This window comes from Equus asinus, chromosome 8 (assembly GCF_041296235.1).
Source record: "Equus asinus isolate D_3611 breed Donkey chromosome 8, EquAss-T2T_v2, whole genome shotgun sequence".
NCBI lineage: Eukaryota > Metazoa > Chordata > Mammalia > Perissodactyla > Equidae > Equus > Equus asinus.
Genome location: NC_091797.1, coordinates 35,653,462 through 35,724,308, shown reverse-complemented (window position 1 = coordinate 35,724,308; position 70,847 = coordinate 35,653,462). Strand labels below are relative to the sequence as shown.

Here is a 70,847-nt window from a genome sequence, read left to right as displayed (position 1 = left end):
AGAACAGTGAAGACACACATCACACACTCACACACCTACATGTGCACACAGCTGGACACAGACACATCTTAAATATGTACCAACACCCTCATTGTCACACACACACACTCACACACGCATGCACAAGGGCAAGGCACCCACTTGCATCTCTGGTAGACAAAGTTCTGCTGTTCTCCTCCCAAAGGAACAGACACACACCCTCGAACAGCAGAGATGGAGAAATAGCAGAGGAGGAGGAGGAGGAAGGGGACGAAGAAGGGTCACAGCATTCCAGAGATGACCTCAGCTACTCTTCCCATCAGTGCCCATGACCTGGGGTTCACCGTTCCTTCCAGTCCCTCCAGAGACACTCACAGTAGAAGGCTAGTGCTGGTATCTTAACCATCCACAGTTGAAAGAGGTTGTTCTTCTTTCGGGGACAGGAGGAAGACTGGGTCACAGAGCAGTGATGCCACTCAGCCTCCCTGCACCGTGACCAGCTGTCTTCAGGGAGATTGGAGGTATCAGCCAGCCCAGGGGAGTGTGGGGACCCAGATAAGGTCGTTGTGCCCTGGGGACATGGCACAGGAAACTTCACTTGATGCCCCAACTGGCCTGCCAAAGGCTTCCAAAGAGGCTGGAATATACTCTGTGTGGGGGAGGAGAAAGAAAATTAGCAACAGCTCGCCCTTATTTATGATGACGATATTCCTCACACTGATGTAAGCAACTTAAACATACGATTTATTTATTCCTCCTGTCTGCTGTATAGTGTCGTTGCTATTAGGAAATTAGCTGGCCTCAGCCCTGTTATGTAGCTTGCCCAAGGCACACGGGTAGGAAGGTGGGTGGCCACAATTTGCACTCAGATCTGTGTGTCTCAGAGCTGTGCTGTCCCAGAGAAATACAACGTGAGCCACGTATGCAGTTTAAAATTTCCTAGTAGCCATATTTTAAAAAGTAAAAAGTGAAATCAATTTTAATAGTTCATTTAGCCCCAAAGATTATCATTTCAACATGCAAATGGTATAAAAAATTAGTAATGAGATAGTTTATATTCTTTTTCATTGGTGCTAAGTCTTTGAAATCTGGGGTGTATTTTACACAGGCAGCGTATCTCAGTTGGGACCGGCCACATCTCAAGGCTCCACAGCCACATGTGCCTGGAGACTCCTGTGTTGGACAGCGCAGCCCCAGACGCTGCACTCTTGGTGGGGGCGGGGGGGGGCAGGTAGGATGGGAAGAGAAGGTGACGGACAAAATAGTTGAAGTGAAAAGAGAATGAAATAGGGTGCGGGGCTGATCATTCAGTGGGAGAATGGGAGTGTCTCCTTGCTTTTTAACTACAGACGGAGGTAAGTGGATGAGGTACCATGGCCGTTTGATCATTGTCTTGGCTTGGAGTTCGGGAAGAGCACAGGCTGGAAGCTGGCAGCCTTGGATGGACCCCAACGTTGCTGCTTTCTAATTCTCTGACCTGAGCAAGTCACTTCACCTTTCAGTTTACGTTTCTTTCTCTGTAAAATGGAAGTGATCATTCCTGCCCCAAAGGCTGTTATCAGATTTCATGTAGTAATACGAAAACACTAAGCCTTAGGTAAATATGGTTGAATCTGTTTATCTTCTTGACTAACTGAGTTTTCTAAATTTTGTTTATCAACATGATCATTTGAGTTATGGACAACATTACCCAAGCCCAAATGGGGACACTGGCACTCAGGGGTAGTGGGAGTTCAGAGCTTAGGAGACACCAGCCTGGGCAAATGGAGTGAGGCAAGGAAAGGAGGGCAGAGGGGGGGACCTTGTGAGCAATCATCCCACGGTGGACCTGCAGTGTCTGAACAGAGTCTCCCGGAAGTCAGTCAGCTACCACTCCGGCCTGGACTTTGCCGCTGTGGGCACACCTCAAAGCCAGAAGTTTATGGCTCCCACCTGCTCGAGTGAACAGGAAGCTGCATCTCCTACCCAGTTCTCCCCCACCCCACTGAGGTCAAGGGAGGGATTCCAGGAAACCCTATCTTCCTGTGACCTCACGGCATGCTCTGCTCCCCACCCCAGGGACCGGAAGGAGGCAGAAGGAGTGGAGAACAGGCTGACAGAGCCACTACTGGGAAATGCTGGGTAATTTGAGATGCCCTGGAGTTTGGACCTGCTCAACTGATGGGTGGTGGCCAGGGTTCTGGGGACGCACAAGAGGTGGAGCCAGGTGGCTTCCCTGTCCTGACGTTCCTGCCTTCCTGTCTCTTCACCTCCTATTTCTTTCCTTCTGTGACTCATGTAAAAGTGACTCAATTTCAGGGGAAGACAATTCGTGTGGCCTGAGACAGAGGCCTGAGTGGACGGGCTAGGGAAGGCACCGTGATGCCCTCAACCCCCGCTCACGAGGGGGCCTCCTGTCCTGCCTGCAAGGGGTCCCTGGAGCATTCAGTGACCGCCACCTGTGGACACACCTTCTGCTGGCGGTGCCTCGCCCTGCACTCCCAGATGGGGGCCCAGCCCTCCAGCAGGGTCCTGCTCTGTCCCCTCTGCAAGGAGAAGGAGCAGACAGAGACTCTCATGGCCCCGGTGCCCCTGGGCCCTCTGGGGGAAACTTACTGCGAGGAGCACGGTGAGAAGATTTACTTCTTCTGTGAGAATGATGCTGAGTTACTCTGTGTGTTCTGCCGTGAGGGTCCCTCCCACCAGTCCCACAGCGTGGGATTCCTCGACGAGGCCATTCAGCCCTACCGGGTAAGAAGCTTGGCTTTAGCTTGGACACGTTGTGGTGGGATAATGTCCTGTCCTGGTGAAGGGAGGGGGCGGGGATCTAGATGAAGGGCCACAGCTCCCACATCAGGGAACCCCAAGGCTGTAGGGACACTGGGGACAGCCCCAGACTGAGGGAGACATGGTTCCACTAAGCTGTGTGGTCACTTACAGTCTTAGGGGAACGTCAGCTCCAGCCGTCAGGGGACCCCGCAGTGATGGAGCACAAAGAACTGTAGCCATGGCCTCACTGTCTGCGGAAGGATAGAGAGCCCTGGGTGAACTTGGTCTCCCGGGATCCGGACTGGATCTGGGATTCCCCAAAGCCCTGACCGCTGGGGCTCAGAGGGAGGAGGGGGACAAGAAGGGAAACTTGCAAGTGCTGCTCTTCTTTTTGAGAAAGCGAGGTGCGGCACAGCCCATCTGGTCTTTGGGACGTTACCCATTCCTGTCTGCTTCTCAGATCTCTCTCTTGCTTCCCGTCACCCGGTCTGGGAGTAGTTTCCTCAGAAGCATGTCTCAAGTCCTTATCTCTGTATTATTCCCACAGCCACTGCCAAATCCGGGCTCTCATCATCTGTCACTCAGACTTTGCATGCTCTCTAGCACATTCCCTGTCTCCACTCTCACCTTTCCAACCACCCTCCATTCTGCTCCATTCTTCCAAAAATGCAAAGCCAATCATGATGCTGTCCTGCTCACTATCCTTCTCTGGATCCCTAGGGCCCAAAGAAAGCCTGATGTCCTTAGCAAGGATTTAAGGCTGTTTGCAGTCAGGATCTTGCCTTCCTGTCCAGTCTTATCTCTTAGCTGTCCTCCCCAAGGCACTATGTTTCCAGCCAGACTGACCTGTATAGACCTGCTGTTTGCCGAATTGTTTTACTTTTTCCTGTTTCTAATACTTTTCACATGTAGATCCTGCCTCCTAGAATGCTGTCTTTCCCCCCCACTCTCTTTTTCTTTTTCACCTTTTCAACAATTTTTAAGTGTACAGTCAATTCAGGGGCATTAAGTACTCTCCTCCCCTGTCTTACTCAACTGGAAATTTATCTTTCAAGGCCAATGTAAATGTTTTCAGCTTTCTAAGATCTTCCCTTGGCCCTATAGCAGAATTGTGCCCCTCTGTGCTCCCATTTCACTGTGTGCCCACCTAGATTATTGCATTTGTCTATTTGTATTTTAATCACCCGTGACCAACCCCTTCCCTAGATGGTGATCTCTTTAGGGACAAAAACTGTGTTTTTTCACCTTTGAATTCCTCGGCACTCGACGATGGGCCCAACAGGGTAGACAATAATATCTGTGAGCTGAACTACGAATTAAGCCACCTCTTTGTGCCCAACATGGTAGACAATTAATATCTGTGAGTTGAATTATGAATTAAGCCACCTCTTTCTGCCCATTCTTCTCCCCACAGGATCGTCTCAGGAGCCGGCTGGAAGCTCTGAGCATGGAGAGAGATGAGATTGAGGAGATAAAGAGTCGGGAAGACCAGAAACTCCACGTGCTTCTGGTAAAGGCCGTGTCTTTGGCCACCTTCTCCTGTGGAGGTTTTCTCAACAGATTCTGGGGAATTTTGTTGTACGGTATCTGTTGCCTGGCTGGAAAGAACTGGCAAAATGTTTTCCTTCTCTTCCCAGTCTTTGCACAAGGGCATTTGGGATGAAGGTTGTGAAATTCAGAACATCAGAGCTGGAAGTGGTTCTGATATCTTCTAACCCACGATCCATCCTGTCAGCCATTTTTTTTACAAGCAGAAAATTGAGGTGCAGGAAAGTGATGCTCCCAAGACCACACGGCAAAGCCCAAATTCGTGATGAAATGGCTAGAACCTGGGTCTCTTGATCCTTAGTCCATTGCTCTTCCCATTCCAGTCTGTCTGCCTGAAATCATTGCCTTCAGATGGGAAGCTTGGGGCCAGAAGGCGTATCTTAGGGTCTGCATTCTTGTCCTGACCACAAGGCTGACCTGAGGACAGTAGGCTAATGGTGTGGCTGCATTCAACTCCCTTCCATCTCTTTTTTTGTGCTAAAAGTTATCCAGGAGGAAATTTACAGTGTGGGAATTTCTGGTACCCTGACTAAGGAGATAGAGTTTTGGGACAGGAAGATCTCTCCAGCATCCCTCTACTTCCATCCGAGTGTGCCCTGTACATGGTGACCTCAGTGACTAAGACCAATTCCACACACTCTTCCAAAAAGTTGTGCTGACTCTAATCACAGCTTCTTTTTGCTTCAATTGCTCTCTAAGAAATGACCATAATCACCTCCACCTGACTCCAGGGAAGGTCTGGGAGGATTAGGATGGTATCATAGATGTGGAAGGATGTCCGAAAAGTTCAACATGGCTCTAAGAGCATAATGTGGCATTATTATTAGAATCTCGAGGTAAGGGAAGAGCATAGCCCTGAACATTGATAAGTTTACCCTGAGACCTACCTACTTCTACCATAGTATTATTTGGGAGAATGAGTTCGGAACTAGTTACTCCCTATCTCTCTTAATCAACAGTAAGTACGTAGATGATCCTCCTGGAACCCAGCTCAGTGAGCTTCTCCCTAACCATGGCTATCTTTCTACCGCTCACAGACTCAGATTGAAAGCAAGAAGCAGCAGGTGGAAGCGGCTTTTGAGAGATTGCAGAAGGAGCTGGGGGAACAACAACGTCTCCTCCTGGCCAGGCTGAGGGAGCTGGAACAGCAGATCTGGAAGGAGAGGGACGAGTACGTCTCGAGGGTCTCTGAGGAGGTCGCCCGGCTTGGAGCCCAGGTCAAGGAGCTGGAGGAGAAGTGTCAGCAGCCAGCAAGTGAGCTTCTACAAGTGAGAGACACCCCACCACCTCATGGGATAGGAGAGGGATTCTACAGGAAGGGGACACGGTGCTGGGGGCCGGACGATGCTGGAGAGAGGCAGGAGAGGGAGGCAGAGGTTATTTCGAATAGGAGGAACTGAGTGTTACAGGGTTCCTTTGGCCCAGAGAGGTTACAGAGATGCCAACTCAGAAAGGCTGGGTGACTTGCCCACACACTGTGGTCAGGTCAAGGGCTTTGAGTTTAAGCGCCGGCTCTTCCAGCTGCGTGACCTTGGTCAGTCTCGTAATCTCCCTAAACGTGAGATAATATTAGCACCTCTCTCATAGGGTCGTTGCAAAGATTATAAGAAACAATTCATGCAAAATGCTTAGCATGGTCCCTGGCAGACAGAAAGAACTCAATAAACGGTGCCTCGTGTGATTATCACTATATTATCCTGTTTCACATCAGGCCCAGCTGATAACTCAAGGCCTGGTCCTGTTCTCCGCCATCTCTTAATTACTGGAGGCAGAACGCACCCCCAGGATAAAGCTGAGACAGAGAAACCAGCTCAAGGAAACTGACTAGAGAGTCCCCAGTTAGTAAGGAACCATGATGTAAAAGAACAGTTTGATGAGTAGGTAATTAAACAGTTCCAATCCCTGGAGGAAGAGACTTTTGAGCTGATATGTTAAGGAAGAAAGGATGTATAGAATCTCTGATGGGAAGGATGTGTGGAAACTAAGTGTGTGTTCTTTTACCTTTGTAGGATGTCAGAGTCAACCAGAGCAGGTAGGGTGCATGCCCCAGTCCCGCCTCCTTTACACTTTGAGTATACACTTTACACTCCTTTACACTTCTCGCCTCCTTTATAGTGGACATGGAGACTGAAGGGGGAGGGGCGCGCCCTCCCCCTCCCCCATAGATGGCCACACAGGAAAGCAAAAGCACTCTGAGGGACACACTGTCTCATTCACGCACACGTAAGTGGCCCAGACTTAAAAGTTTGGGTTCTAAAGGTTCATTTTTAAACTGATTGCTTGGTATCAGGGGACACATTTTTTCCCTAAAAGTGAAGTTATAAATAATAATCATGTTTTTTAGGCTGATCTGGTAACATCTATTTAATCCCTGAAATTGTTAGTACTTGAGTCAGTATTTATCACCATTTAACATGTAATTCTAAGGGGGAATATTTTCTATAGAATATAATAAGCACGGAACCTGGGAAGACCAGCCTGTTCTTTTCTTTTTTTGGTGAGGAAGATTGGCCCTGAACTAACATCTGTGCCAATCTTCCTCTACTTTGTATATGGGACACCACCACAGCATGGCTTGATGAGTGGTGTGTAGGTCCAAGCCTGGTATTTGAAGTCGAGAACCCCATGACACCAAAGCAGAGCACATGAACTTAACCTCTACTGGGCCAGCCCCGACCTGCCAGTTCTTTCAATCATTTTTCCCACTCAGCTCCTTGGTTTCCTTCAGAATTTTCAAATGCTACTGTAAAACGAGAGCCACCAGGATCCGGAAGCATTGTAAATACATACTCCTTTCCTCTTTGCTGGAAGCATCAGCAGTCAGCTCTGAAATGAACAGAGACGCAATGACTAGGGAGCATTTGTCACATGCTGTGTGCCCATGCATGTTAGGGGGCTGAACCCAGTCGTCCACAAATCAGGAAGTGTCTCTAAACATGATTTTCACAGAGCTTTAGATCTAGGAGGGTCTTGGAGGTCTTCTAGTCTGATGAAGAAGCTGAGACCTAGCGGGGGAAGGTCACACAGAGAATGACATGCAAGGACTGAGCTGAAACTGGAATCAAGGGCTTTTTCACTGCAATATATGTTTTCTTTCATCTCATTTTTTTTTTCTTCCTCCCATTTCCTTTCCCCTTGTAATGAACAGCACACAAATTAGAAAGAATAACTTAAGGCTGCTTTCAAATGGTACCATACTGCCTTCTAGAGGCTAACATGGATAATGATCTCTGCTCCTTTTGGCCTCCACAGGCCCAAACATTCTCTTAAAAGACCCACCTTTAATTCTTGAGGAGTGCTTACCATTAGTTCCTCTTGGGTCTAACTGAAATGCCTCTTGCTTTAGTAGCTACACATTTCCAGCAAAGGTAAAGAGTTGATTCTTAATCTAATTATTCACCACAGATACCAGATTTTGTTAAGTCTGATTTTAGCCTCACTTGGTCTATATCACCAGAATACTATTTTTGGAATTTGGCCCTAACTGGTTACCAACTTGTCTGCAGGGGTGAGATGAAGACTTTTGTGAGTCCAGAGGCCATTTCCCCAGAACTTATCAAGAAGATCCGCGATCTCCACAGGAAAATACTCATGCTCCCAGACATGATGAAAGCCTTCTCAGGTAAAGAGGAAGGGCAGCAGCTTTCCCATTCCCTTTAGTTGCCTTTCTGCCTGCCATCCATCTCCATCTTTCCCCCGCTTCCAAACCTGGCTCAAGACGCCTTCCCTCCCCTAAGCCTTCCCTTAGCGATCCCGCTCTCAGGGGGCCCGTTCCCCAGAGCATCTCCTTCTCCCCCTGAGGACCGGCACTGGGCTGAGAGTCCAGGCATCTCTCTCATTGGACCATAGCAGAGGGCGGGCCTTCTCCGGTCCCTGCCCTCACATTGCTCCCAGGACACGCTGCCCCTGGGGTTGCCTGCAAGAAATAATAAGTCACAGATCTTTCTCTTTTGCTTTCCTCAGAAAACTTGGTGCAGCATCTGGAAACAGATTCAGGTAAACAGCTGGGGGTTTCAGGAGCCATTCTTTCATTCTTCCATGCGTGAATTCATCCATTCAAACCAAGCAACAGAGCGATTAAATATATGAATTCTGGAGCTTGATTGCTTGGGTGCTCTATTCTAGCTCTTGCTAGTTATGAGACACTGGGAAAGTTATGAAGCCTCTTTGTCCCACAGTTTCTTCCTCTATAAAATGGAGAATATAATAGTACCTACCGCACAAGCAGCTGTGAGGTAAATGAATTCAGAGTTCCTGCAAAAAGCTTAACTACCTGGCACACAGTAAGTGTTCAGTTAATGGTAGTTACTTGTACAGATATTATTTATTCAAAAATATTTATCAAGCCCTTGTTTTCTGCCCAGCATTGTGCTAGACTGTTTAGTGAGTTGAACAAATATTGTCTAATTTTTTTTTAAAACAGCATTTCCTCGTAAGTTGATGCTTAATTTAGAAACTAGTTTCACAAGCATCACCTCATTTTGCTTCTCAAACAATGTGTGGAAAAATCACCTGAGGGATCTTAAGATCAAGTTCTGACGCAGTAGGTCTGCAATGGGGCCCAAGATTCCGCGCTTCTCACAAACTCCCAGGCAAAGAGGTTGCCGCTGGTCCCTGGACCGCACTTTGAGAAGCAAAGCCTTACAGCTCAGCACCATTTGCGGTCAGGTAGGAGAGCTGTCATCTCTGTCCTCAGGGAAAGGAAGGGAAACTGAGGTTCAGAGAAGCGGGCTAATGGCATGCTGCACGAGGCGGGTGCTCTTTCTGCCTCCCACGCACATTGCACGGGCTCTAAGGGCATTTTTGGTTGCTGCCAGCTGCTGATGTCCGCCCTTTCCTCTCTCTAGGGGTCGTTACTCTGGACCCTCAGACCGCCAGCCGGAGCCTGGTCCTCTCCGAGGACAGGAAGTCAGCGAGGTACACCCGGCAGAAGCAGAAGCTGCCCGACAGCCCTCTGCCCTTCGAGGGCCTCCCAGTGGTGCTGGGCTCGCGGGGCTTCTCCTTCGGGCGCCACCGCTGGCAGGTGGAGGTGCAGCTGGGAGACGGCGGCGGCTGCATGGTGGGGGTGGCCGGGGAGGAGGTGAGGAGGAAGGGTCTGAAAGCTGAGGAGGGCGTCTGGGCCGTGATCATCTCGCAGCAGCGGTGCTGGGCCAGCACCTCCCCGGGCACAGATCTGCAGCTGAGCGAGATCCCGCGCAGCGTGGGCGTCACCCTAGACTACGAGGCGGGGCGGGTGACCCTGCTGAACGCTGAGACCCAGGCGCCCATCTTCACCTTCACCGCCTCTTTCTCCGGCAAAGTCTTCCCTTTCTTCGCCGTCTGGAAAAAAGGTTCCTGCCTGACTTTGAAAGGCTGAGGTGGAGCGTCCGAAAGGTGGTGTAGCGGGGAAAGCAGCGCGCTGGGATCCAGCCCTGCCCCTGGCCAGCCCCGTGACCCCGGGGGATTTCTTGTGCGCTAGCGAAGTGGGAGGACGCCGGATGTCAGAGTATCCGTTCAGCTTTGTAATTGTTTTTACTTTATTTATCTTATGTCCTTCACTCCCTGACGCCCTGATCCTCCCCGTGACGCTTCGTCTTCTCTGTACCTCCCGGTGGAGAACCAGGGGCAGGCTAGGCTGTGCCTAGGGCATCAGCAAAGCTGGGGAGCCAGCGGATTTTTGGAAAAAAAATAAAAATCTAAAATAATTTAAAAAGCTTCACAATAATTATGATGGGAAGAAACAGAACTTTGTTGGGCTTGCAGTAATTTATCCAGCTGATTGTTTTTATTTTGACATACACGTGGAGATGCTCCTGCCTTTGCAGGGTTTAGAGCCTCTTCCCCCAGCCCTGGGTGGACCCAGGTCCCCTTCCTTTCTGACACCCTTCAGGTCATTTATCTTTCTTGTAGAGAATGCCCTAATAAAATGTGCGACCCCGCCAGACTTCTGCGTTTCATGTGTCTAATCGGTGCTGATGGGGCTGAAGGAAAGGCTGAAGCCAGTGGTCCCTGTGACCAAGACACTGTCCCTTCTTTCACTCAGGACTTGCCTGATGGCAGTGGCGCCAAACGCCGTTGTCCAAAAAAAACGAGGCTTGTGTTCAGGGCTAACTAACCTCTCAAATATTTATAATTATTACCATTGTTACGATTGGACACAGAAACAGACCACACATTAAAATAATTTTGCAAAGCAAGCTATGAATCTCTGTAAGGACGATGATTCCCACACCACCGCCACCCCCCTTTCTGATTCTAGCCCTCTCTCCTCTCATGTTTAACACTCACATTCCCACCCTCCCGCCCCAACCCCTGAAGAAACCTACCTTTATCCCCAAACCAGGTTCCTCTGGTCTGAGTGTGTGTACAAGATCACCTTCTTTATCATACGAGCCCTGCTCCTGAAGTGTGGGGTCAAACGTTTTAGAGAGCTTCTAAGTGCTTGTACCATATGTGAATTTCATTACAAAGTTCTATTACAAATCATTGTGATGTGAATAATTACTCCCAATATAACCAGGCAGGTAGACAGCCTTGTTATAAAAGAAGCCAGAGGATTAAGAGTTTCTTCTGTCTTCCCAGGTGACAGGCAGAACCACCCTGTGTCTAACCCAGAAAAAAATCAAATTGTTTTTACAGTCGAAATATAATGATGTACACCTGAATTTTATATAATGTCATAAACCAATGTTACCTCAATTAAAAAAAATACGGCCCAGGCCAGCCCAGTGGCCTAGCGGTTCACTTAGCATGCACCGTAGTGGTTAAGCAGTTCAGTTCTCATGCTCCGCTTCTGTGACCCGGGGTTTGCAGGTTCAGATCCCAGGGTGGACCTACACACGGCTCATCAAGCCGTGCTGTGGCAGCATCCCACATACAAAATGGAGGAAGATTGGCACAAATGTTAGTTAGCTCAGCGACAATCTTCCTCACCAAAAAAAAAATGTGTATATATATACTACCCATAAAAAAAATCAAGTTGTTTGGTAGTCAGCCAAGTAGTAGGAGTAGTATTGCCTAATGTTTATTATAAAAGTAGTTTATGCACATAGTTAAAAAAAGGTGCAAACATTTTCAAAGAGTCTAGGTGCAAAGCCTCTCTCTCCACCTCTCAACACTCCCTCTTATCACATCCCATACATGACCATTGGTATCAAATTTTGTATATCCTGCCAGTTTTATATACAAGTGTATTTAGCTTTTTTTTTTACACAAATGAGGCTATATCATAAATACTCGTTGCAACCCCCACCCCAAGGAAAAAGTATATGCAACATGTGCCCGTTGTAACATTGTCAAACATTACGAAATCAAAGTTTTTTTTTCAAATATATACATCTTCCTTTGAAACTTATAATAAACCTGTGAAACACATAGGACTTATTTTGTTTTTCTCATTCTGTGGTTGAGAAAACTGGCACACAGTTAAATGAACTTGTCCGACAAGTTTCACAGCTGGTCTCTGTGATCTGCTGGAAGGAGGACCTACAGGTCCTGGTCCTCACTCCCTCAGGACCATGAACTTTAGATGCTCAGACAAATCACAATGGGGCTTTCTTTCATTTCCTCTGCACGGAACTAGTGTTTTCGACAGGCAAAGCTTTTTTGGTTGAGTATAGGATTGAAAAAACAAATGAACAACTTATATTCTATTTCCAAGCCTCTTGTACTTCTAATTTTAGGGTGGACCAGGTAATTTAGGGGTGTGGACATGCACATTTGGAGGCCCTGGGCCAAAATTAAATTGCCCTGCATAGGAAAGAAAAGAGAAATTAGAAGCCCAAAGGGGAAGGTTTAGGAACAGCCAAGAACCAAAGATGAGGACTGGGAGCTGCCTGGAGGAAAAGCAGAGGAAAACAATCTATTTGGTGGCGCCACTGGAGTCTGAGGTTATCTGTGTTGCAGTGTTTGGGGGGTAAAACTATCCTTGATCTCTTTTAGAGGATCAGTGCAATCTATGTTGGTCTCACTGCTTTTGTAAGCACTGCTGATTTCTGGGAATGTGAGTTTGGAGTCCTGTCCACTACTGCACAGGAGGCAAAAAGAGAGCCCACGAAAGAATGGCCAGGCTGCTGGATTACACAAGGAGCAGTCACACACTCAAGGTGCCCCAGAGAAGCAGAGGGGTGATTGTAAGGACCGAGGTGGGATCTGTAAGAGGAATCCCTCCACAGCCTAAGAGCGGTGATTACGTTGGGCCGGATGTGATGGGAACTGCAGCCGGGGCAGATGCCTTGTTTCTGGTCCACTTGCTTTGCTCTGCGTGTAGGGCCCATTTCTCTGTGCACGGGCAGGCTGCTGGCTTTCCTTGTGTCCTTTATGTTCCCCATCACTTCAGTGCTTTCATTTTTTCAGACTCCAGTGTAGAGAGTTGGCTCAATCATACTCCTCAGTTCTTGGTACATAGTCATCGCCAGTCCATGCCAGGTCTTCTTGTTTGGTTTGTATTTTCTCCTTTATCTCTAATTCTCAGTCTCATTCTCCTCACCCCCATAGGCAGCTACTATCTAATGTTTTTTATGTGTCCTTGGATACAGAAGAATCCTTGAATATATAAATAGTACAGTACTATATCTGTTTCTTACTTTTTTAAACCCAGTACCGTGGTTTTAAGATCTAGTCGTGTTGCTGTATATATATCTAGTTTATGGCTTCTAATTGCTGGATAGTATTCAATAGTACACATTCTCCGCATTTTACTGTACTTTCTTTTGGCAAAGAACATCTAGGTTACCTCATCTGCCTATGACAATAAGCAACGCTGTGAAGAACAGCCTCATACTTTTCCCTTATGAACCTGTGTAAGAGCCTGTCTAAGATACATCCCAGGAGTGGATGGCTGGAATTTGCACAGTTTCGTTAAGTACGACCAAATTCCTCCCCAGAATGGCTATATCCACTTACATTTCCACCAGAGGGGCAGGGAGGTTCCTGCTCCCTCACCACCCACCCCAGCAATAGATACAATCAAACTTGCTAATTTCTGGAAATCTGATGACTATAAAGTGATAGCTCACTGTTGTTTTATTTTTGTCTTTTTCTGACTACCAGTGAGGTTGTGCATCTTCTGTAATTTTCTATCGACATCTTTTGCCCATTTTTCAGTTTCCTATCTTTGTTTCATTGACTTCCAGGAATTTCTTGCATATTCTAAATGTTGCTCTCTTGATCACTTTTGACTTGAAATTATCACTCATTTATTAACCATTATTAAATAATCACCATTATTAAATAATGGTGTTATTTGTTAGATAGAAGTCTTAAATTTTGGTAATAAATTTTTCACTGTGGTTTATGTTTTTAAGATCTTTTTCACCACCACAAGATCATATATGTATGATTTTATATCATATATAAATATGTGATATGTGTTTATATATGTATCTCCACTCGTTTTATACGTTTACTGTTCATATTAATATCTTTAGTTTACCTGGTGTGAAGAAGACAATCAACTCTACTTTTCCGCATACACTGAACCAGTTTTTCCAACTCCATCTACTTAAATAATCCACCTTATTCCCACTGATTGGTGGTGCCACTTCTAATATACCAATTTCCCATGATTACAGGGATTATTTCTGAAATTTCTATTCTGTCGTATTAGTCGGTTTGTCTTTCCCTGAACCAGTGTATCCTGCTTTTCTGTTGCTACGACTTTGTCGTATACCCTGATGTCTAATAGGGCTACTCCCTCTTCTTTGATTCTTTTTCAATTTTTTTTTTTTTTAGGAAGATTAGCCCTGAGCTAAAATCTGCTGCCAATCCTCCTCTTTTTGCTGAGTAAGACTGGCCCTGAGCTAACATCCATGCCCATCTTCCTCTACTTTATATGTGGGACACCTACCACAGCATGGCTTGCCAAGCAGTGCCGTGTCCGCACCTGGGATCCGAACCTGTGAACCCTGGGCCGCTGAAGCAGAATGTGCACACTTAACCGCTGCACCAACGGGCCAGCCCCAATTCTTTTTCAAATTGATCTTAGCTATTTATAGACCTTTATGCTTCCACACAAATTTAGAAGCAATTTTTCAGCTTCTTTAAAAAAAATCCTGATGCCCTTTTAATTGAAATTAGTTTGACATTGAATGAGATTTTATTGAATCTGGGGAGGATTGGGGGAAATTAATTTGGAAAAAACTGACATTGTCATCCTATCCAGAAACATGTTATCTCTCTGGCTGTTTAGATCTAGTTTTATGTCCTTTAATGGGATTTTGAAATTTTCCTCCACAGAACAATTTGGCAATATCTGGTAACACGCCTATCCTCTGATTCAGTAATTCTCCCTTTAGAGAAATGTTCACACACACATACAATGAAACACATTCAAAATAGTTCAGTACAGTATAGTTTAAATTTTAGAATGGATAATAAATTTTAGTATATTCATATAGTATACTACTATACAACAGTTAAAATGAATGAATTGCAGCTGCATGTACCTGTTGCATAAATTTCAAAAACACACTGTTGAATAATGAAAAATACAAGTTAAAAAAATATATATTGTTCTATTTTTAAAAGTTTGGAAACACACAAAACAATTCTATATATTGTTTATGGAAACTTATTTTTGTGGTAATTCCATAAAAAGAAGCGAGGGACTGTTGAACTGTAAATTCAGCCATAGTGGTTACTTCTGGTTAGGAAGGTAGGAGGGAAATTTGATTGCAAAAGTGGTACCCAGAGGGTATCAACTATACTTTTAATGTTTTATTTTCTAGGGAAAAACTAAATCATATTTGCCAAAAGATAACTGTTTGATGGGGTTGAGTGGTGGGTATACGATTGTTCATTAGGTTACTTAGAGCCCTTATCTGTAGATCTGAAATACTTTATAAGAAAAAACAAAACTAGATCTTCATAAAGTTTGTACGTTTGGGTGAAGCTATGATATAATTCTTGCATTTCTTTTATGAAAAGTTCTTCTTTTAAATTATAATTATAGTTGGTTGTTGCATGTATAGAGGAGCCATATTGATTTTTATGTTAATCTTGTATTCATCAATTTTCCACACTCAGTAAATCTAATAGTTTTTTTATTTGTAGGGTTGCCTGTGTAGAAAACATTATTTTATCATCTGGAAATAAGACTTTTGACTCTTCTCTTCTAATCCATGTACCTCTTACTACTTTTTCTCATCCTGTTTTGTGGGCCAGGACTTTCAACACTATGCTGAACAGTGCTGTGACAGAGGGCATCCTTAGTCTGTTACTAACATGGAAATAAGTTCACTAAGATTTCTTGGTTAAATATAATCACTATTGTGGATTTTTGGTAAAGAAGCTTTATTAAATTAAAAAGTACTTCTCTAGTTCTACTTTTCTTAAGAGTTTTTCAAATAAAACCTAGGTTTTAAACTTTATCAAATACTCTTTTTTTCATGTTTCAACATAGTCATTGTGATTTTTTCTCTATTCATCCACGGATGTGGTCAATCCACTGTCAGATCATCTGATATTAAACTGCCTTTGCCTTTCTGAGATAAACTTTACATGACAATGACGTATCGTTTCTTACCAGTTCACAGTTCGAGTGTTGCATGATTATACATGAATTCTGCAACCTACTCAGGACCTTCTTGGCTGCGCTGCCAATATCTGCACCAGTGCTTCTCAAACTTTAGTGTTTAAAAGTCACCTGGAAGTCTCGTTAGAATGCAGATTCTGACTCAGGAGGTATAGGGAAGAGCTGAGATTTTGCATCTCTAAGACGCTCTCAGGTGATGCCCATGTGCTGAGCCCGGACCACACTTTGAGTAAGGCTCTGTGTCACAACCCTCACCCTTCCGCTCCTACTGTAGAGCTTCAAACTCCAAATTCCTGAGAAAGGCTTTGATTGGTTCAGTACTGATTTTTGTCCCAGTCTGCCAGTGACTAGCCAGTGTGTGTGTGGATTACCCTTGATAAGATAGCTACCTCAGGGCCAACTCACTGAGGCCAACATACCTCGCACAGTTCATGGCCCTTTGGCTTGGTTATTGAGAGTTCAAACTTTAGCTCTGCCAGAGGCAAGTTACTTAATGCCTCTGAGTATTAGTCTCCTCATGTGAAAGAGATCAAAATACCTGTTCTGCAAGATTGTTAAGAAGCTTAAATGGGTTAATATATGTAATGGGCTTGGCACAGTGCTGGGCATTTAGTGAACTGTTAATGTTAGTGTTGTCCAGGGTAATGGAGTTGGGGCAAGTTCTCTGAGAATGAGACCCTGTCAGGAAGCTCAGTGATTGATGTCTAACATAACCCGTCTGCAGAGTCAAAATTAAACTGGTGTGGGGGCTGGCCCTTTGGCCGAGTGGTTGGGTTTATGCACTCCACTTCGGTGGCCCAGGGCAGCACTGGTTTGGATCCTGGGTGCGGACCTAGCACCACTCATCAAGCCATGCTGAGGCGGTGTCCCACATGGCAGAACTGGAAGGACTCACCTCTAGAATGTACAACTATGTACTGGGGGGCTTTGGGGAGAAGAAGAGAAAAAAAAAAGATTGGCAACAGATGTCAGCTCAGGGCCAATCTTAAAAAAAAAGAATTAGACTGGTGTGAATCACTTAAATGTGCACCAAACAGGACCTATTTAGGAGCAGGCAAAGCCTCACTTGTCCATTCTTTTTCTCATGTATGATAGAGAAGTCTGTGGTCAAAGTAAAAAACTTGGGATAAGGCCAGTCCGGGACTCTTGGACAAAGATAACCATACGTGAGCAAAAGTGAGGCCATCTGGTTTTGCTAAATGCCCCCAGCCCCTCCTCTGTGTGACGACTCGCTGCTCTGCACATAATTAAAAAAGTTAACATACTCTCCTGATTTATGGCCTCTGCTTACATGTGTACTTGCCAATACCTTGATAAATTAAAACTTCGTTTTATGAGTTTCTCTCCAGGAACGGGCTGACCACAGGTGGGAAATACACCTATAACATATGCATCACAGCTGACAGAAGAATAGAACAATGTGATGCCTGGAGCCCATTATGCCTGGAGACCAACATCCCTGGACCCCCCTCCTCATTGCCCATTTTCCCTATATAAATGCCTCAAGATTCTGTAAACCTTGAAGATGTGTTTTTGAGACATTAATCACCTGTCTTCCAATTAGCTGGCTAATCTAATTAAACTTGCTTTCTCCATCTCTAACTCATGATTAATTGGCTCAGATCGCAGCGAGCGGAGTGAGCCCACTGCTCAGTATCATAACCAAAGTGGCAGGACTCAGGACCACAGATGAAGGAAGGAGTGGAGCCGGGGGTGGCCGCTGCATCTCTCCTGCATCTCTAGGGCTGGGTGTCCCTGAATTTAAAGAGAAGTGCAGCTTTATTGCCTGGGGGTCAGAGTAGGGAGTTAAAAAAGGAAACATTCAAATCCAAAGAGAAACAAAAAATTAAACTAACGAGAATTACTGTGTATATTACCTTTAATTTGGGACAATGGGACCATCACAGTCAATATTATCTTTGTAAATTCCTTCCCTCCCACCCCCCCCATTAGAAAGACACAAGAGCTAATTATCTTCATCATGACAATAAAGCCATTGCCATCAGTATCATCCCTTCACAGAAGTCTCTTTGTATAGATTTGAGACTGGTGAGTGGCCCTAAGAACCATGCAGAAGTAACAGTGAACGCAAACAAGTCAGCCCTGGGGATGTGAAGGCCTCCCACTCTGGGCTTGGCTCAGCCAATGACTTTGACCTTGGGAAACTCATCTCGTCTGCCTGGGGCCTCTTCATATAGGATCTCTTCAAACTAGGAGACCTTGTGACTTAACTCCTGTCCTCATGGGGCTGTCCATCTAAGAGAGTGAAGAGTGAATGCTGCTTCTACTCTCTAAGTATCGCCTTGTTTCTGGGGACTGGGGGCCAATTTCATATACTTTCTTCTAGGTCTCTTGGGAAGCAACGACCTCATACCTTTGTACTCAGTGAAAACCATGGGCTCCAGAAACAGGAAGACGCTGATTCAAATTCTGACTCATGTTTTAGTTGTGTGATCTTAGGGAGGTTTGCTTAATCTCCTTGAGCTTCTAGACACCTGGTCTGAAAACTGGGAACAAGCACCCACCCTAGGATTGTTATAAGGAGTAAATGAGACAATACATGTAAAAGTGCTGGGCACAGGACCTGGCACAGTGTGAGCATCAAGGATGATGCTGATGATTTTAGAATCTTGGAGCTGGGAAGAGCCTCAAGGGATGATCAGACCCAGGCTCTCTCTTTAGAAAGACATCTGAGGATGTCCATTTTATAGATAAGGGAACAAAAACACAGAAAATTTAAGTAATGAGAAAATGGATATTTCCTCCAATAAATGAGACCTAGAGGGGGAAAGGCAATCTCTTTTTTTCAGGAAGGTCAAGAGTTATCAGGTGCTGTGTCTTCCTCGAAGGTCTCATTCTCTCATGGTAGAGCATGCACCAGGGTCACATCAGCTTCCTTGTTGTGCTGGCTTCTGGCGCAAATTCATAGAGCACTGCAGATTTGCTACGGGAATTTTTGAAATTTTTATCTTGACTTAAATTTAAGGCTGATGAGCATAGCTCATCCTGAGCCTCACCATATTGTAAGCTAACTACCGTGTTAAAAACAACAATAGTATGTTTCTGCCAGTGGCACGACGGGTTAAGTGTTTGGCCAGAATTTGTTTTTGCAGTTTCACAAGAAAACAGATGAGTACACTGGCATGCTTGAGGAATTTTGTTTTTACTTTGTAAATTCAGAGAGGCTGTGAGAGTTGAGGCTGCGGTGGCTGGAGCGTGACACCTCCTTTGCTCCAGACTCCAGGCCTCAGGGAATAGGTTTAACATCCTTGAAAGGTCAGCAGATGAAGCCTTGGACCAACAACGGGCAGGGAGTCACAACTGAGACGGGCATAAAACTGAGTCCCTGTGAGGGACAGTCTGACAAAGGATAAATTGGGGGGAAACCACCTGGTGGCACAGGAAAAGGAAGGGGAGCTTTTCCTGGGAATCCTTCTGAGAAACAGAGGCCCTGGCCTAGTGCATGGATAGTGTTTTGGTTTGTGGGGAAGGAACTCCCAAGCCAAAAAATAAAGATAAAATTGGTATTGGACAGCTACTATTCCTGGGCTGCCTGGCAGAAGCACTGCTCAGAATGTCCTCAGAAAGCCCCGCTGAAGATGAGCTCAAAGCAAGTTATTAAAAACACCTGAAGAAAGAACTCCCCTCCCCCATCAGAAGACACAAACTGGAGGGGTACAACCCCAAGAACGTCAGCTACAGAACAAGCTAAGAGAGACTATAAATGGGTATTTTTAAATTATTAAAGGACTAAAATGAAAGAAAAGAACATGAAAATCTGGTGTGAAGAACCAAGTAGAACTTCTAGACATAAAAATATGATGAATGAAAATAAAGTCTTATTGACTTGATTAAACAATAGATTAAATGTAGATACAGAGAGAATTTATGAACTCTGAGGAAATGAACCAAAATGCAGCTCAGAGAAACAAGGAGAGGGAAAATAGGAGAAAAGTTAAGAGATTTGGAGAATGGAAGGTGAAGATGCAAAATATGACTTTTATGAGTCCTAGGTGGAAAGAAGAGAGAAAATTGGGAGAAATAACATTTTAAGAGACACTGACTGAATTTTCCAGAACTAATAAGAGGTACCTTGCATAGATTCAAGAAACACAAGACCTGAACATGAAAAATAATGATGAATCTACCCCTAGACACAGAAATTGAACAAAATAGAGATGAAGAGGAAAATCTGAAAAGCCAGAGGGAGAAGATGATTACCTCCCAAGGAATAATTCAACTGCCCATAGACTTCTCACCAGCAACAACAGAGAGCAGTGAAACAGTCCTTCAGACTTCTAAAAACATTACCGTTCAACTAAATTTCCATTCTCAGCTAAACTACAGCTCCAGAATGAGGATGAAATGAAATTCACAGAGAAAAAAAGGGAGTTTATCACAAATCTGAGAGATCCACTAACATTTCTGTCTCAGGAAGAGGGAAATTAAACCCAGAAGGAAGCAGGGGGATTCAAGAAGCAGCCATAAGCAAAGAAACTGGTAAGCATGTGAGCAAATATAAACCATTCACTCTGTTTTGTTGTTAGTGCTGTCAAGTTGATTCTGACTCCTAGTGCCTCTGTGGACAGCAGAGCAGAACCCTGTCCGGTATTTTTGTGCCATCCTCTCACCTTCCTGTACTATATCAGACAATGTTCCACTGCTATTCCTAGAGATTTCATGGCCAATTTTTTCAGAAGTGGGTGGCTAGGTCCTTCTTCCTAGTCTGCCTTGGTCTGGAAGCACCACTGAAACCTGTCCACCACGGGAGACTCTGCTGGCATCTGAAAAACAGGTGGCATAACTTTCAGCACCACAGCAACAGGCAGTCACCATGTTTGACAACCGACAGACGACAGACGGGTGGTATGGTTCCTTGACCAGGAAACAAATCAGGGCCATGGCAGTGAAAGCAGACTCTTAACCACTAGACAACCAGGGCTGGCTATTAACTCTACAGAACAACAGTAATAGTGACTAATTGGAGGCATATTAAGACAAGGTGCACACAAGATTGTTTCAGATAGGTTAAACATAAAAATTTGAAGGAAAAACTGTAAAACTTTCAGAAAATAATACAGGAGAATAGCTTCATGATCTTGGGACAAGGAAGGATTTCTTAAGACCGAAAAAAAAAAAAAAAAGCCACTCACCACAAAGATATAGATGGATAAATTCTCCAGCATTCAAGTTCAGAACTTCTGATTAGAAGACACCAAAAAGAGAGTGAAAAGACAAGTCACAAACTGGGGAAAGATACTGGCAATATAAGTAACTGACAATAGACTAGAACCCAGAATATACAAAGAACTGCAGATCAACATGTAAGAGACAACCTGAGAGAAAAATGAATGAAAGACTTGAGCTGGCACCACTGAGAGGTGGTGCCACCTGTATAAAGTCACCCTGTATAAAGATGGCCAAACTCTCCTTGGCGAGCAGGGACATGTAAATGATAACCATAGCGAGAATCTATTCCTATGAACCAGACTGGCAGAAATTTACAAGACTGACATTACCACGAATGAAGCACAATGAGAGTGTTCATACACCCCCAATGGGAGTGTGAATTGGTACAAATGTTTTCAAAAGCAGTTTGGCGTTATCTGGTAAAGCTGAAAACACACCACGCTACATATGACCCACAATTTCACCCCTGTGTATATTCTGGAGAAACTCTTGCACATGCATATGAGAAGAAATACAGAAATATTCCTAGCAGCACGGTTCTAACAGTGAAAAACGAAACAACACAAACATGGAACAAAGCTATGAATAATAATATCACATAGATAAAGAGGTGCTTCAAATTAAAGCATTCCAAAGTCTTGTATTGTTCGGGAGCATGGACGGACACTGGCAAACTTTATATTTTGTCAATTCAAGTATGCATGTAAAATGTTATGGGTAAACCAAAAGAGTATATGTAAATTCCGGGCCAGGAGAGGAGAAACAATGGAATAAAGAAAGTTTAATCAAGCCAACAAAGAATAGAAAAAAGAAAACGAAAAGAAGTGTAGAAAAAGAATGATAAATAGAAATCATAAAATAATATAATAGAAATTAATTGATCTATCAATAATTACAATAAACATAAGAAGAATAACTCATATTTGCCAAAAGACAGGCTCCTAGACTGGGAAAAATAATCCAGCTATGCTGTTTACAAAAGAACTAATAAAACAATGGCACTGAAAGATTAAAAACGATATAGCAGTTAGCGATAAAGGGAAAGTTGATGTAACTATGTCAATATCTGAGAAAATAAACTTTAATGCAAGAAGTATTATTAGGTTATAGAAAAAGGGACACTACATTCTGGTAAAAGGAACAATTTATCTGGAAACTGTAACAGTTCTAAGCTCTAATACATTTAACATTTAACATCGTTAGAATTACAAAAAGAACGTGGTAAATCAACAATCATAGTAGCAGATTTTTAAACATATTTCTCTCACTCATTGACACTTAAAGACAAAATATTCAGAAGGATATAGAACATTTGAACCATAAAATAACATTCTTCTAATAACGATATAGCATATTTGAGTAACAAAATAAAGTTCACCTAATGGGCATACATACAGCCTTGAACTGAAGAGCAACGCAGTCTTTTGAGCGCTCACGGAACATGTAAAAAAAGGGACCAAGACTCAGGTGCAAAAGCAAAAGATCAATATCACTGTCAAAGCAAAACATTACATGCCCCACATTCTATTTGTTTAACATTTTCTTCCATTTTCTTCTTCCATGGTTAAGTTTTTGCGCTTCTCATCCTGCTCTTTCCTCCTGCTGTTAACTAGTAGAATTCTTGTGCTGAGTCTTGGGAATGTTGGCTCTCCTACATCCTACTTGCAGCTGCTGGCAACAGGAATATCAGACACGGGGTGATGCTGTCTCCTGCTGGTTCTGATGAGGTGTCTATCGGAGGGCATCAACAAGAACATCAGATTTCTGGGTACAGAGTTTTGTGGCAACTCATACCTATAACCACCCTGTTCTGTTTTCTGTCATAAAACTGTTCTTACAAATGTTCTTTCAAGATTTCTGAACTCCAGGTGTTATGGCTATGCTCTGCAGAATCCAGTAAAACTTTTAGTTTCTAAAGTGTCTCCTTTGTTAAATGATATTCTTGCTTGATAATAATTGTTCTGGTAATGTTTGAGTAAACATGTTTTCTAAAGGTATAAATGGTTACAAGATTTATTTATTAGTCAGAGAGATTTGAAAACTATCTATCTCTCTCCATGCAACAAAGTCATGACCGACAGAGCTCTATTCTTAAAACAATGTGGCTGATTGATTTTCATCTTGTCAATTATGCAGACAATGATCTCTGATCACAATGTAACAAAATTAAAAATCAAAAAACAGAGATAATTTTTAAAGCCTATACATTTACAAAACTTTGAAAACACACTTCTGAATTATTCCTGGGTCAAAGCTGAAATCATAATGAAAATTTTAAAATATTAGAGCTGAAAGACAATGAAAATATCCAAAGTGTTTGGTGCAGCTAAGCAGTTTTATTAGTTAGCTATTGCTGCATAATAACAAATCATCTTAAAACTTACCAGCTTAAGTTAACAAACATTTATTATCTCAGAGTGTCTGTGGGTCAGGAATCTCAGAGCAACTTAGCTGAGTGGTTCTGGCTCAAGGTCTCTCACGAGGTGCATTCAAGATGTCAGCTGGAGCTGCAGTTATCTGAAGCTGGACCATCCAATTCCAAGCTCACACACCATCACTTCCACAGCGGTCTATTTATTGGCAATGAGTCCCTAAGTCCATAGCCAAGGGGAAAGGAATTAAGCTCTACCATTCAAAGAGAAAAGTATCAAAGAATTTTGTGGACATAACTTTAAATCCAGCACAGTATTACTTACATGAAAATGTATAGTTTTAGATGTATATATTAGAGAAAAAAGAAATAGTGAAATTAAACTAAGTGTCTAACTCAGTAAGTTAAAAAAAAAAAAAAGAGTAAGCCTAAAGAAAGTAAGAGGAAGGAGTGAGATGAGATCAAAAATAAATGAAATAGGGGTCAGCCCGGGGGTGCAGCGGTTAAGTTCACACATTTCAGCGGCCCGGGTTGCCGGTTCAGATGCCGGGTACAGACATGGCACTGCTTGGCAAGCCATGCTGTGGTAGGCATCCTACATATAAAGTAGAAGAAGATGGGCATGCATGTTAGCTCAGGGCCAGCGTTCCTCAGCAAGAAGAGGAGGATTGGTGGCAGATGTTAGCTCAGGGCTAATCTTCCTCAAATAAATAAATTAACAAATAAAATAGAAATGAAAGACATAAAAATGTTCAACAACACTGAAAGCTTGTTCTTTGAAAGAACCACTATAATAGCAAATCTTCAGCAAGATTGATCAAGAAAAAAGAAAAATTACAAATAAATAATATTAGAAATGGAAAATAGACAACTGTGAAGAATTGTGCAGAACTTTACATCGATAACTTTGAAAAGAGAGACATAATGGACAATTTTATATAAAATATAACTTGCCGAAGCTGACTCATGAATAGAAAACATGAATAGATCTACAACCATTTATTAAATTAAATTAGAAATTAGAATTTTAAGTCCTCCTTCCACCTCCCTCCCAATAAAAATAAACACCAGGTCCACTTGGGTTTTACAGGCAAGTTTTATCAAACTTTCAAAAAAAAAAAAAAAAGATAATTCCCACCACAAAGTATTACAGAAAAAAGACAGAATGCTTCCCAAATAATTTTATGAACCTAATGTAAACTTGATAGTAAAACTAGATGTAGATAAGGGAAATCTGTAGGTCAATTTTACCTAGGAACACAGATTTAAAAATCCTAAATAAATAAAATTAATAAACAGAATTGAGCAAAAAAGAATTAAATGGTAGAGTTTACCCCTGGAATATAAAACTGGTTTAACATAAAAAACTCATCAATGTCATTCATTAATAGATTAAAGAAGAAAAATATAATCATTTCAATAGAAGTAGAAAAACACTTGATATAATTCACTACCCATTCTTAATGAAAATGTTTAATAAACTAGGAATCGAATTTTATTACCTTATAAAAAATATACTACAAAATCATATATCCAACACTGAATTTAACATACTTAATAATTCTAACTAAAAAACAGAAGCATCTTTGAAAATCAGGAACAAGACAAAATGCTGTCATTTCTTCTATTTAACCCTGCACTGGAGTCTTAGATAATTAATAAAAGAGAAATAAATAAATAGTATAAATATGGAGATGAAAGAAACAAATCTATCACAATTTCTGTCATCATTTCAACATTCAATCTGCTTTTATTTAAAACTGCTGTTGACAAAAATAATCCATAACCAATTTATAAATGAAAATTTGGGTGAGTTTATTCTGAACTAAAATGTGAGGACCATGGCCCAGGGCCTTTCTTCCCAAAGGAAGAAAGGGCACCAAAGAAGTAGGGTGTACAGAGTGGTTATATACCTCCAAAGAGGATGTTTCACATATGATTGAAATGTCCCTTTTACAATAGTCGTGAGACTGCTCTGTTGGCACAGTGATTGATGGACACAGCAGGTAGGTCTGCTGTCTCCGTGGACACAGCAGGGTGGCAGGTCTGTTGTCTTGAGCTGGGTGGTCACAGGTGAGCTCAGCAATCAGTTCGTAGCCTAAGGAAAAATGCTTATCCTTATGGAAATGCCAATGTGGGGGAAGTCGCACCTTTATCTTAAGGGCATTTGTTCTTGCCATAGTAAATGTTTAAAGCAGATATACAATGCATGCTCAACGGCCATGGTCAGGCTCTTTTGGAAAAACAAAGTCAGGCTGAATTAGGTTTACACCAAATGGCTTCCTCATGCACTCCAATATATACTATTGCTTGACATTTCTATTTGTCACTGCTCATGACTCCTCCAGGAAGATTCTTCTGGAACCTCCAATCTCTCGTCGCCATCCAAGTCCATGAACTAGGTGTAGGACGGGCACTAGCTCATCGTCTCCACAAGCCAAGCACCAGCTCCAAGCTGATTCTCCACTCCATTCTCTTTATCACATGCCTGAGAAGACAGCCTGAATAATCACCATCTTATCTGCTCAATTACCATCAAGGGCCTTGACTTTAATGCAAATACCACAAGTCAGGCGTTAAGGACCTTCTCTCTTCCTGCCTCCTAAAAATACGCGCATCACAATCCAGTCCCCTAGTTCCACCAACAGCCTCACCCCGGCAGTGTCCCATTTTCCCACGTCCTTCCACTCCCTCCATCATCCGCAGCCAAAACTTGGTTTGCTGTCACCATCACTACTCAAAAGAAGTAATTAAGGACAGTTAATGGAGGGACTATTTACAAAGACGTGTGTAGGGTTAAGGCAGTCCTGGAATCTTGAGAGAGTTGTAGCTCCAACAGAAGCTGTGGCCTCAGGTAGACGACAGCAGCATCAGTCAGCCCATGGGCCCAGGAGGGGAAGGGGAACAAACACTGACCTCTCTCTGTTCCCACTCTCTTATCTCCTGCAGGGGCCACCTATTGGCTAAACCCAATTAGAAGTCAGAGGCAAGAGAGCCTGGTTGATGCAAAGAGGTCATCTTTGCCGGGCACAGACAGGGTGGAGAAAGAACAGAAAGCATTGGGTGGGGCAAGCAAACAATATCTACCACGTCCCACAGCCCAATTATTAGCACTCATTTTTTTCAGCTAAAGTTTTTGAACAAGTTGTAACTGCTCTTTCCACCCCATCTTCTATTCTCTCCATTTTGCCAAATCCACTGGCTACTTCTTTGTTCTTATCTCCATGACCTCTCAGCAGCATTTGACACAGTTGACCACTCTCTCCTTTAAACATCTTCTCTTGAGTTTCAGCCCCCTACTTTATTGGGCTTCTTCCTACCTAACTGGCCACTGGTTATTATTTTTTTTGCCAGCTCCTCCTCTGCCTGGCCTATAGATGTTGGAGTACCCCAATGATCAGTATGGGCCTCATTTTAGTTTTATCTTTACACTCACCCCATGGCACCTGTATATTTTTTACTCCCAAATCTGTAGCTCCAGCCCTGACTCTTGGAACCCATTACCTGCTTGACTTCTCCATTTAGATGTCCAATAGACATCTCAAACTTAACACAGGCAAAACAGAAGTCTTGACTTCTACCACCTCTGCTTCCAAACCTACTCCCCAGTCATCCTTAACTTTCATCTTTATCTCCTTGATCGAACCCAAAATCCAGGAGTTGTCAATGATTTCCCTTCTTACGATCACCTCCAATCCATTCAGTCTAATTAGCAAGTCCTGTTGACACTATCCTCAAAACCCACCCCAAATGTGCTCATCTCTCCATCTCTCCCATCACCCTAATCCAAACCACTGTCATCTCTCACCTGATTTACCGCAGAAGCCATCTCTCTAGACTCTCTACTTCCTTTCGCTCCCTGCAATCATTCTCTAAACAGAGATCTTCTAAAAAATTAATCATACTTTTACTGTCTATTGCATTTATTTTCTGATATACTATATATTTGTATTTCCTATGCTTATTTTTAATGTCTTCTTCTCCCTTCTAGAATGTAAGCTCCTTGAGGAAAGGGACATTTTAAAAAACTGATGCGGGGCCGGCCCGGTGGCTCAATGGTTAAGTGTGCATGTTTCTCTTCTGCAGCCGGTTTGCCGGTTCGGATCCCGGGTGCGAACATGGCACTGCTTGGCACGCCATGCTGTGGTAGGTGTCCCACATATAAAGTAGAGGAAGATGGGCATGGATGTTAGCGCAGGGCCAGCCTTCCTCAGCAAAAAGAGGAGGATTGGCAGCAGATTTTAGCTCAGGGCTAACCTTCCTCAAAAAAACAAAAACAAACAAAACCCTGATGCATCCCAAAGTGCCAAGAACAGTGCCTGGCAAATAACAGGTGTTCAATATTTGCTTATTAAATTAAATCGTTACTCCTCTGCTTATATTGCTTCAGTAGCTTCCCAATGCACTGAGAAAAAAATTCAAACTCTAGCATGGTCCACGAGGCCAAGATTCGTCTCTGCTCACCTCCCTACCACTCTCCCTGCTCTCCCATAACCACACTTTAGACACAGTCTTTCTTTCCCGATTGTCCTTGCCTGATGACTTTGCCCTTCTCTCTGGCTGGTGTGATCTTAGACTTTCCTTCTCATCATTCAGATATCAGCTTTAACGCCACCTTCTCTGAGAAATTCTTTCTAATCATCTATTATAAACTCAACTCCAGATCACCATCCATCACAGTCCTATTTTAGTTCTTTGCATGGTGCTAATTACTATTTTATTTTAGTTCATTGCCTATCACTCTTCAGTAGAATATAAACTCTATGAGTGCAGGGACTTTGTTTACCTTATCACTGCTGTAAACTAGAAATATTCTGGCACATCGCAGGTACAAAACAAATGAATTCAGGAGACATACGAAGGTTGAAGATAACAGACTTGAGAGCACAGGAAAAATGGAGAAAAATCATCAAGAAATAATTCAATATTTTCCCAGAACTGAAAGGTTTTGAATTTCTAGAGTGACAGGGCCGACTGAGTTAATTAGCACAACGGGGGAAAAAAAACTCATACAAAGGCATATCAAGAAATTTAAGAGTAAAGACACAGGTAAGAACCTATAAGCTTCCAGAAAGAAAACACAGGCCATATACAAAGGTTCAGGAATCACAGTGTCACAGGAATTCTCAACAACAACAGTGGAAGCTAGAAGGCAATGGAGCAATCAATGTCTTTGAAATTCTGAAGGGAAATTATTTCCAGCCAAGAAACCTATACTTACTGAATCTATCGAGTAAGTGTGAAGGTAGGAGATATTTCCAGACATTTAAGATTTCAAAACTTCCATGTACCATTTCTCAGGAAGCTACTGGATGATGTTTCACCCAAATGAAGTAAATTAAGGAGAGGGAAAATACAGGACAAAGAAATAGGAGAATCAACCCAGGATTCTCAGCATGATGGTGAAGGGAGATCCAGGAAGCTGTGCACAGGTGAGGAAGCAACTATTCCAGCCCAAAGGTCAGGAGGCTTCAGGAGAGATGCATGAAGAAAACAAACTGATAAGAGTACCTGATCACTGTACATCTTTAGAGATTTTGACAACTGGTGAAGAGTTGGGGTTCAATTACCAAGAAGGATGTAGGAAATGAAGTAAAAGGGGGGAAAAGACAATTAACTCCAGGGAAGATAAGGCTGCACAGGAAGGAAAAGCAATCGTAGTTTACCACACGGCCCAGGAGTAAAAAGCTTTTACAGACATAATAACACCCTGAGTACTTACCTGATGTTAGGACCACACTGAAGGGGTGGGGATGGCTGGGAAGAGTGTGTGCGTTGCAACCACGGGGAGGGAAAGGGAGAACAGAACTAAATCCTCCTTCTCCACAGTGGGAAATCAGAGGGTAATGCCCCAAAGTCATGTTATTTAGAACAAATGAAGGTAAACACCAACATAGTCTATTAAAAAGGATGAACGGGACCCCTGGGGAGAGGATTGGGACGGTTCTTTTTTCTTTTGTGATAAGCATGGTAGATAGATTTGACCACATGTGCAGGTGTAGTTCAAAAAATCCCCTTAAATATGAATATAAAAAATAAAAAGGTTGTAAAGAATTTGTTGACTAAATCTTGCTGGCAACTTTCTGTACTAAGGCGGTGACATAAAGCACACATTTTTGTTTACTCTTTTGCAAGGGTCTTTTATACTTAAAAAGTTTTTTTATCTTCTACAGTTTATTTTGGACGTATGACACTCATAAAACTCATTTAAGCAACAATGACCTGAAAACATTAATATTTTGTCCAAAGGAAATGTTCCCTACTGAATAACTATTAGCTTTTAATTATATGATGATCACCTTAAAAGTTTCAAAAAAATCTCTCGTTGTTTAAAAATTCTTTCCAAAAAAAGATAAAAGGCATTTTGATACTTATGAAATTATTCCATAAATAAAAGATCAGTAGAGTATGAGTTTAGGGAATGATTCACATCAAGCAACAAAAGAAATTTAACTTTTCAAGAACATGCCAGTAATTACTGTCTCTCAGGTTCAAATGTGGATTAACTGACCTTATTATAATTGATAATGCACGTGTTATTTCTAATAATTGACAGATACTTTGCAAATATGTATTTAGGAAGAAAAGATAAATTAAAAAACAATAAAAAAGGAAAACACAAATGAGTCCACACACGAGTGTACAGGAGGAAACACACCCGTTGTCTCTAGTATAATCTTAGAGGTACTTTCCGTAATCCTTTCTCTTCTATCTTTGAAATGGCAATTAAAAAAAAATGAGAAAGAACTGCAGGGCTGAAGCTCTGTAGGTTATATCTTTTTAGGGGCACTGCTTATTTTCCCAGCATTGCGAGTGTGCTGTGCTGGCTGTCACCCTTCTCACGGGAGCTCCACCACACACTGCAAGCGCTGGATCTCAGCTCCACTGCAGGACAGAACGAGGCGGAGCCTCAGCAGTGGCCGGGCTGTGTCCACTGGGGGGCTCTTCTTTGGGGATTTCCAGAAATGACAGCATGTGTGCAAACAGAGGACAGAAAGCAAAGCCGCAGAGTTCTAACCGACCCAGAGGGGACACAGAAGACAAACTTTGGGCTAACGCTATCAGTGGAACCTTTTTGTAGACACAGACTGAGAAGGGCTGGTGATATCTCAGTTAGAATAAAATATATATAAATCCAGGCTGTTCATTCAACAAGTTTTTATTGAGCACCTACTCTGCGCCCAGCACTGCACTAGGTGCCATGGAGGATACAAGAGAAGTTTAAGATGTGGAATCCGCCCTTGAGAAGCTTACAAAACTAGAGGCAGAAATCAGATGTACACGTGACTCAGGCAGCATGTGATATAGACACAGAGTGCAACGTCCAGACAACGTGGTGGCTAAGAGACTCCCAGATCCACGGGGGTGGGAACAGTCTCTTAGAGCAGGTGAGGAGTTAAAGCTCGATCAGCAGGGGACTGGCAGAGTGCTCAGAATGGGCGAAGGCTGCGAGGTAATCCAGCTGGAGCGGGGCGCTCGTGTTAAAGTCTGGCACTAGGGCAGCCAACACGGAGGCTGGCGCTTGGGTTGAGCTGTGAGCAGTGAGGATACGCTAGTCCCTCTCTTCACAGGAACACCTGGGGGGCCTGTGGACTCCTGCTGCCTCCTCTCCTCTCCCCACACAGCCCTGTCTTGCCCTCCCCGACCCCTCCCCTAGGAAAACAGAACCTCCATGCTGAGCAGGGCCGGTGACAGAAGCCTAATGCCCTGCTGGAGAAACTGATCACAGCTTCCAAGGCAGGGCAGGTTTTGCTTGACTGGACATTTGCCCTGGTGTTTTTAGAAGACCGATCAAGAGCAGAATCATCTGGATTGTTTTAAAAACTCTCCTCAGAGACCAGCCCACAAAGATCACCAATCACAACTGTTACCCCAAAGCCACGTGTGTCCGGACCTTTCCCCTAAGACCACAGATGGCTCCAGGGTGTCCCACCTCCTGGAAACTTCATATGCTCAACCCAGGTCTCTGAGAGGCACAGACTCTGCTCTGCACCTCACTTCGGGGGGCTCACTTAAACGGTCCGGGAAGCCTCAGTGGGTTTTTATTCAGTTCATTTCCACGTATGTGTCACTCTGAGTTGGGGTGGCAGTATGTCTGTTTAAAGTGCCAGGGAAGGCAGGCAGCAGGAGTGAATCTGGGCAATGGGGAAGCTCTCAAATTTGAGGACAGCAAAATGGCCTTGAGTGTAATGGTCAACTGGTCTTCCCCAAGAACAGCAGGCATGGGATGCCATACTTGGCAAGAAAATGCTGCCTTGACTCTTGTTCAACAAAGAGTATGCAGAGCTGGGTCAAAGGCTGTGGGAAGATGGGAGGGAGGAGCCCCCACAGACTGCAGGGTCAGAAGTTTGCATGGGACCCCCCAGGAGTTGGGAGAAGAGCCTGACTACAGCAGTGTGGATGGAGCAACAGCACTTAGTGAGGTCTCAAAAGGGCCACGGCCGTAGGGAGGGGAGCAGCAGTGGACATGGGATCCCTCTTCTCTCCTGTTCCAGGTGCTCTGGTCAGGCACCTCCTGCCCCTAGTCACAGAGTCTTGGAATTCCAGAGAAGTGAAGCATCTGTAGGTGTGGGGCCAGGGACAGACGACGGGGCTCAGGGTCTAAGCAGGAGGCGTGTTCCCGGCCACTTGAGCCACAGGAAGGGGACCAGACGCCGGGTGAAGGTGGCAGTGAAGGTGTAGATGAGTTCTTGTGACTCCGCGTTGGTGAAAGTCACGGTGCCCCCTTCGTAATCCAGGGCGATGCCCACCCTCCGGGGCCGCAGCGCCGGGAAGAGCTCGGCCTCGGGGTCGGTGTTGGCCCAGATGCCCGCGGAGGAGAGGCGCAGGGCCCACACCCCGTCCTCCGGCCGCAGGGAGAGGTCTCCCTTCCTCTTCACAGAGTCTCTGGCCACCCCCACCATGCAGCTTTCCAGAACTTCCTCTTCCTCCTCCTCCTCTTCTTCCTCTTCATCCCCCAACGATTCCTCGTCCTCATCCGTTTCCCAATCGTCGTATCCATCCCCATAGCCAGCCTCCTCTTCCTCCTCCTCCTCTTCCCCCTCTTCCTCCTCGTCCCCCTCCTCTTCATCCTCAGACCAGCCTTCCCTCTCCACCGCCACCTCCCAGTAGACCTTGCCCCAGGTGAAGCCCTTACTGCCCAGCACCCCCGGCTCACAGTCAAACTGCTGGGGGTGCAGGTAAGCACCCTGGTACAGGCTGGTGTAGGTCACGCACTTCCAGTCCTCTGACAGCTGCAGGTATCCACTGGCTGACTGTGGGTCCAGGGTGACACTCACTGTGGGGACAACAGAAGGAACAGTGTCACCAGTGGGCTAGGAGGGGGCCCCTGGTCTCCATGGTGTCCATGGCAGGGCTGGCACACTGCACAATCCAAGGGGTACTATTCACATCTTGGTCTAAGTGAAAGGGGCCCTCAGGGTTACGCAGTGCACAACCCGACGGCAGGGCTGAAAGGCAGCACAGCAGTGGGGCCTGGCGCAGCGATGGCCTCTGGACTTAGGATGCCATTGCAGTTGGCCCTGCATATAGGAGTCACGTGGTCAGGCAGGTCAGAGGAGACTTAGTCACAGGGAAAGAACTGGTGGTAGGACCTGTGAGGATAGAATACCTAAAAACGGCACAGAGGAGGGGCAGACTATCAAGTGGAGGCCTCTAGTGCAGACTAAGGAGCAGTGGATTGGTGAGAAAATGCAAGTGGGGATTTTGATTTGCAGCTGGGAAGTTCTCCCTGTTGCATAAGAGAAGGGACAACCTGGGGGCAGCAGGGGGCAGTCCGAATCTCTATGGGGAGAAAATTCTTTATTAGAGGTAAATCTGGAACAACCCTGTGGACTCTCACCTGTCTTATATTCCAAGTCTCTCAGCAGCTTCCCTGGAGAGAAAAACAAAACATAGCAATGACCCTCAAGCCCAGCAAACTTATGGCCCATTTCTTACTTCGACAGTATTAATTCTGTGACAGGGCTCCATCCCCAAGATCCCAAGAAGAAAAAACAACCAGGAGACCCTCAGAGGAGTGAGGTTGGAGAATACGATGGTAAGGAGCCAGGCACCCTATCTCAAGGTGGCACCCTAGCTCCTGACTCCAACCGCAGTGCTCTCCCCAACCCTTACCTTGGAATTCTCTCAGGCCCCGCTGAAGAGACAAAAGTTTATCTGAGAATTCTCCTGTCCTTTTTTTAACCAAACGAGCAATGGGTTTCCCAATCCAGAACTTCTTCCGTGGATACCTGAGAAGATGACAGGCATAACCTGTTACTTAGCTCTTCTTATACGTCTCTCAATCCTCATGACAATTATGAAGGGGGAGGGAAAGGTACCATTATCCCCAGTTAACAGACAGAAAAACAGGAACTCAAAGACACTAAGTGAACTGCCCAAGGCTGAGCCAGGACTCAGGACCATCAGCGGACTCAACATCCAGAGCTCTCTTGTCTACTAAGCCACATTTCTACCCCCGCCACCCTGTCCTGTCTCAGACGAGGACAGTGGGCAAGGATCTGGGATTACACAAAGAACTCGCTTCGGTGGAGAGCAAGTCTCAGTTCTCAAGGAGGCGTTCTTGCTTCCCAGGAGAGAAGGTCATCAGGACGGACCATGGGATGGGAACCTCGGGCACCGTATCACCCCAACTAATTCAAATGGCTCGCAGTCAAGGGAAAGGGGAGGGGCGCAGGCACAGGGGATGAGGCGCACTGTGGAAAGGAAGCTCTTTTACCTGTTTAAGAAGTCTCTGGTGTCCTAGAAGGGAAGAAAGCACAAGCATCAATGTGAATCAAAGAAGACTTCATTCATTTGTACCAACACTGCATCACAGGCTGGGGGCACATCAGTGAACAAATAAATGTGGCCCCTTCCTTATAGAGCTGACACTCTAGGGACAGCATTGGATAAAACAACAAGAAAACTAACAAAATAATCACCATGGCGGAGCAATGGGCCAGGGGGAGTGGGGGGCAGAGATGACAGGGCCAACTTCTCTGAGGCAATGACGCTTATGCTGAGATTTGAAGGAGAAGGTGCTGGTCAGGTGAAGAAAGGGAAGAAGGCATGGTGGGAAAGGGCTTGGCAGAGGAGGCAGTGGCCAGACCATGCAGGGCTGCACAGGCATAAGAAGGAGCTTAAATTCTGTTCCACATAGAGTAGAAAGCCACCAAAGGGTTTCAAGCAGGGGAGTGATAAATGTGATCTGCTGTACATGTGGCTGAGACTGCTAAGTATCCTCCAGGACCCATTCTCCCTTTCTTCCTTTTCATAACAGAACAAAAAACTTCATTTCCCAGATTCCCCTGTAACCAGGTCTGGTCACGTGACTAAGCTCCAGCCAATGCAATGTGAATGAAAGCAATGACTACAATTTTGGGGTCATGCCATTAAAAAAAAAAAAAGAATTGCTTTCTACTTTCTCTTTTTCCCTGGCTTAATTTTGGATATGGTGGTGGTGAGCCCAACTTTAGCTACACAGCTGAGGACAATACTCCTTGTGGTTGGTGGACCAACCAGATGGAAGTCACTGGCTCTCTGAATGACCTCACAGACAGCTGCCCTGACAGTTCTGGACCTCTTACCTCTGAACTGTTACTGAGAGGGAATAAACTTGCTTTATTTGAGTCACTGTACTTGAATTTGATAGAGCTGCTAACCAAAATCCCAAGTGATCAATCACTTGGCTTCCTGCAGAAAATGGATCAAGGGAGGCAAAGCGAACACGGCAGGCCAGTCTGGAGACTGTTGCTATGGACCAGGCAGGAGATAAAGGTGGCCTGAGCCAGGGCAGTGCAGTGGAGACAGAGAAGCAGCACGTTCCAGGTATCTGAGACGGACGTGACTGGGCATGCTGGTGAAGGACAATCGAGGACAGGCCCTGGCTAGAGCAGGAGGGAGTATGGTGGTGCCGCCTGTGTGATGGGACAGGGTGGAGTGGGGAGGGGGTTCTTATGAGATGCTGGTTATTTCCATTCTGTGAGTCTAAAGCCTCCATAATACTTCATACTAATTTTTGCTTTCCTTTCACTCATTCCACAAATATTAAGTGCTTCCTATGTGTCAGGCACAGCTCTAGAAGCTTGGGATAAAAGCAGTTAAAAAAAAAAGAGATACAAATCCTTAGCAGAGGAAGCAGACAGCAAACAATCAACATGAATACACTTTGCTATATTACTAAGTGATGAGTATTAATAGGAAAAGGAAAGAGTAGGGTAAAGGGGGACTGGGCTGGGGGAAAGGGGTGGCAGGCGGGCCCCTTTGAGAGTGAGATTTGGGAAACAAATGCAATCACCAAACTGTGGAAGACCCTGAGGCTCTGCTCCCGGGGAGCTTAGAGCTACAGCCTGCCCGGCCTATGAAGCAGTTGCCCAGAGACTGGTTGTGAGTTTGTGGCAAATCCTTCCAATCTGGCCCTCAAAACAAGCAAGTCCGAGCCAGCTTCAGAGGATGAGGCGACAAATCTGAGGCAGTGTGTGTCAACAAGTCTGCTGAGAAATGTGGGGTAAAGGGGCAAATAAACAGGCGGTGGGTGGTTAGGGAGCCAAGAGGGCATATTCTGTGACAGGAGTTCTAGAACAGCAGAAAGGGAGAGAACGAGGGCCGTCTAAGGGTTAAAGGTTGAGAGTAGCCCAGACAGGGTGGGACCTGGAGACTAGGGCAGGAACGCTTCTCCCAAAGGACACAGGAGAGACTGGGGAGCCCCAAAGCAACCTGCAGCCACACACTGGGCCTCCAGGGGGAAGCAGCCTGCCCAGGGCTCCTGAGGACCTCCCAGCCCTGAGACGTCTGGTGCGGGGGTGATACAGCCAATCAGAGAAGAGCCTGGGGCAACAAATCATGGCAATCTTGAAGGGGACATGCCTGGGTATTAACAGAGAGCACGGTAGAAGGTTCCTCACGGGCATGGAGGTGACCAACATGGGGGAGGCAGAGGTGCGACCTGCCAGTCAACCCCGCAAGGCCCGTCCAGGGCTGAACGGGGGCGGACCACAGTGTCTCCCTGGCCTCGCCTGTCCCCTTTAACATCTTCATGATATTCCCAGTTCAGAGATCTTTCTTTCCTTTTCCATCACTTTTGTCAAAAGGTCTCTGTTTTACATCTTTTGTCCTGCTGCTTCTCCCTCTCATCTGTATTTCCCTACCAGACTTTTGGATCAGGGCCCCTATTTTACAGGGTCTCAGTCTTACTCTCCCTTGGCAGTCAAATAATCTCTGGGAAAATATTAATGACAATTAAGGAGTTAGCTGTCCAGTTCCCTTAAGCAAAATCAAATCCAAACAAGCACACAGACAAAATCCACCAGCAGCAGTTCATGTACTGGTTCTAAGCTGACACCCACTTTTCTCCCTTCCCTCCTCCCACCCCACCTGGATGTCTTCGATCTGAGTGGTCTCAGAGGCAATGAAGGCCGGGTCTCTGCTGGTCCCCACATCTCCTCTGGGTGGACTCGGGAGAGGCCCCGCTCTGGGCAAAAGCAACTAGATTTCAGCCCCCACCAGCGCCCTCAGTCATGTCCCTCCCCGCTCCATGTGTAACTGCACATCCAGTGTTGGCTGTGGCAGAAGGAAGGACGTGCATCTCTGAAGGGAAAGGAGGAGAGGAGACGGGGAAGGAGAGGGGCAGCAAGTGACCAAAGAGTCTGAAAAAGAAATTTGAGGGGACAGAATGACATCCGGAGGAAAGGAGGGCGCCAGAGGGACATTTTGGACAAAATGAGAGAAAAGAACGAGAGCACAGAGGCCTGCGAGTCAGGCCACCTGGTCTGGAGCTTTGATTTGATTTCTGACCCGCCCCAGGACAGACCCCTTCCAGCCTCTGCCCCTGGGTGATTTCATCAGTGGGGGCTGGACTGGAAGAGTTCTAAATCCCTGCCAGTCCTGGTTAGTGAGTCTGACGCCACAATGATGGAGAGGCAGGCGGAGGCCATCTCTTTACGAGACCTGTGCTGGCACACATACCTGGACAACTTGCTTTGCCATCTCTCCCCCGGCTACCGATCTGCCCTGCCACCGGCCTGGACAGCATTTTCCTAGAGGAGATTCTGGGTGGTCCTGCTGCTGAGACAGGCCTAGCCTCTGCAAACCACGCAAGTGGAGGGGATCATCACATGGGCCTTCTCCCGGCCCGTGAGGGTGGTGAGATCAAGCATGCCCCCTCCAAAGGCTGCTGAGCACCACCATTCAGGGCGGTGAGACTCCTCTGGGAGGCTCCAGGAGGAAGGAGTTATGGTGTGATTTCAACTCGGCAACCTGCTCTCTAGTCCAACATTCTCCCTTTCTCAGTATCAAAGCTGCCTTCTCCAGGAAGCGTTCTAGAGGCACCCTACCTGTTCCACATCTTTCTCTGAGTGTACACACTCCCGAAGAAAACCTTGCCCATCTTTGTCTCCCTTCCCCAGCTGCCCATCTCCTCCAGACCTTGAGAGAAGTCACCATTCAGCCCTCCCTCAGCCAGCCTCACCCCCCCCCAGGCTTCTTCATCTCCAGAACCATAAAAAGCTTCCACTGGACAAGCGTCTGCCAGGAACTTGTTAGAACAGAGGTTCGTGATGGTAGTGACGAGGATGGAGGATGGAGGATAGCTTGAAAATATGAATAACCTTCCCTTCCATTTCTACAGCACTTTGAAATTTTGTTGGCATTTTTTTTGCAGAAAATTTACTTTTTTAATTGACATGCCAATCATCTCATTTTATGCTCATGCGACTATTGGAATAAGTGGGACGGGTAAGGATTATCATCCCTATGTTTCAGATGAGAAAACTGAGGCCCCGAGAGGAAGGGACTCTCCCAAGGTCCTACAAGTGAGGGGCCGGACGGAGACCTACTGTCCTGGTCTCCCGGCTCCCTGCCCAGCGAACATCTCTCACCTGCATGAGCTCTGCAGCCGGCTGCTGTGCCTTGTCCTCCAGCTCGGAGATGACCAGCGCCAGCCGGGCAAGCTCCCCGACGCCCCTGGTCTTGTACTTCTCCCTGCCCTCCGAGAGCTCCTGCTCCAGCTTCTCCAGCTGGTCCAGCAGGTGCTGCTCCCGCTCCCTCAGGAACTGGTGGCCCTGCTGAAACTCAGCCACGATGTACTGCCTCTGGTCCTGGAGCTTCTTCTGCAGGGGTGGGAAGGGGGAGAAGGGGGTGATGTCTCTGCCTCGCAGTGGAGAATCCCTCCAGGATCTGGTGTTGGAGGCGCGCAAGGCTGGCTCTCTTCTCCCCTGGCTACTCCCATTCATGAATTACAGCATTCAGGCTGGAAGGAGCTTTAGAACACTCCTGGTCCAACCTCCTCTCTTCAAAGATGTGGTAAGTGAATCAGTCCAGTTCCCTCAGCCACCATGGGACTGGAATCCTGACTCTGCCCAACTGGTCAGCCCATTATGCTCTAGGTAAACCAGTATGTTCCAGGGCCCTTTGAGAAACTCTATGAGCCAGCACATTTTTCCTCCTGGATACCCATCTCTGTCACCTCTCCCAGGAAGCTTGCCTTGATTAATTTCACCCAAGCCTGATCAATCGTCTCCTCAGCACCCTATTACGTATAAAATATCTGTGTGCACCCATCCCTGCCATGTAGGACTGCATCCTGTTTGCTCCCTCAATGAAACGGTGGAATGTCTGTGCTCAGGGATCATGTCCTTTCCTGCCTCCGAATCTCCCCACTGAGTTCAGGCTGGGGTCTGACTAGTGTCCATGCTCACTGAGGGCCTTGAAGCACTCCTCGACTCAGGCCATCTCCTGCTGCACTCTCTCCCTCTCCCAGGGCCTAATCACTCACTGCCAGGCCTGGCCCCAGCATCCCTCCAACGCCCACTTCCCTGATAGACACTCCCCCAGAAAACTGGAACCCCCTTATCAGTTTTTTCCCTCCTGATCCCATCTCTAATCAAGCACACAATGTGCTGCTTGTTTTCTAACTACTGGCAGCCATGGGCGCAGGCCTCACTAGACACAGTGTCATCGAGCTGGCCAGGCCTCCCTTAGCCTTCCCCTCTCAGCTCTTATCCTGGAGCCAGTGCCCTCCTTCCAAACCCTCTGGCCCCCCTCCACTCTCAGGAATCGGGTCTTTCTCTCCTTCTTTGAAGGGAAGAAGGAAGCCAGGCCTTCCTCAGGTCCCTACAGTCTGGCGATCCCTAGCAAAACAGCAGCAGCTGCCAGACATGGCCCTGCCGCCAAGGTGAGTCCCAGAGAAGGAGAAGGGACCTTAACTGACATCTAGGAAACCCACTCACTCGTCAGATGAGGAAACAGCCCAAAGCCACAGAGCTCAGACTGACAGGGCCTGGGCTAAAACTCAGTCTCCCGCTGGGCGCTGGGTGTCCAGTGCTCACTCTCCCGGGGAGCTGCCTCCTAGCAATGCCTCCCAGCTGTGCCTCTACAAGCGCAGGCCTCTCTGCTCCATACAGCCAATCGCCTTGGGGCTTTCTCTTAACAGCCTCACTTACCAGCGCAGCCAGGATATCAGCTTCTCCCTTCGCCTGAAAGCCCTGAATTTTGTCTCTGTCTCTCCTTAGGGTACTCAGGTGGTTCAGGATTTTTTCCTGTAGAAAGACAAGCAGTGGGGACAGGTGGACGCTCTGGGCGGGGGCAGGAGGGTGGACTCAGGCTGAGTCCTTGGCCAGCAAGAAGCCTTCAGAAGGGTCTTAGCCAGGCCTTCCCTCCGGACAGGAGCAGAGTGGAGCACCCCGAGGAGGGTGGCAGAGCACCCTTTGGGCGCGGGCTTACCCTGTGGGGCTGGGCGGCCTTCTCCACGAGGATGGCCGTGTGGGGCCTGTGCTCCCGGGACTCCCGGCACATCACACACAGCAGCTTCCCGTCGTCCTCACAGTAGTAGTGCAGCTTCTCCTGGTGCCGCTCGCACAACTTTGCGTCCTGCTGCTCCCGGGCCACTTCTCCCGGCTGCCTGCCCTTGTCCACCTTCAGCCGCTCGATGTTCTCCACCAGGCTGGCCAGCTGCCACACGGGTCGGATGTTCTCCTTCTTAAAAGGCTTCTTGCAGAGCGGACAGACAGGGCGGCCTACTGAGGCTGGGCGGATGTCGGTGGTACAGCTGCGGCAGAAGACGTGGCCACAGTCTATGGTCACGGGGTCCCGCAGGTAATCGAGGCAGATGGAACAAGTCACCTCCTCTTCCAGGGTCCGCAGAGGGGCCGACGTGGCCATGGTGTCCTTAGCTCAGAGGGGTCTCTGCTCACTGGCAGTGGCTTCTCCTCCTTGGAGACCAGACATGGAGTCAAGAGCAGGCACGGCAGAGGTGGGAGCCCGGCACAGGGCTGCCAGCTCCAGCCATCAATCAGTCAATCAATTGACACTCATCAGCTCCTACAAGGCTCACACAATATCAGAGCAAAAGGACTTTACCAATCATCTAGTCCAAATCCCTCATTTTACAGATGAGGAAACTGAGGCCCAGAGTGGATAGCTTTGTAGAGTGGAGAGCAGGGCAGCCACTAGCCCCTGCTGCGCTGTTGGGAAAGCACTCCTGCCTCAAGGCACTTTCCTTCCATCTGTTGGGAAATCGCTCTAACGTACCAATTATGACAGAACAAGACACCTGATAACTATCTGCTGGAAAACTGTCATAACAAATACACAAATCTACAATGTCTACTATGTACACGGTGCTCCCTCGGTTGTGCAGTACACAAGCTGCACAACTATTCATGGGGGCACTGAAGAGACTCCACTGTTGGCTCCTCTAGGTGTCAGGTTTCAAGAACTAAGAGCACTGAGGTTCTTTACCAAGACTCAGAAGGCATCAAGAAGCTGAGTTCTGGTGTCCCCCTTTATAGGTGTTTCCCTGGGCTGTGCCATGGTTTAGGCGTGGTTCCCTTCCCCTAGAAAGCTGGTCTCTACCCAGACTCAGCCTGCCAGCAGAGCGTGGCCTGGGCACACTGGATTTGTTCTCAGCTGTGACTCCCTGGTGTAGCTGGCCTGGCTGCTCTGTTGCTAACAACAGGGGACTGTCCTAGCTGAGCTCACACACGAAACCATACGGGAGGAATCCTCAGGTGGCTGTGACTGTGATACTGGTGAGGGCCTGGCCCTTGGAGGGAGCACAGCAGTCGAGCAGAGAGGACTTCGGTCCTGTGTACCCTTGCAACTTTGACCCATTTCCTATCTGGGGTTAGGAGCCTCAGCACACCTGATCCAACAGCTGCCTCCTGTCCCTGACTCTGTGTGACAATAGAGAATTCATTTAAGTATTCTGAGCCTCAGTTTATCCATCCATAAAATGGGGATAGTGATACTTACCTTAAAGGGTTTCTAAGGGGGTTGAGTGAAAGAACTATGTTGAAAGTACTAAGCACGAGGGTGGTACACAGAGCGACATCTAGGAGAGAACCCAGAACCCTCAGTTCCCAATTCCAGCGAGTGTTCAAAGCACAGAGTGCAAGAGCAGAAATTTAACGTGGCAGGGAGAGAGGAAGTGTGGAAGAACCAGCCACAGTGACACATGCGCCGCAGAGTCAAAGTAAAGATCGTCTCAGGGTGGGGATTGGGGAATCTGCTCTGCCATAGATCCAGGGAAGGCACATGCAGTGGCCAATGGGAGGAGAGCCAGCAGACGGCGCACAGGTAACCGTGAGGCCGGCACGAAGCAGCTGGAGCCACAGGCTAATCAGTGCTGTTATTATGTGCAGTGAAAGTCCATTCCAACAGAGGTCAGTGGCCTTCGGGTTCTTTCACTGTACTGACATGAATGAGCTCGAAGTAAACCCCCAGGCTCTAAGACCCAAAGAGAAAAACAAAGCAGGAATATAAGGTCTACTCCTTGAGGATCCAATGCAATAATATACAGAAAGTGCTTTATAAAGTGAAAGTACTGTATAAATGTAAGGGATTATTACATGGCTGACAGTAAATCCCAACTGGAAGCTGCAATGAAATTAGAGACGTGTGACTTTAAGAGATGCAATGAGAGTGATAAAGCATGTACGCACAAAGCTCAGATGGAGGGATTAAAGAATTTAACTGGTAAATGAAGGCAATAAAGTTTTTAGAATGTTAGTAAGGCTAGTAAAAATCCTAGGAATTCCCTGGTCCAGCTTCCTGGTTGACTGCTGAGGAAAAAAGCCTGACCCAGCATTTCAGCTGTAACACACTACAAAGGGTTAGCAAGGAGGAAAGGGGCACCACGCTGGGGAGTCCTCGGGGCTTTGACTAATTGAATTTAAACTAAATTCCCGACCCCAAAGATAACACATGCTATCCCCCAACGACAAGACTAAAGAGAAATAACCAAATGCAAACTGGATCCTGGTTTTTAAAAAAAAGCTATAAAAACAGTTCTGGAAAATTAGAGGAAATTTGACAAAAGACTAAGTATTAGATCATACGAAGAAATTATCATTAATTTTTGAATGGTATTTATTGAGGTTATGTATGAGAATGTCCACATTGTTAGGCAATGCAATGCATGCTGCAGTCCTCAGGCCTGCATGACTATGACCTACTTTTAAATGGTTCAACAAAACAAAATAAAAAGTTAAAAAATTTTCTGAGGAGAGGGGCTATAGTCTTCTATCATTCTTAAAAGAATTCATACAAGAGTCTACCAAAGATGTTAAAAACCGCTAATAGATTACGGTGATGATACCGTGCAGAAGCTCAGTACGCATGTGCTGAACAAATGAATGGATGCAGAGGAGCTGAAGGCGGTGCTCATTGTACAGAACCATGTGGTTGAGAGTTGGATGTTATCAGACAAACGAAACACAGTACACGTCTATGTTTAATCCTATCGCTTGGTTATCCAGACTCCATCTTGAACATACAGCACATATTGAAAGATGCTTACTGTGGCAGCGCTGAAGACACACAAGACCCGGGGTGTCAATCCATGGGGTGAACAATCCAGGTTCAAGTTTGTGCTCTGTAACCCGACAGCCAGGTGACTAACAACTTCTTGGCAACAGTATTTACTTAGGACCCACCCCATCTGCCGTTGACACATCTTATGTTACTCAATGCTCAGGTACTCTTCTGAGGAAACTGAGGCTCAGCGAGGGTAAGCACCTTGCCCAAGGGCACACGGCTAGGAAGCAGTGTGTGGTGCATGTGCCTCAGCCCAATCCATTACACTCTCTTCCCACCAGGCAAACTGTAAACGGGGTCTAATACCAGCTCCTTTGTCAGGAAGCTCAGATGAGGTCATCCGCACGGAAGGGCTTTGTAATGGGGAGTGCTGACAAAAGTAAAGGGGCACTATTACTGCTGATGCTGACCGAAAGCATTCTAGCCTTAGATACGGCAGGAAACGAGGTTCGAGTATGAGACTCGGGCAGACCAGAGTAACTGCCCACCACCACACACCCAGTCCTTTCAGATCCTACATGAAAATGACCCACTCCAAAACTTCTTCCCCAACGAACCCACTCCCCCGTGATTCTGCCCTTTCTATCATTTATGCCTTCAGCATTTTCTCTCTCAATCTCTCAACAGGTTTCCACAATAAGGGGCAAAACTATTATTCTCTTCTCCATTCCTGGCTCTTGGACAGACAGAACAATAGAAAGCCAGAGTCAGAAAAAACCCTAGAGTTGACACGGTCCACCCAACTCCCTTTCCCCAAATGAGAATTTGGAAACCTGAGGAAGTCATGTCATGAATTACCTTATACCAGAAGTCCCACATCCCCGCTCCAGGGCAGGCAGGTCTTCTGCCCCTTCAATAAGCCCAAAGCTGGCTGGGATTCTGCAGAATCAGGCAGAACTGGAGACCCTCCCTACCTTTCTGAGGTCCCCTTTCCAGCAATCCACCCTTCCCGTACAACTCTCTGGATCTCAGAAATACCTACTCTGCATATGTCAATAGACCGGCCAGGTGACACCACGTAATTTCCGGAAGTTCCCGCAGCACACTGCAGGATGTGGACGCCATGCACAATTCCTGGCTGCGAGAATCACTGTGAGCTGCAAAAACCAACTGAGGGAAGCGTTGCTGTCAATGTCCACACCCTGTGGGCAGACACTTACAATCCCCACCCCTACTCCTGCCCTGGGCCAATTCTAGAGGGAAAGGGTCAGAACTCTGGCCCTCTGCTTCTTAACTTCTGCCCTAGCAGCTGCTAAACTCTCCCTCTCTTTCTGTGGCTTCCGCTGCCCCACACCCTCCTCCTGCCTCCTGTTGCCTTGGGCTCCTAGACTCCACAGAAAGGGACCGTAGAAGACACTAAATCCTAAAGACTCCACGGCCCAGACAAGTGAGAGGAGGGGCCTGGATTTGCACCCTGGCATCCAGGCTGCTTCTCAAGCCCACACTTGGGGCTCTGTACCCTTCGAGAACCCCATTTAAGGGCTCTTAGGGCCCCAGAGTAACCCCCATTTCTTAATCTGAAAAAAGCAAATTCTCCTAGAAGTAAACTTCTGTAACACCTCTTACAAACCTGGACAGGACAGAATTCAGGGCAAAAAGTAAGTGATCTGGATCTGGTAACTAGAAGAGTGGCCGCACCCCTGCTGATGACGCCAAAGGCCTGGACTCCCCAGATTTTACAAGCCTGGTTGTGGCCGTGGCTGGGCACCAGGCAGTCTCAGGAGATGCCAGTCTGTGGACAGCGCATTCCTGGGGTCACAGGCGGGTTACTTTTCCCCACAGGGCGAGTGTCAATGCTGCTCTGAAGCACAGTGCAGGCCATGCAAACCACTGGGGCCAGGCCAGGACATGGTCTCAACAGTGGCAATCCCCACAGGGCTCAGAGAGGGCATGGCGGCAGTAGCTAAGTAGGAGGTGGATAGGACAAGGTTTTAAAGTGCCACTGAGGGTTTTAAGTAGCAGGATGTTATAATTCATTCAACACTTAACAGATTCTGTCATGCGCCACATAACAACATTTTGGTCAACAATGGACAACATGTATGACGGTGGTCCCATAAGATTAGTACCATATAGCCTATACGTGTAGTAGGCCAAACCATCTAGGTTTGCGTAAGCACACTCTATGATGTTTGAACAATGACAAAATTGCCTAATGATACATTTCTCAGAACGTATCCCCGTTGTTAAGCAACACGTGACTTTATTTATTGAGTATCTACCATGTGCCAGTCACTGAGGATACAGCAGGGAACAAAAATAGGAAAGTCTCTGTCCTCCCAGAGCTAACACCTAGTGACATAACTGAGTAATCCTTTGGAAGCTGAAATCAGACCTAATTCTGGGGCTAACACAACTCTCAAGGGTTCCCTGATGTACTTAAGCCTCCTCTCTCCATGGCTTAGTGCTCCAGCCACTGTGGCCTCCTTTAGTCCCTCAAACACATGCTGCCACGTGTTAAACCCCAATGTGCTTGCGTGACCGCCCTGGTTAAAACCCCTCCGTGCTCCAGGAGGAAAGTCCAAACTCCTTCCCATGCTCTGAGGCCCCAGATAATCCAGGCCTGGCCCTTGTCTCCCGGCGCATATCCTGCCACTCCCAGTTTAAACCTGACCTCACAGTCAAACCAAACCCTCTCCAAGCCTCAAAACAGCCATGCTCTTTCCTGCCTGAGCCCTTCGAAAATGCTATTCCCCCTGCACAGAACACCATTCCTTTCCGCTTAGCAAACTCCTTTTCCAGCCTGAAGTCCCAAATGAAAGCCACCTCCTCTGGCAAGTCTCTCCTGACCTGGAGACTGAGTCCACACGTTCTCTCCCTCGCACAGCCCCCCCACACTATACCGTGTACTTCTCTGCCATCCTAGATCCTGACTTATTAGTATAATCACTTGTTTGGTATCAGCTTTTCCCAACAAACAAGGGCAGAGAATGTGGCTGCCTTATCCTCAGAATCTAGCACAGTGCCTGGCACAGAGGAAACAATAAAACCTGGCTGAGGAAGTGAAGAAGCCACAGGCAGAGCATCTGATGCCCACAAACTGCTTCCTGAGTGTCTGCTGCACTCATGCAGCAATCTCAGCCCTTGTCCTTTCTCTCCGGCAGGATGCTCAAATACTAGAGAGACGCAGTTCTTCACATTCCTGCAGCAGCCAGAACAGCGGGCTGCACATCACCAGCACAGCGCCAGTCACGGTACCCAAGGTTTGGCTGCAGGTACAGAAACCAGAAGAGAAGAAAAAGCTGCATCCGAAGAAATGGCTGTTGTGGAATAAATTACAATGCTGATAATCGCTCCTTCTCTCTTCTTTAGTTTTACACCTAGGTATGCATCCATAAATGATACAGTTTATTTTTCCCGGCTTTGAGCTGCAGAGGAATGGAATCACATTGCATTTTGCAGGGGAGGCCTATCAACATCATGTTTGTGAGGTTCATTCATGTGCTTGTGAGCTGATTATGTTCATTTCATTGCCTTATGGCTATATAATTCTGCTTGTGATATAGTCTACTTCTGACGGCCATCTGGGTTGCTTCCAGTTTGGGACAATAACAAACACTGCCCTGTGAACACCTCTGCACAGGTGTCCTAGTACACATGGGCAAGTAGATGCATCCACAACTGGACTAGATCAAGCCAAACTGTTTCCAAAGTAACTGTACCAATGTATATTCCCACCAGCAGGCTGTGAGCACTCATGTTGGTCCACAGCCTCATCAACACCTAGTATTGTCGGCTGATAAATTTTTGCCAGTCTGGTGGATGGGAAATAGAATCCCATTGTGTGTATGTGCGTGTTTAATGCTTAAAAAAAAATAGAAAGAAAAAGAAACAGGGTAAGAGAGGCCCAGTAACAGGGCAAGGAATCCCACAGCAGCAGATCAAATACTGTGCTCCTTGGTCCACTAGTAGGCACTGTGAATGTTTATCTTTTGCGGGGAGGAATCCTTTCAGCTTCCAGTCTTCCCTCTTTTGCTAATTTTACCCAATTCCTGTCTGGGAATCATGAGCTTAGGGCGGAGCTCTCTCTCAGCTCAAGGGTGGAGCAAGAGAATAATTCTTAAGGCACCCCCTGGCCACAGTGCTCGTTCAAGGGTGAGAACATGATTCAGTCACAGGGAGTCACAAGGAGACCTAGCTGAGACAAGGCCAAAAAAAAAAGATTCTTGTGGTTTCTCAAGAACTTGCAAGAAGTGAGGTCATACGGTTTGGAGTTGCCAGAGCAATTCTCCTAACCAGAGGGTTAGCCTGTTTGAGAATGAAGCCAAGCCAGAGAGGAAGTGAAAGAAATCAGGTCCTGATGGCATCTTGTGAAACCCTGTATCAAGCTGTGCCTGAAGCTAGATCTACCCTTGAACTTTTCTGTCATATCAGCCAATAAATGCCGGCTTTGCCCAGCCAGCTTGGACTTGTCTGTCATCCGCAAAAAGAAGAAGATAAAAAAAGAACCCCTGACTAATACAGCAAAGGAAATAAAAGTTACCAGGGTGAACTATACAAAGAGCTTGTGCAGAAAAATCAACCTAGTTATCTAGACAAAGGTCTTGTGACAAAGGTAGACACCAAGTGGCAGTTCTCTCTCTGGTCCCCACAGGTAGAATACAACCTGCCAGGACATGCCAGATCTCAGCCGTCACAGCCCCTTTCCACAGCTCCTAGAAACTCTGAGCGAGGAAACACAGGCAGAATCTTCCTTCACCCCAGCTCTTATTCTAACCAAAGCCCGGGTTAAGACTAAAACCTCGATTTTCATCCAGCCTCGGCTACTCTCTGTGCAGTCCAGGGCCAGCTTCTTGACCTTTCTGGGTCTCAATATCACCATGAAGAAATAGGGGTGGGGGGGAATATCTAGGCCATCCACAAGACAAACTGAAATAAAGGTTTAGCAAACACACCAGCACGCTTAATGTGCAACACAGTCATTGCTGTTATCAAGAGCAACTGCAAAACAAACAGAGCCAAAATCTTCGGGTCAGGCATCCCAGTTTTATTGTGCTGATTTTTGACAATTTGGCTCCTGGGCAGGAAAAAGCCAGTTTATCAAATTTAGTTTTGCCAAGATCATAAGTGGAATCAGTGAACTCACCATCTATGGGTTAGTGAGATGGAGACATCTAACCATTCATTCCTGAAGGAAGGAGGGATCTAAGCCACCAGCTAGGGAGTTCCTATTTTTCATCAAATTTGAGACACTCACGTCATTGCATTTTAGCATCTCTGAAATGTGATCAACGGCATGTCAAAATTTAACTGACAAAATATTTTTTCTATGTGGAATATAAAGTAATTGATGGCATCTTAGATTTGGTAAAATGTGTAGCATACTTCCTAGAAAGTGCTGCCAGGGTCGTCTTTTTAACACACAGATCCCAACCTGTCACTCTCTGGCTTCGAAACTCCTGGGGTTAAAACCACACAGCAGGGCACACAGGCCCCCTGCAATCTGGCCCCCACTTACCCATCCAGCCCCCATCCTGCCTCACCCTAATGCTGGATACACTGAAGCAGGAAGACAGCCCCTTCTTCAACGCCCCCACTCCCTACCCTTTGCCCTGGTGCACACTCCTTCCTCAGTCCCAACTCATCCTTGCAGGCTGGAGTCAGATCACTCACTCATCTCTGAGGTCCTCCCTGCATCCCTCCCACCTCCAAGCTGAATGAATCGCTCCGTCAGGTAGCACCTGCAGCGCTGCATTTCTGTTATAGCTCAATCACACTGCTTCATAATTGACAATTTTACCTGTCTTTACCCCCCACCAGAGGGTGAACCCAAGGGTCATGCCTCACTGATCTTTTTATCTCCAGCATCTGGCACAAAGTAGGTGTTCTGTAAATGTCTGTGAACCTAAATGTTATCCCATGATTCCAGAGCCCCATTATCTTCTTCATTCTCCCTCTTTTCGCCATACTGCCCTTTCCACTTTACAGTCTTGCCTCTGTAGAAGGTTCCAAGGGCTCCCCTCAAGATGTTCTTGACCACAAACTTTACCCAGATCTCCCCCACCTCCCTCCACACACATAGCTTTAGGGGGAAAGTCAACATTCCATTTCTACCAAGCTGGCAAGTTTTAATTCACCCTGGATGCCAGCCAAATTAAGCCTTTGTTTTCCAAATCCAATTTCTTCCCCTTCTCCATGTCTTTTCTATTCTGATCCTGGGGGGGTCTAAGTCTGAAGTCACCCCAAGAAGCCTCAGTTCAGACCACGGGCTCTCTTCTGTGGCTGCTGTGTTCTGTAGGGGTCGGCCTGGTGTGAGTCCAGCCTGTCACTCCTTTTGGGAAAGTGACAAGTAAGAAGTCACCTCCTACTCCAGGACCTCAGTTTCCTGACTTCTTAACAAGGTGAGAATAACAATGTCTTGTCAAATTCACCAGGCTGTTTGAAGTTCAAGCAAGGTCACATAAGTAGAGGTGTTTTCAACAGCAAAATGCTCTATAAAAATACGTGCTAGGAAGGAGCTCAGGAGCCAACCTGAAAGAGCTCCCAACGGCTAAAGTAGCAACAACAGGAGCAACAAATTAAAGTGGTATCGGACTATAACCCAAATTATAAAGTAAATATCTGTGAGTCCATAGTGGTAAAAATAAATGATTGAATAAGGTAATAAATAAGGCAGAAGGGAGAGACAAATCTCCCACGCGGAAGAATTCCAAATAATATATGTACATACTTGCTCTTAAGGAGCGGATGGCATACTCCCCACTCCTTAAGTGCAGGCTGCACATGGTCTGACTACTGTCCAAAGAGTACAGTAAGGAAGGGGGTAAAAATAGGGGAACTTTACCGTTTCGGAGAAACCGTCAAACACTATCTCAGTCAGGTGATCAAGATCAACATCAAGTCAGAAATCACATTGCTACTATGTATCCTTGACATCATGGGATGAAAATGACAATCTACCTCTGCGGTCTTCCTCCCAAGGACCCATAAGCCCAGCCTTAGGACAAAAACAACAGATACATTCCAGCAGAGGGACATCCTCCAATATACATGACCAGTACTCATCAAAACTGTCAAGGTCATTAAAAACAACTAAAGTCTGAGAAACTGCCACAGCCAAGGGGGTCCTAGGAAGACGTGAGAACTAAATGTAATGTGGTAACCTGGATGCGATCAGGAAACAGAAAAGTACTTAGGTAAAAACTAAGGAAATCTGAATACACTATGGACTTTGGTCAATAATAATGTATCAATATTGGCTCATTAATTCTTAACAAATGTGCCATACACTTTTAACATAAGATTTAACATAAGATGTTAATAAAAGAGGAAAAGGTTTGGGGTATATGGGAACTCTTGTTTTAGCTTCATAATTTTTCTTTACATCTAAAACTGTTCTATAAAATAAAGTCCACTAGAAAATTGCAATTTGGGAACAAAAAAAGCCTATTTTTCAAAAAGCTGATTCTTTGAAACTTGGGGGGAAACATTCCATGCATTATGACTGACTAACAGCTAGACAGGAGACTCAGGCATGGGCCCCGACATTGATATTTGTTGTATGCATGAACGAATGTCATTCTCCCATCTTTTGAAGCACACACAAATCGTCGTGGTGTCAAAATCCGAAAGGTACTGGAAATGTGTAAGTGTTTGCCTCCCATTTGCTCCACAAAGGCAAATTTACACACTCTTTTCTAAGGCCAAACAGGGAGAACACCAGCAGGGAAAATGCTAACGTGCTAATGGACTGGAAAAGGGAGCAAATGCACAGCTCCAGGTATAAGTGGCTAAACCGGTTTATTCTGACCAAGAAAAAAAGGAAATGAAAGAAAACCTGACTTTGCCCATGGAGCCGAATTGGCCATCTACTTGGCTCCAAGCAACCAGACCGTCATCCGGGCCCCGCTTACTTCTGGCTCAGGAGACAAGAATGGATCCGTGCGCCTGAGCTGGACAGGAGAAAGCGAGGAAGACCCACGAGGAAGAGGCGAAGGGAGGGTCAAGCAAGCAGGAGGGATTAGGCCTGGAGGGAGGGCACAGCGAACTTCACCCGCCTCCCGAGCCCGCCCGGCGGCCCGGCCCCGTTCTGCTCTCGTGGCCCGGCGGCCTCGTTTGGTCGTCCGGACCCCGGGACGCGCGTGTGACTGCTGCTTTGCTGCATTTTTCATCGAACGCCCCCTACTCACCGGTCGCGAACTCTGGACCGCGAATCCGGGGCTGGGGTCGCTTCTTTCCCGGGGCGGTCAGTTCCGGGTCGCGATCCTCCGCGAGAACCCAGCGCTACAGCGCGTCCCCGCCGGGTAATCTCCGGGCTCTTCGGAGCCCCTCAGCGAGATTTCCCCCCAACCAGCGCCCGGATTGGCCCCTGCCGAACTCCGCCCCCCAATGGGAACCTTAGCCTCCGCTACGTCACTGATCACTGGGCAAATCCCCGGGCCGCTGCGGGGGGTGGGGCAGCAGGTCAAGAACAAGAAACCGAAATCAGAGCCGAGGCTGCACCGGAGCCGCAGCCTGAGTTTGGCGCGTTGTGCGAGCTTCTGGGTTACAGGGTGGAAGGCAGCCGAGTTCTGAGACCCTATGAGACCCCTTTGTAGGACTCTGGGATGCCAGCATGCCCTCCCCTCCTCCTGATTCCCCTTTCGGGCTGGATCAGGGTCGGAGGGCGAAGCAAACGGCGCCTGCCAGCTGCTCAACAATAAATAGGGCTCCCTGCCCCCACTGTGGCCCAAATTTGCTTCCTGGACGAGGCAGGCTCTTAGCAAGCAAATGTTCTCAGGGGGTTATTTGCAAAAATTAACTACCATTTCGGAAGCACCTACGATGAGTGAGGCGCTTTACATAAAATATCCTTAAACCAGGCCCCATTCGACAGAAGGGAAAATTGAGGTTCCAAGAGCTTAAGGGCCTGGGCCCGCTCAGTGGGGTTGTTTCCCTCCTCGGCGCTGATTCAGAAACCACAGAGCCCACAAAGGGGGCCGGGACTTGGGTTCTCAGGGTCCCTGGTGGGGAGGTTTCCTAGCGGCTCTCACCCATCCCCGCCGCCAGTGGCCCCGGAAGCTGACGAAGCGTCCCCAGCTGCCCAACCTGCGCTAGCTTCCTGCTCTGTCTGCAGCCGCTGCACGCCGTCCGGGCCATCCCGTGTGCAGTCGCTGCTGAGTCCCAGGCACCATCGCAGGAAAATTCCGCCCCCCTTCTCCCCCCGCCCGGCTCCCCGAGCCAGCGGGGCGGTCGCACGGGGCTGGGGAGGGCGTTGGAGGTTCTCCCCGTCAGCCTGTTCCCTGCCCCTAAGAGGGGACAGGAGATCGAGGTGGGGGCACAGGTCGCCAGCCTAGGTGGGGGTAAAGGCATAGGTTGCAGCTGTTGGGTGGAATTCATTGACCGGTGAGCTCAGGGTCCTAAACCCTAAAACCTGCCCAGCCTCCACTCCTCCCCCCGCAGGGACTGGAGGAACTTGAGGTGAATACTCAGGGTTTAAGGAGGTGGGGGGTGGGGTATTCAGACAAATACACGCCTATTTGACATCCCCGTCCCCTACCCCACGCCTCACCGTCTTTTCTCCCTTTGTCCAGCGGTGTAACTCTTTAAGTCTCTATCCTCTGGGCGGGACGGGTGTGGGCTTCGCCTGTTGGCCACGGCTCTGGGGGGCCTGGCTTCTGGATGTAGTCTCAGCACATCCTAGACCCTCCAGCCATGTGCTCTTTTAGTTGGTCTTGTGGAAGAAGGGATGTTTAAATGCTCCACAGATGATTTCCTGCTGCTACTGCTCTCTCCCTGTCCCTAGGAAGTACTTGCCCCACCCACAGACCATTCTGGGCATCCTCCAGCCACAGAGGTCCCTTTCCCCTTGCTTAAAATTCTCCCCTATCTTCCCAGCCAACTTAGACTGGAAGGCCTCTGCAGGGCCTGGGGGGCTGACGTGACTGCCCTGCTTGTCTGTCTGACCTCCCTCTTGCCACTTCTCCCTCACTCCTTGCGCTTCAGCCCCTCTGCCCTAGCCCCTTGCATGGCTGGCCGCTTCTTGTCAGTTGTGTCTGTGCTCCATGGGCCTCTCAGAAAGGCCTTCCACCACCGCCCAGCCTAAATCAGTTCCCCATAATGCAGTGTTCTGTTTCACTTTCTTCATGTGTTTGTCATCATTTGAAAGCATCTTGTTCATTTCTTTGCCAATGTATTTATTTTCCATCTCCCCACCCACCCATCCCACCAATGTAAGCCCCATGAGAGTGGAGACACACGTGTCTTCCACGTACATGGCTGTCACTCAGTAAACGAATGTTGAATGAATGAGGTCTGCTTGGGCGTTTCTGGAAGCTTTCTAAAACCTTATAGCCCTGCTTGTCTGCAGTATGTTGTGCATTCCTGTCTTCCATCACACTATACCTTGGTTGATGCAGCTTCTCCAGTCCAAGTAAGAGTAATGGAAATGGTGACTCCAAGGCTTGCTTTTGGGGTCAGAGCAGTTTTGTTTTTTTTTTTTTTGAAGATTAGCCCTGAGCTAACATCTGCTGCCAATCCTCCTCGTTTTTTTTCTTTTTTTGCTGAGGAAGACGGGCCCTAAGCTAACATCCATGCCCATCTTCCTCTACCTTATATGTGGGACGCCTACCACAGCATGGCTTGACAAGCAGTGCGTAGGTCTGCATCCAAACCCAAAAACCCCGGGCCACCAAAACAGAACATGTGAACTTAACCGCTGTGCCACCAGACAAGCCCGATGGGGACAGAGCAGTTTTGGAGCAGCACACAGTGGTAGCTGCCTGGTACTCAGACTCACGGGCCCTCAAGATTCTGAGAGCAGAGTCAAAGTTGCTTCCTCCAACTCTCCAGCCCCGTGCTGGAGCCCAGGGGCTGGCTGGGAGTTTGGCTTTGGAGTCCTGTCTCTGCGTCTCTACACAGGCTTGAATTCTCTTCTCTGCCACTTTCTGCGTGACTTTGAGAAGTTGCTCAGCCTCTATGTGCCACAGGTTCTTTCTCTGCAAAGCGGAAATGATAATTATATCTACTTCACAGAACTGTTGTGAGGATTGACAAATTGAAATGGCAAGCAATAGGATACATTGGAGTATATGAGGAAGCCATTTGGTATAAACCTAATTCGGCCTGACTTTGTTTTTCCAAAAGGGCCTGACTGTGGCCATTGAGCATGCATTGTATACCTGCTTAGACATTTTGAGATAAAGGTGCAACTTCCCTCCCCCTCCCAACGTTGGCATCTCCTTAAAGATTAAGCATCTTTCCTTAGGTTGGGAACTGATTGCAGCGCTCATCTGTGACCACCCAGCTCAAGGCAACGGACCTGCCAGCCGGCTGTGTTCACCAACACAGCAGACCTATCTGCTGTTTCCATCAATCGCTGTGCCGACAGAGCAATCTTGTGACTATTGTGGGAGGGACATTTCAATCATATGTGAAACATCCTCTTTGAGGATATATGACCACCCTGTATACCCCCACTTCTTTGGAGTGCTCTGTTCCTTTGTGGAAAGACTCTCCCGGGTTATAATCCTCAGATTTAAGCTCAGAATAAACTCACCCAAATTTTCATTTATAGATTGGTTATGGATTATTTTCGTCAACAGGATTAAGTGAGTTAATACATGTAAAACCTTTGAAACAGCTAATGTGTTGACTAGACCAAAGAGGAGGAGAGAATTCCTTGCATTTGAAATGAGAATCTTAAATCAAGTGAGAAGAGTTGGTAGCTATGTTCCTGGAGCAGCTCTGGTTTATCCGAAGGAAGAAGTAACGCTGTCCTCAAAAACTGACTTTGCATAACACAAATTTATTGAGTTAAAATATGGCATTCAGAAATCTCAAGGTCTTAAGAATGTTCGAGAGCTTGGAAAGAGGCCTCCAAACAAAAATACTTAAAAATATGAAGCTCCCCTTGGTAAAGAGGCAAAGAATTTGTTTGAATCTTTCCTGTGAAAGATGCCTTGGAATCAGGGTCAGAATGAAGGGCTGTCTCTAAAGGAAAAGCTAAAATGTCCATGGACTAAACTGAGTGTTAAGCCTATATTTCTGCTTTCTAGCAAAGGCTTAACTAATAAAAAAATAATTGTGTGCAACTAAGAACTGACTGCTTTTGTGCTAAGACCTTGCTGCAGGCTAGAAAATAACAGGCTTAGTTGTCCCTTTTAAAAGGAAAAAAGGGCATTTTGAATGCTAACAGCATTGACTGCTGGGTTTTGAACAGAAAGAAGGCCATAGGCTGAGCCAATTTCTTGTATGACTTGGGTTGTCCTTTAAAATACTTTATATTCCAAATTTAGGGACTTTTATATAAATATCTTTTAGCTCAAAAGTTAGTAAAAATATACTGTGTAGTAAACAGTGAGAAATTCAATTTTTAACTTTAAAATTAAGAATTTTATGTGGTGATGGTGCAGTTACCTCAGAATGTGAAATGGAATACCGTTGTGACGTGTTTTAAAAAATCATTATGAAAATTTTCAAATCCACACAAAGGTACAGAAAACATCGTGAACCACTTGGCTTCAATGATTATCAACATGTTGTTATGGTTCATCTATTCCTTCCCTCTGCTTTTTGTTTTAACTGGAGTATTTTAAAGCAAATCACAGACATATTTCACCGCACCTGTAGATACTTCCATGTGCTTTTCTAACCAACAGGGACTTTGTTTGCTTGTATAACCAAAATTCTATTATCACACCAAGCAAAATTATTCATATAATTATTCAATATTTTCATAATATAATTTAGTACCCAGACCATATTCAAATTCTCTGATTTTCTCAGGGATGTCTTTTTTTTTTTGAGGAAGATTAGCGCTAACTACTGCCAGTCCTCCTCCTTTTTGCTGAGGAAGCCTGGCCCTGAGCTAACATCCGTGCCCATCTTCTTCTATTTTTTTTATACGTGGGACGCCTACCACAGCATGGTGTGCCAAGCGGTGCCATGTCTGCACTTGGGATCCAAACTGGCGAACCCCAGGCTGCCGAGAAGTGGAACGTGCACACTTAACCGCTGCGCCACCGGCCGGCCCCTCAAACATGTCTTTTTTTTTTTTCCTTTTTCTCCCCAAAGCCCCCCAGTACATAGTTGTATATTCTTCGTTGTGGGTCCTTCTAGTTGTGGCATGTGGGATGCTGCCTCAGCGTGGCTTGATGAGCAGTGCCATGTCCGCGCCCAGGATTCGAACCAACGAAACACTGGGCCGCCTGCAGCAGAGCGCGCGAACTTAACCACTCGGCCACGGGGCCAGCCCCCTCAAAGATGTCTTTTTACAGTTGAGTTGTCTGAATCCAGATGCAAACAAGGTCCAAGGTCCAGCGTATTAAGGAAAAAAATCCAAACTTGGACATAGATAAAATGATGACTGTGTGTCCCTTCTGTGTGACACTGGAGCTTTTTCCAACAGGTCCACAAAAGAATTACCATGTTCTCTAGGGCAGCTTTGCTTTGACTTACAATTTTGCGGTATTTAGAGTACTATTTAAGGGGAGATGTTGACTTATAGAAAAGTGATATAGATGCAAATGATTCTCGGTCAATAACAATGTAAGTGAATTTTGTTCAGTAGCAATTAAAAGATGTACATCCAGTGCCCATATATATTCAGTCTTTTGCGTTTTCTTTGAACTAGTTCTTTTTTACTGGTCCCTTTGTTAACACATCTTTGATACATGCTCACTTTGTTTTTGTACAGGACCGTGTTTTTAACTTTTTGAAAATTATCTTTTCACAATGCATTGCATTTTATTACTATGTCTCTTAATCCTTTTCTTATCTATAGCAACCCACCCTCCCTTTATTTTCATACTATTGATTTGTTGGAGAAACCAGTTCATTTATCCTGTAAAATGTTCTACATTCTGGATTTGTTTGTTTTTTTTCTGTCAAAATTGACTATAGTGGAGCCTTTGGTTTTTTTTTTTTTTTTTTGAGGAAGACTGGCCCTGAGCTAACATCTGTGCCCATCTTCCTTTGCTTTATATGTGGGACGTCTACCACAGCATGGCTTGCCAAGTGGTGCCATGTCCACACCCGGGATCCAAACTGGCGAGCCCCAGGCCAGGGAAGCGGAATGTGCGAACTTAACCGCTGCACCACTGGGCTGGCCCCTGGAGCCATTTTAAAATGGAGTCAGAGCTGCCTTTCCAGAGAAACTGCTTTGCCGTCTTGAACTTTGGACTGGGCCAAAATGGCAATTGTTTTACAAGCAATTGTCTGAGAAGCCAGCAGGAGAATGGACATCCTGATCACAAGGACTGAGGATTGTGGACTTTCTGAAGATAGAATCAATAGTCAGTCAATGTTTAGCCAAGACCGATAGCTCTCTGCCTCCAACTCCAATTAAAACTCTTTGTAAACATCCTCCCTTCTTGGGCTTTAAAAGCGCCTGACTTTTACTCCCTAGCAGGACACTATTTCGTTTCTACTTAAATCTGTGCTCCCCAAATTGCAATTCTTTGAGCCCAAATAAACCATTTGCCTCTTAAACTGGCTTCCTTTTTGGTAGGTTGACAATTAAGTCGTTCCTCTAGCCCCTGTATTTCTTTTAAGTGGTAGTTAATCTAGAGGCTTTCTCAGATTTGGGTTCAATTTTTTAAGGCGAGAATATTTCACAGGTGGTGCTGTGGACTTACTGCCTCACATGAAGAGGTGCATGATCTCTGTCCCACTTTTAGTGCTGGTAAGTTTGTTGGAAGGGTCGGGTATTGTCAGCCTGATCCCTTCATTCCCCTTTGTGTTGGTTATGGATTTATTGCTTTTCAGCTCCCAAAATGGACTTGACCCCTTTAAATATTTCTCTTCTGCCAGCATTCACTGAGCTTTGTCAGTAGAGGGCACTAGAGAGTCATTGCAAGAAAAAATGATTTTTTGCTTCCTGGTTCTGGGGAGCTTCTTGCCAGGCTCCTGCAGGGAGCGCCTGGCTTGTACAGCCCGGGCTCCTGAAGCACCGGAAACTTCCCTAGCATCCAGCTTCTGCCGTGCACGATGGTCAGCAACGGACAGCGGCCAGCGGCTTCCTAGACACTTCCCTCGGGAGGTTTTATATTGGAGCGTCCCTGGCTGGAAAGGGCTTTCTCTTGCACCCGAGAGGGTGGATTTCTGGGAAATTCCAGAGGGCAGGTTTCCAGCAAGTTCTGTTGTGGCAGAACCACCTTGACTTCCTTCCACCTGGTGAGCCACAGTCGCACCTTTACCTAACAAGGCGGGATCCCATCCCCTCTGTTTTCTCAAAGACTATGCATCTGTAAATATTCCATCTCATGCTTCAGCATTTTTTACCTTTTCACTAACTTATTCTCATGATCATACAAACATAATATTTCCCGTTAAAAAAACAAAACAAAACAAAACTCCTTGATACCTAAGTTTTCCAAGGATTTTTGCTCAGCCAACACGTCAGCCTGTTTCTCTGCTCCCCGTAACGTGAAACTCTTTACTTGCCATCTCCATTTCCTTTCCTCCCTCTCTCTTACAAACTGTGAAATGTATGTTCAGAAGAGTATATACGATCGTGTATATGTTTTAAAATATTAGTAATGAGATGATAAAGTAGTCTTTGGCATTCATCTGGCATTCTAAGAAATCAGACATTTCCAGTCTCTCTCGCTGTGTGCCCTTAACCAATACATCACTCCTTATCTCCTGCAGAGGTAAGCATCATTCTGCATTTTTGTGATCATCATTCTTTAGCTTTTCTTTGTATTTTTTTTTTTAAAGATTGGGACCTGAGCTAACATCAGTTGCCAATCTTACACTTTTTTTCCCCTTCTTCTTCTTCTTCTTCTCAAAGTCCCGAGTAAGTAGTTGTATATTCTAGTTGTAGGTTCTTCTGGTTGTGGTATGTGGGATGCTGCCTCAGCGTGGCCTGATGAGTGGTACCATGTCCATGCCCAGGATCCGAACCAGTGAAACCCTGGGCCACCAAAGCAGAGTGTGCTTCCCTATTTTCACAGCACACCATACAACTACTTTAGATGGAATCTCTTTTTAACATTTTGCAGTAAGATCATTATTCAGGATTCCTTTGACCATGTTTTATGAAAAATGGTAAATACTATTCTATGATAAATGGTAAAAGGTGGCTGGAACTGAGGGGTTTCCCAGGACGCAGGACTTCTGGTGCTAAAACCAGGAGAGTCCTGGGCAAACCCAGACAAGCTGGCCACCCTGGATATGAGGACAGAGCCTGTGGCAAACTGCCCCGTTGGGGAGGGCAGCATGGGGCAGTGCTACCGTCTGAATGTCTGTGTCCCTCCAAAATTTATATGTTGAAAACCTTCTGCCCAGGAGGTGGTGTCCGGAGGTGGGCCTTTGGGAGGTAATTCAGTCATGAGGGCAGAGCCCTCATGAATGGGATTAGGGCTCTTATTACAGAGGCTCCAGAGAGATCCCTCCCCTCCTCTTCCACCCTGGTCATGGATTTCCAGCTTCCAGAACTGTGAGAAATAAATTTCTGTTGTTTATCAGGCACCCAGTCTGTGCTATTTTGTTCTAGCGCCTGAACTAAGGCAGACAGGAAAAGGGGGTGGACAGTGAGGCTGGGTCCCTTTGTGGGAGGAGGTTCTTATGAATCATAAAGAGTGTGGTCACTCACCAAGTTCTGACCTACACCCTTTCCTTCCCAGAGAATGTCCTTCAGGTGCCCTCCCTGCTCTGGGAAGCCCTCCCCATCCCCTCCATCCCCTTAAACGGGGGCAGAGCACACTGCAGCTTCCGTGCTCCTCTAGTAACAAGAACAGGGCCTCTTTTAGCCATGGATTCATTTCCTGTTGCTGCTGTAACAAATTACCACCAACTTAGCAGTTTAAACAATACAAACTTGTTATCTTACAGCTCTGTAGATCTGAAGTCTGATGCAGGTCTCACTGCTAAAATCCAGGTGTCACAGGGCCGTGCCAGTTTCTAGAGGCTCAAAGGGAGAGTCCGTTTCCTGCTCATTTGGGTTGTTGGCAGAATTCAGTTCTTTGCAGTTGTAGGACTGAGGTTTCCATTTTTTTTTTTTATTAATGTTATGATAGATTACAACCTTGTGAGATTTCAGTTGTACATTTTTGTTAGTCATGTTGTGGGTACACCACTTCCCCCTCTGTGCCCTCCCCCCACCCCCCCTTTTCCCTGGTAACCACCGATCAGATCTCCTTATCAATATACTAATTTCCACCTATGAGTGGAGTCATATAGAGTTCGTCTTTCTCTGACTGGCTTATTTCGCTTAACATAATACCCTCGAGGTCCATCCACATTGTTGTGAATGGGCCAATTTTGTCTTTTTTTATGGCTGAGTAGTATTCCATTGTGTATATATACCACATCTTCTTTATCCAATCATCAGTTTCTGGGCATGTAGGCTGGTTCCACGTCTTGGCTATTGTAAATAATGCTGCAATGAACATAGGGGTGCAACGGACTCTTGAGATTTCTGATATCAGGTTCTTAGGATAGATACCCAGTAATGGGATGGCTGGGTCATAGGGTATTTCTATTTTTAGCTTTTTGAGAAATCTCCATACTGTTTTCCATAGTGGCTGTACCAGTTTGCATTCCCACCAACAGTGTATGAGGGTTCCTTTTTCTCCACAACCTCTCCAACATTTGTCACTCTTGGTTTTGGATGTTTTTGCCAATCTAACGGGTGTAAGGTGATATCTTAGTGTAGTTTTGATTTGCATTTCCCTGATGATTAGCGATGATGAACATCTTTTCCTGTGTCTATTGGCCATATTCATATCTTCTTTTGAGAAATGTCTGTTCATGTCCTCTGCCCACTTTTTGATTGGGTTGTTTGTTTTTTTGTTGTTAAGCCGTGTGAGTTCTTTGTATATTATGGAGATTAACCCTTTGTCGGATAAGTGGCTTGTAAATATTTTTTCCCAATTAGTGAGCTGTTTTTTTGTTTCAATCCTGTTTTCCCTTGCCTTGAAGAAGCTCTTTAGTCTGATGAAGTCCATTTGTTTATTCTTTCTATTGTTTCCCTCAACTGAGGAGATACAGTGTCCGAAAAGATTCTTTTGAAACTGATGTCAAAGAGTGTACTGCCTATATTCTCTTCCAAAAGACTTATTGTCTCAGGCCTAATCTTTAGGTCTTTGATCCATTTTGAGTTTATTTTGGTGTGTGGTGAAAAAGACTGGTCAATTTTCAATCTTTTGCATGTGGCTGTCCAGTTTTCCCAGCACCATTTGTTGAAGAGACTTTCTTTTCTCCATTGTAGGCCCTCTGCTCCTTTGTCGAAGATTAGCTGTCCATAGATGTGTGGTTTTATCTCTGGGCTTTCAATTCTGTTCCATTGATCTGTGGACCTGTTTTTGTACCAGTACCATGCTGTTTTGATCACTGTAGCTTTGTAGTATGTTTTGAAATTGGGGATTGTGATTCCGCCGGCTTTGTTTTTCTTGCTCAGGATTGTTTTAGCAATTCGCGGTCTTTTGTTGCCCCATATGAATTTTAGGATTGTTTGTTCAATTTCTGTGAAGAATGTTCTTGGGATTCTGATTGGGATAGCATTGAATCTGTATATTGCTTTAGGTAGTATGGACATTTTAACTATGTTTATTCTTCCAATCCATGTGCAAGGAATGTCTTTCCATCTCTTTATGTCATCGTCAATTTCTTTGAAGAAAGTCTTGTAGTTTTCATTGTATAGATCCTTCACTTCCTTGGTTAAGTTTATCCCAAGGTATTTTATTCTTTTCGTTGCGATTGTGAATGGGATTGAGTTCTTGAGTTCTTTTTCTGTTACTTCATTGTTAGTATATAGAAATGCTACTGATTTATGCACGTTAATTTTATACCCTGCTACTTTGCTGTAGTTGTTGATTATTTCTAATATTTTTTCTGTGGATTCTTTGGGGTTTTCTATATATAAGATCATGTCGTCTGCAAACAACGAGAGTTTTACTTCTTCGTTGCCTATTTGGATTCCTTTTATTTCTTTTTCCTGCCGAATTGCTCTGGCCAGCACCTCCAGTACTATGTTGAATAGGAGTGGTGAAAGTGGGCACCCTTGTCTTGTTCCTGTCCTCAGAGGGATGGCTTTCAGTTTTTGTCCATTGAGTATGATGTTGGCTGTGGGTCTATCATATATGGCCTTTATTATGTTGAGGTACTTTCCTTCTATACCCATTTTACTGAGGGTTTTTATCATAAATGGGTGTTGGATCTTGTCGAATTCTTTCTCTGCATCTATTGAGATGATCATGTGGTTTTTGTTTTTCATTTTGTTGATGTAGTGTATCACGTTGATTGACTTGCGGATGTTGAACCATCCCTGTGTCCCTGGTATAAATCCCACTTGATCATGGTGTATAATCTTTTTGATGTATTGCTGTAATCGGTTTGCCAAAATTTTGTTGAGGATTTTTGCATCTATGTTCATCAGTGATATCGGCCTGTAGTTCTCCTTCTTTGTGTTATCCTGTCAGGTTTGGGGATCAGAGTGATGTTGGCTTCATAGAATGTGTTAGGGAGTTCTCCATCTTTCTGAATTTTCTGGAACAGTTTGAGGAGAATAGGTATTAAGTCTTCTTTGAATGTTTGGTAGAATTCTCCAGAGAAGCCGTCTGGTCCTGGACTCTTATTTTGGGGGAGGTTTTTGATTACCGTTTCTATTTCCTTACTTGTGATTGGCCTATTCAGATTCTCCATTTCTTCCTGATTCAGTTTGGGGAGATTGTAGGAGTCTAGGAATTTGTCCATTTCTTCCAGGTTGTTCAATTTGTTGGCATATAGTTTTTCATAGTATTCTCTTATGATCTCTTGTATTTCATTGGTATCTGTTGTGATTTCTCCTCTGTCATTCCTAATTTTATTAATTTGCGATTTCTCTCTTCTTTTCTTGGTGAGTCTGGCTAGGGGTTTGTCAATTTTGTTAATTCTTTCGAAGAACCAACTCTTTGTTTCATTGATCCTTTCTATTGTCTTTTTTGTTTCAATATCGTTTATTTCTGCTCTTATTTTTATTATTTCCCTCCTTCTACTGACTCTGGGCTTTGTTTGTTCCTCTTTTTCTAGTTCTGTTAGGTGTCGTTTGAGGTTGCTTATGTGAGCTTTTTCTTGTTTAGTGAGGTGAGCCTGTATTGCGATGAATTTCCCTCTTAGGACTGCTTTTGCTGCATCCCAAATGATTTGGTATGTTGTGTTCTCATTTTCATTAGTCTCCAGATAAAATTTGATTTCTTCTTTAATTTGTTCAATGATCCATTGTTTGTTGAGAAGCGTGTTGTTTAGTCTCCACATTTTTGCACCTTTCTCTACTTTTTTCTTGTAGTTGATTTCTAGTTTAATAGCATTATGATCAGAAAAGATGCTTGATATTATTTCAACTCTCTTGTATTTATTGATGTTTGCTTTGGTTCCCAAAATATGGTCAATCCTTGAGAATGTTCCATGTGCACTTGAGAAGAATGTGTATCCTGCTGTTTTTGGATGAAGTGTTCTATATATATCTATTAAGTCCATCTGGTCTAATTTTTCATTTAATTCTATTATTTCCTTGTTGATTTTCTGTCTGGATGTTCTGTCCATTGGTGTTAATGGTGTGTTGAGGTCCCCTACTATTATTGTATTGTTGTTGATGTCTTCTTTTAGTTCTATTAAGAGTTGCTTTACAAATTTTGGTGCTCCTGTGTTGGGTGCATATATATTTATAAGCGTTATGTCTTCTTGGTGGAGAGTCCCTTTTATCATTATATACTGTCCCTCTTTATCTTTCTTTATCTGTTTTGCTTTGAAATCTACCTTGTCTGATATTAGTATAGCGACACCTGCTTTCTTTTGTTCATTATTAGCTTGGAGTATTGTTCTCCATCCCTTCACTCTGAGTCTGTGTTTGTCTTTGGGGCTGAGGTGTGTTTCCTGGAGGCAGCATATTGTTGGATCTTGTTCTTTGATCCATCCTGCCACTCTGTGTCTTTTGATTGGGGAGTTCAATCCATTTACATTTAGAGTGATTATTGAGATGTGGGGGCCTACCACTACCATTTTGTGTCTTGTTTTCCGGTTTTCTTCGGTTTCCTTTGTTTCTCGTCCCATGGTTTAATCTGTTCTGATGTAGAGCTGCTACTCTCTGTTGTTGTCCTTCTACTTATCTCCTCTGCTCTTGGTTTTGTAGCCCCTTTCCTTTTTTGGATTTTTCAGGAATGAGGGTTTTCCTGAGGATTTCCTGAAGAGGAGGTTTTGTGGCAATGAACTCCCTTAATTTTTGTTTATCTGGGAAAGTTTTTATTTCTCCATCGTATTTGAAGGATATTTTCGCTGGGTAGAGAATTCTCGGCTGTAGATTTTTGTCCTTCAGATTTTTGAATATATCATTCCACTCTCTTCTGGCCTGTAAAGTTTCTGCTGAGAAATCTGCTGATAGCCTGATGGGGGTTCCTTTGTAGGTTAGTTTCTTTTGCCTGGCTGTCCTTAGTATTTTCTCCTTGTCATTGACTTTTGCTAGCTTCACTACTATATGCCGTGGAGTTGGTCTTCTTGCGTTGATAAAGTTTGGAGATCTATTGGCTTCTGTCACCTGAAGATCCATCTCCCTCACCAGATTTGGGAAGTTCTCAGCCATTATTTCTTTGAATAGGCTTTCTGCCCCTTTCTCCTTCTCTTCTCCCTCTGGTATACCTATAATCCTTACGTTGCATCTCCTAATTGTGTCTGATAATTCTCGGAGAGTTTCTTCATTTCTTTTTAGTCTTGCTTCTCTCTCCTCCTCTGCCTGCAGCAATTCTATATTGCCATCTTCCAAATTGCTAATTCTTTCCTCCATATTATCGGCCCTACTGTTCAGAGCATCTAGATTATTCTTAATCTCTTCTATTGTGTTCTTCATTTCCAATATTTCTGTTTGGTTCTTCTTTATCGTATCAAACTCTTTTGTGACATAGCTCCTGAACTCGTTGAGTTGTCGGTCAGAATTCTCTCTTAACTCATTGAGAATTTTAATGATGGCTGTTTTGAAGTCATCATCATTTAGGTTATATATCTCATTTTCTTTGGGATTGTTTTCTGTGTATTTGTTACTTTCTCTCTGTTCTGGAGATTTAATGTATTTTTTCATATTGCTTGATGTTGTTGATTTGTGCCTCCGCATGGAGATAGAGTTTAGTTGCTCCTTTCACTTGTTTCAGCTGCTGCGGTGGGGGAGCAGCTGTTTATACTGCACCAACCAGGAACCCTGTCTGCAGTTGCTAACTGGGCCTGGGCCCCTCCTCGTAGCCACAGTGGCCCTTTGGATTCCCTCCTCTGCCGTGGGGGCCGTCACATGGGGGCTTCAGGCTGCTGGTGCCTACTGTTGCAGCCCACCTAGATGTGCTCTCTCCTTGGGGTCTGCAATGGTGTTATGGGCTTTTCCAGCGGCCAGGGGTGGGATCACTTATATTTGTCACTCCATTGCTGTCGGCACCCACAAAATCTCACTTGTCCTCTATGGGTCGCAGGAGAGCTATTGGCATCTTCTACAGTCTGTGGTTAGTTCACCTAGCTATGCTGCTTTTGCCCTGGGGTCTTCCAGCCTTGTGGCTGGCAGCTGGGTGCCTTCTACTGGTGCTGTGCAGAGGCTTTCCCTAAGGCTGCTGTGAGCCTGTAGGGTTTCCCCCAGGCTACAAAGCTGGGTCTCTGGAACTCCCCCAGCCCCAGCCCTCTCCGAGATCTATGGCAATCCCTAGTCCCACGGGGCGGGCAACGGCAGCTGGGGGTCGCCCCGCCCTCTGGGATTCTCTCCGGGCGTCTCCCAGAGCCGTGAATGCTGGGCGTAGCCCCTCTGCTAATGGCAGACAGAGAGCTTTGTCTGCTGCCCGGGCGGAACTCCGGCGCTTCCCCTCCGGGTTGCAGAGCCGGCCTTTGAAACTTCCCCCAGCCCCGGTCCTCTCCGAGATCTCTGGCAATCCCTAGTCCCACGGGGTGGGCAACGGCAGCTGAGGGTCGCCCCTCCCTCTGGGATTCTCTCCGGGCCTCTCCCGGAGCCGTGAATGCTCGGCGTGGCCCCTCTGCTAATGGCAGACAGACAGTTTTGTCTGCTGCCCGGGTGGAACTCCGGCGCTTCCCCTCCGGGTTGCAGAGCCGGCCTTTGAAACTTCCCCCAGCCCCGGTCCTCTCCGAGATCTCTGGCAATCCCTAGTCCCACGGGGCGGGCAACGGCAGCTGGGAGACCTCCGTACCCTCAGCGACTCTCTCTGGGACCCTCCGGGCGCCGCGAACATCAGGCGGGGTCTCCCCGCCAATGGCGGGGAGAGACTCTCCCCGTGGGCTCAGGTGTGCAACTCCAAAGTTTCCCTCTGTGTTTAGGAGTAATTGCGGGGGGTTTAGGTAGGGTTCTGGTCACCTGTTTCCACCGTCGCTCCTCTGTTGTGCGCTCGCTCCTGCCCTAGATGTGTGTAGATCCTCTGGGGGCGTCCGTTGGAAGAAAGCCGCTTGCGGGTACTAGGCTGCTCGTCGGGGTCGGAGAGTTTTCACCTATTTCCACATCCTCCCGGAGGAAAGTCTGTCCGCCTTCCGATGTATAGTCGCGTGGGTATCTCAGACGTCCTGAGATGCTGTCTGGATATCCTTTGTCAAGCGATAAGTGTGCAAATAATTGTAGACTCGAAGGGGGAGAGACAAAGAGGACTACTCACGGCACCATCTTGGATCCTCCATCCTGAGGTTTCCATTTTCTTGAAGGCTGTAAACTGAGGGTCGTTCCCAGCTCCTAGAGACTGCTGAATTCCTTGTGTCTTGGAATTGCAGTAAAATCATTCCTCTGTCTTCAACTACAGGTCACGCCCTTCTCAATCACATCTCTCTGAACCACTCTTCTGCCTCTTCCCTCTGCCCCTTCCATTTTCAAGGACTCATGTGATTAGATTGGACCCACCAGGGCCTAATAATCTCCCTATTTTAAAATCAGCTGATGAGCAGGCAACCTTAATTCTCGTGGCTCTGTAACGTATTATAGTTACAGGTTCTGGGGAGGGGCATTCTTTGGCCTGCTACAAGTTGTGTGGGATTTATTGAACTCCTACCATGTGCCAGGTGTGATCACAGGTACTGGGGATACAGTACTGAGCAAAACACAGCCCAGCCTTCATGGAGGTGGCGTCCTAGTGAAATCACATAAGCAATAACCACGAGTATGTCTCTGTATTTACTTTTAGTACCCTTTTTTACAGCTTTGCTGTATTTACAATTGATGTTGAATAAGCTGCATATATTTAAAGTATACAGTATGATGCATATTGACATAGGTATACACCTGTGAAAACATCACCACAATTAAGACAGTGAATATATCCATCACCCCCAAAAGTTTCTTCCTATTCCTTGGTAATCCATCCCTCCTCCAACTCATCCTCAGACAAATACTAATCAGCTTTCCGTCATTGTAGATTGGTTTGCGTTTTCTAGAATTTTATATAATTAGACTCATAGTAGGGACTCCATATTTGTCTGGCTTCTTTCATTCAGCATAATTATTTTGTGATTCATCCATTGTTGAGCTTATCAGTAGTCCATTCCTTTTCACTGCTACATTCTATTGTATGGATATACCATAATGTGTCTATCCATTCACATGTTAATGGAAATTTGAGTTGTTTCCAGTGTTGGCTACGCCTTGTTGGATTTAAGAAGATATTGTAAGAAAGCATGGACACAGGCAAGAAGAGACCAGATTGCAAGCACAGATTGAAGTGAATAGAATGAATCCAGATATGTGGGTCCTTACAAGGTTGGGAAATCCACCTGCTTTTGCACATCAAGTCGTAGGAGATAAGACTTTAGTTGCCTGTGGTGAGCAGGATAATGACCCCTCCAAGATGTCCACATTCTAATCCCCAGGACCTGTGAATGTGTTACCTTAGGTGGCAAAAGGGACTTTGCAGATGTGATTAAGTTTAAGGACCTGAGATGGGGAGATTATCCTGGTGGGCCCAATTTAATCACATGGTTCCTGAAACACAGAGAATCTTTCCCAGCTGTGGTCAGAGAGAGAGAGATGTGATGATGGGAAGAAGGCTCAAAGAGAAGTGATATTGCTGTCTTCAAAAATGTAGGAAAGGGCAGTGAGCCAAGGAATGCACGCAGCCTCTAGAAGCTGAAAAAGGCAAGGAAACAGATTCTCCCTGAAAACCTCCAGAAAGGAGCACAGCCCTGCTGACACCTGCAGTGTACTTTAGTGAGACTGGTGTTGGACTGAGTTAGAGAACCATAAGATGACAAATTTGTCTTCTATTAAGCCACTAAGTTTGTGACAACCTGTTAGGACAGCAATGGAAAACTCATACATTGTTCAAAGCCTTTCCCAAGGCCTTTTATTAAGCCAAAGAAAGAGACAGGGGCCTGAGGAAAAGATTAGATCAAGGGTGCTATCTTCCCACCCAGGGCTGCTACCATAAAGGTGAGACAGAGGCACGGATCACTCAAGGACGTATAGAACTAAACAGACCAAAGAACTAGACTGAGACAAGGACTTTGGTTGTGGTTACTGACACTTGAAGCAAATAGACAAGAAGCTCTGTGAGTTTCTGAGGGGATAGTTTTGCCAAAGAAACCTTGAGCCTTATCTGAAAATGTCCAGGGCTGAGTCTCAAAATAAACTGCAAGCCCCTAAACTTTAGGAACAGAAGGCAGCCTGCCAAACCTGTACAGAGCAGTCCTAAGAGATAGATACTCCTCAGTTCCTCTTATATTGGCCATGGTGGATAATGGAGAAGGAAGAACCTTCCAGAAAACAAAGTCAGGAGTCACACTGTGACAGACAAGGAATTTCCTCCCATTGGGAGCACCAGGGACAGCCAGATGGGCTAATCAAGGAACTCACTCCACTGATAGAGTAAAGAGCACTTAGGATTCCCACCCAGCAAGATTTACTCATCATTATAGACCAATGACTGCTCTGTGTTTCCCTTTGCTTAATGGGGGTTTATGGCCACGATCCTGCACTTGTCCTCACATTGCATATTGTCTTTGTGTATGTGGAGGGGAAGTAGATAACTTGGGCTTCATTACTTTATGAGTCACTGGTCCATGAGGACCCACACGTAAGCCCAGTAGACACCTACATGTGACTTCAAGAGCCTGGATTTTGAGCTGGAGGTCATAACTGAATGAGACTTAAATTAAATGTCCCTCTAAGGATGACGTGAGTTTTTGTCTAAATGTGGAAAGAAGGGTATGTGTGAATCTTTGGTGACCAGAGGCAGACTGTGTAAAGGCTTCTAACTGTCTACCAGAATCCATTCTTCCTTCTTCCACATGAACAGAGCTGTAGCTGAGACATGGCTGCACACGGATCACATTTCCAGCCCCCTTCGCAGCTTGCAGCTAGATGTGACCATGCGATGAAGGTCTGGACAAAGGGGTGTGAGTTGTGATAAGTGAAACATTCACCTCACAAGCTTGAGGCCTTGAACTTCAGTTCAACCTGACACCCCTCATCATTGACTGGGAGCAAACGGACCTTGGAAATGATGTGTTGTAGATGGCAGAACTTCCAGCAGCCTGGATCCCTGAGTGATCGTGTGGAGTACAACCACTTACCCTCTTGGTAAACAAATCCTGGACTGTGAAGTGAGAAGAAAATAACCTTTTTTGTTTGAGTCCTTTAATTTTTCTTACCATTACAGTTTTGTTTTCTACCCTGATACAAAGAATACAATATCCATAGGAAGAAATAAATGGTTTTCATACACCTTACAACACATAGGGAAAAGATAGAATGTAAGAAAAAATACCATCTACAAAATAGCAACAAAAAGGTAAAATACCCAGGAATGGATTTAGTATAACATGTGTAATACTTACATGTAACAAACTTTAAAATGCTTTTGAAAAACAAAAATTGTTCTTGAATAGATATACTAATCATCATAAAGTTAATCCCCCTGGTTAGTATATTAATTTAACTCAATAACAAATAAAGATATCACAGTGTTTCTTTTTCACTGGACAAGCTGATTCAAAGACTCATATGCAAAATAAGCAAAGAAGAATAGCAAGGGACCCCAAACAAGAGGAGCTTGAGGGAAGCCAGCCTCACTAGATGTGAGAACATCATAAAGTCACAACAATGAAACAATGTGACAGAGGCGCATAAATAGACAGACGAGTGAAAAAGAAGAGAAAGTCCACAAATAAGACCCAAAGCATATAGCAATTTAGTGAATGATAACAATGAGATATTAAATCACTGAGAAAGATGGATGAGTATTCAATAAATGATTTGGGAATAACCAGATACCTACACAGAAAATAATAATGAAAGTTGGAGCCATAGCTCACGCTGTATACCATGATAAACTCCAGTTGGGTCAATGTTTTTAATGTAAAAAGAGAAGGAAATATTCTTTTATAATTTTGGAATGGGGAAGCCTTTCTATAACTCAAAATCCTGAGAAGTCATAAAGGAGAAAATAAATAGAGCTATGTAAAAGCAAAAAACAGTACTGAATGGCAAGGAATATCATAAGAAAACATAAATACAAATGACAAACTGGTAAAAATATTTTTACTATATATCACAAAGAAATGATCTCTCTAACATATAAAAAGCACCTAAAAACTGAGAAGAGACTAATGAGCCAACAGAGAAAAGGATAAAGGAGTGCTACAGACAGGTCACACAGAAAAGCAAACAAAAACAGCTTTAACTATGAAAAAATGCTCAACCTCATAATAAAGAAAGAGCAATAACTACACAGAGATTCCATCTCTCTCGTGTCAGATTAGCAAGAATCCAAAAGTTTCACAGGGACTTTCTTGGTGAGGATGTGGAAAGAAAAGCACATTCGTTTATTGCTTATAGGAGTCCAACTTGGA

At 45.6% G+C, this 70,847-nt stretch overlaps 3 protein-coding genes across 4 annotated transcripts in view; 1 reads left to right on the top strand and 2 right to left on the bottom strand.

Moving 5' to 3' along the window:
* The window catches only part of TRIM10 (tripartite motif containing 10), a 9,509-nt gene extending 8,328 nt beyond the window's left edge, over positions 1 to 1,181 (bottom strand). Inside the window, exon 1 of the mRNA XM_070515403.1 lies at positions 355 to 1,181. The gene's annotated coding sequence lies outside the window, so the exon portion shown is untranslated. The remainder of the gene's footprint in view (positions 1 to 354) is intronic.
* Positions 1,182 to 1,793: 612 nt separating this feature from the next.
* Positions 1,794 to 10,604, top strand: TRIM15 (tripartite motif containing 15). The gene is made up of 8 exons (XM_014860524.3): positions 1,794 to 2,100; positions 2,278 to 2,709; positions 4,142 to 4,237; positions 5,313 to 5,543; positions 6,285 to 6,307; positions 7,782 to 7,897; positions 8,239 to 8,271; positions 9,123 to 10,604. Exons 2-8 carry the CDS (start codon positions 2,341 to 2,343, stop codon positions 9,629 to 9,631), a joined length of 1,377 nt encoding a protein of 458 aa, XP_014716010.2. The 5' UTR covers positions 1,794 to 2,100; positions 2,278 to 2,340; the 3' UTR covers positions 9,632 to 10,604.
* A 19,887-nt stretch (positions 10,605 to 30,491) lies between these two features.
* On the bottom strand, positions 30,492 to 52,292 carry TRIM26 (tripartite motif containing 26). 2 transcript variants are annotated; one of them, XM_014860560.3, is made up of 8 exons: positions 52,170 to 52,292; positions 40,050 to 40,537; positions 39,770 to 39,865; positions 38,207 to 38,437; positions 34,069 to 34,091; positions 33,465 to 33,580; positions 33,190 to 33,222; positions 30,492 to 32,625 (listed from the first exon to the last, which is right to left on the bottom strand). In XM_014860560.3, exons 2-8 carry the CDS (start codon positions 40,485 to 40,487, stop codon positions 31,943 to 31,945), a joined length of 1,620 nt encoding a protein of 539 aa, XP_014716046.2. In that variant the 5' UTR covers positions 40,488 to 40,537; positions 52,170 to 52,292; the 3' UTR covers positions 30,492 to 31,942. The 2 variants fall into 2 exon arrangements, with proteins under 2 accessions (XP_014716046.2, XP_014716045.2); XM_014860559.3 differs by lacking the exon at positions 52,170 to 52,292 and adding an exon at positions 51,272 to 51,763.
* Positions 52,293 to 70,847: the final 18,555 nt, after the last annotated feature.

Coding starts and splice junctions, on each gene's coding strand:
- TRIM26 (XM_014860560.3), bottom strand. CDS start 40,487: ATGGCCACGTCGGCCCCTCTGCGGACCCTGGAAGAGGAGGTGACTTGT. Junction 34,092..38,206: donor CGGCTGCAGAGCTCATGCAG/GTGAGAGATGTT, acceptor CTTCCCTTCTAG/GACACCAGAGACTTCTTAAA. Junction 32,626..33,189: donor AGACTTGGAATATAAGACAG/GTGAGAGTCCAC, acceptor TTGTCCCCACAG/TGAGTGTCACCCTGGACCCA.
- TRIM15 (XM_014860524.3), top strand. CDS start 2,341: ATGCCCTCAACCCCCGCTCACGAGGGGGCCTCCTGTCCTGCCTGCAAG. Junction 5,544..6,284: donor CAGCAAGTGAGCTTCTACAA/GTGAGAGACACC, acceptor TTACCTTTGTAG/GATGTCAGAGTCAACCAGAG. Junction 8,272..9,122: donor GCATCTGGAAACAGATTCAG/GTAAACAGCTGG, acceptor TCCTCTCTCTAG/GGGTCGTTACTCTGGACCCT.